Source organism: Chaetodon trifascialis, chromosome 8, assembly GCF_039877785.1.
Source record: "Chaetodon trifascialis isolate fChaTrf1 chromosome 8, fChaTrf1.hap1, whole genome shotgun sequence".
Lineage (NCBI taxonomy): Eukaryota > Metazoa > Chordata > Actinopteri > Chaetodontiformes > Chaetodontidae > Chaetodon > Chaetodon trifascialis.
The window spans coordinates 8,724,823-8,795,242 of record NC_092063.1 but is presented as its reverse complement, the minus strand read 5'-3'; the positions used below and the strand labels follow the sequence as shown (position 1 = coordinate 8,795,242).

Sequence of the window (70,420 nt, the reverse complement as noted above, 5' to 3'; positions counted from 1 at the left end):
CTCTCTGACTACCCTGTTGTTTTTCTGCACCATCTCTGCAGCCAGGAAAGGGCATTTAGAGCCTACAGCCTGGCCAGCAGGTGGTGTGACGTGGCCTGGGGGCAACCTGACTTCACGCTTTTGACCTACAGCACAGGAGGAAATGTCTAAATTATCATCAGTGTGCAAAATAGAAAATAAATTATGATTGCATTTAACTGTTAATCATATATGATATGATGCATTATAATCTACTGACCACTTGTTGGAGTGCCTTTGGATGCAGAAGCTGAAGAGGACAGAGTTCTGGAGGCCAGGTCCATCATCACGGGGCACTTTTGAGCATATCTCACCAGCGAGGACTTCCCAGCCAGCTGCAGGCAAACGCTGGGCACAACAGTGAGGAAGGGGCAGCGGCGGATCACTGCATCCATTTGAGATACTCTTGACCTAAATGAAGAGGAGGAAAAAGAGGGAGATTTTGAAATGTGTCAAGGAAAGCAGAATCCTTTAAATACAGTGTACTCCATTAAGGTACAGATATAAGACTGCACCCTGCTCTTTGCTACTCTAGACTAACATTATTAAATGATAAAGCGAGGTAGCATGAACAGAGTGCTGAAAGAATACTGCTTTATCTACCTTTCTCTCAGTTCTCCTGATGCCATACAGTCACTTTCATTTACCTGAACACATCCCAGTCCACCTTCATGTAACAGATGAAAAACGCCTTCCGAAACATGACTGACTGCACACTAATCTATGACCAGTGAGACCAGAGACGATGTTATGTTAACAGCCCAAGAGACTACTTTCATTCAGTGCTCTGCAGTCAGCTGTCCTTGACAAGCGGAAAGGGAAGGCCTCTCAAGGACCTGTCTCACTACTCCAACTGTAGTCTTATCCAACACAGAGGAGGAGAGCCATCAGGAGGCTCCTCAGATGAAACTGATACGTAAAGTGCAAGAGACTGAACCTCCAACACCACAGAAGGTATATTACATAGCAGATGTCATTTTGTATTGGGAAAAAAAAGACCTTTACCACGGCTTATATTTTATCTAATAACCCGTGAAAAGGACACGTTTCATTAATTGTTACTACAGAAAGCAATCTGTTCAATTAAATCATGCTAATTAAAGGTGAAAGCTGGCATAGAAAGAGCATTCATTTAACAGGAGCTACATAACTTCTGAAGACCTTTAGTAAAGACTGACAGCCTACAGCAACATCCTCACGCTACAGATTAAGAAGTTAACCCTAGAAGTTTGTTTTTTTCAAACAGGTTTTGATCAGTTAAAGGTCATCACTCCGAAATTTATTTATAAGTATTTCTAAATTAGTCGCTCATCTTCTACCAGCTGAACATCAGACTGAACCACGTGATCTTTCTGCTATTTTCCCTCTTCAGCTCTTCCATGAACTCACCTGGTTTATTCTCTTATTAAAACGGTGCTCAGTCTCGCGCTTCTCGGCACTTTTCAGAGGAACCTACAGCCGCTGAAATTACATCACTTCGGTCACGGCGGTGACGTAGCAGTAGTATGTTGCGCAAGCATATGACCACGCCCACCGGGGGGGGGGGATCCAAAGATCGTCTATTCCAAACAGGAAGCACTCCACGTCCATTAGTATGAACACAAACTACTTCTAAGTTCTTTAAGAGTAAAATAACGAGATCTTGGTCTGATTTTAAATTAGATTTCCGTCCTCTCTCATTAGCGCACAAGATATTATTTGTTAATTGTCGCGCGACTTCGGCTCTGGGGTAAATATTTGCTTTTTACTCCAATGCATTTATTTCACAGCTGGTTATGAGCCACTTCTGACAGTATGAACTGGAAAAAAGTCGGAGTCTGGAAAAAATGTGTTGCTATAGATTTAACCAGCCAAAAGCACATAAAAATAGTTCCGTTTTGACCAACTAACGGCATCAAAATGTGTCTGTTACGACAGTTTCCTCACATATGACACTGTGGGGTCTGTGAAATTACCCCATTCTCCTATTTAAGGAACACTGTCGCCACCTGCTGGAGAACAGAGTATATGACGAACAGCACCATCAGCCTGTACATGTTCAGTAAAGACTGAGCAGCCTCACAGACACTCCAAATCCAAACCACTAAACCATCATCCTCATCTGCCTTTTTGGAGTCTTTGAACTAGCACACATAGTGATGTTCAGAGGTCGTAAAGCATGCAGGACAATGCTGTAAACAATCGTAAAATAATCAACTCCATGAATGAAACTGATCAGCACTGTGTGTTTGGCGACCTTGCAGCAGCGGGTCCAAACATTTAGGGAATATAAACATGGCCAGCAAGAATATACAGACCAAGAGCATGCTCTGACTTGTCAGTGGGATTAAACACTTTTAATGGTAGGAGAAATTTCTGAAATTTAAAAAAAAAAAAAAAATCAAACAAACAGTCACTAATAAATATGAAACATTATGAACCAACTTAACTTCACATTTAAATTTACAAGGTCAGTTTCTCAGAGCACCTTATATTTTGCAACCAGCTTTGGCAGTTCACTTGTTACTCCACTAAGTGGCAGCATTGCGCTCATACCCAGCCTCCATAACGCAGCTTATTGGGCAGGTAGATGCCGGTGAGGAAATCAGGAGCAATGGCTGCAAGGGACTGTATTTCAGCCTTGACCTTACTCTGCTGCATCAGCTCCATCTGCAAGGAAAACATCTAATCTTAAGGAGCATGCAAGAGGAAGTCGTGCAAACAAGGATAAATCATCAGGTGTTTATCTTTTTTTTTCCTATACTATCAGTAACAGCGAGACATGAGTCCTCTCACACACATTCCTACGCCCTGTGTCACATGAGCAAAATCTTTAAACTGTAAACCTCTGAGGAAGAGCACCTTTTCAGAACACTTCACTCATAGGAGCTGAGTGTGGTGGCATTTACTATTAAACAAATGACACGGTAAAGGCTGAAACTCACATTCATCCGGTAGAATCAAATGTTTCTGCTTTAGGAGAACAAAGTCACATGAATCTCACATAAGGTGAGAATCTGATCAAACTTAGCGAACCAAAATCTAAAAAGGAGAGCAAGCCAATAAAATTCATGGAGATAAAATTAGCCATGAATTATTTATGACTTGGTGACTTGAAGTGTTACATTTCAGGTAATTTCCCTCATTCTTGCACTGTCTCTAGCTCATACTTCCTCCGCTCTGCCTTAAAGCACCCTCCTCTTTCTCTTCTCTCACCTCTTTCTGCCAGTCCGGCTGGCCGGTCATGTACGGCCTTCTGAGGAGGCTGCCCAGTTTGCTTTCATCTCTCTTGGTGAGGGGGATCAGGGCATCCTCTGGAACCCGCAACCTGAAGAAATATTGATTTTACTACACATAACTTAGTTAATTTCTTGGGAATGACAGCAGCCAGTTCTGCTGATGGATGTCTTCCCTCCAGTGTGTTTCCTCCCATTCTCAACAGACTAACATTGAGGAGCGACTGTGTGTACATTTAGGAGAAAAAACTGTACAGACTACAATTAAATGTATGTCAAAAAGCCCTTTTGGCCTAAATTTGTTCATGGGGATATATACTTAAAGCTCAATACTCTCTCAGACGCAGTCCCTTGGAGGAAAAAAAAAAAAGTGAGGGCGACAGCAACAGAAACCAAAACAAACAATCTAAATGTCCCCAGAATATAATCCCAATTAGAGGCAGGAGGAGGAAGTAGGAAGTAGCGAATGTTGAGTCCAAACCTCTGGAGGTCAGAGGGGAGGAGGCCCAGCCACATAACACTGGGGACGGTCAGGCTGTGGGCCTCAAACGACATGGCCTGTGGAAAAACCAGCGCGCACACAAACATACACACACGCCCAGTCACACAGAGTGCATCTCAAATAAACACACAGATAATCAACGCTGGAAGTACCATAACGCGGCTATGCCCGACACATGTTCACAATGAAGTTAATGAACACAAGGATGATTACGCAAGATCAACAAAGGCATCTGCCGCACACTCAATCACTCAACATTTTCACTCCATAAAACGTCAGTTTAAATATCCTGAGATGGATGATTGGCCCAACTTTTTTTTTACTTCCTCAAAGAGGGGCATAATTACACATTGCTAACAGAGAGACACTGAACAGGCCACACTGGATAATATACAGTACAGGAATAACTGGCATGGCGAGACTCACCACTGATCCGTACTTGTAGATACACATGATCTCAATCCCTGGGAAAATCAGGAGAGACAGAGACACGCTGCAATCACTGGCATACCAGAGCAATTACCCTCCGAGATGTGTAACGGAGCTTAGAACAAAGTAAAGCATTACACATGTGTCTCGCCATGCAATGGGAAAAGGGTTAGAGGTATGGAGGGACGGAAACTGAAGCATCCCGCCTGGACGAGATCACGCCAGCGGAAATAACAGCCAGACTAGGCAGCATGACGTACCGGACAGGTGCTAACATCTGCTGGCTCAGTGGGACGTACGTGTGTGTGTGTGTGTGTGTGTGTGTGTGTGTGAGCAGGGATGAGGAGAGAGTCAAGTGCTGTTAAACGAGTGGAAATGTGTGAGAGGTAAAACTGCTTTTCAGACTGATGACGTGTACCGTGAGGGTCAGCGTCCACCAGAGCGAAGATGGGGATGTGCAGCGTGTCCCAGAGCTTTCTCACCATCAACCTGCTGTTCACATCTGGCACGCCTTTGCCCTGATTCACACAAACACACCTGTTACGTATACAGAGCGGTGTTCTGCCCTTTCTGAGAGGAGACAATATTCACATGAATATCAGCTTGCATCATATCCAGATTGCATAAAGATATGATTCAACCTGATTACATTTACACCTGATACTAAATATGTCTCCATTGACCACACTGAAAGCCAATTGCTCTGTCCCGCTTTGTTGACATTGCAGCCAGGATGTGTGTACTTTCATGTGGTCAGGCACTATCAGATTATAAACTTGCAAGGCATAAAGAGGTACTATGATTCGAAGTTTTTAAAAAACGCCCCCAAGAAAGAGGAAACGCACTGTGACAATGATGCAAGGCGAGAGCTTTGTGCAGAAGTCGTCATCTAGTAGTCTCTGAAACGTTGCATCCTTCTCAACTATCAGGACAAATTTTGCAGATGATACAATATCTGCACATGATCAAAGAAAACACACATCCTGCAACCTTACAGCGTCCTGTTCACACAGAAATGCATATAACGTCAACTTATCACAAAGGATACTTCTAATCCCAGCAATGTTTGATGAAACTGCAACAGCCTAAAACAAAACAGTCATAAAAAAATCAGTTGAGATACTAAAAAGATGTCCACCACTCAAATGCATTCCTTTCTGTTAGAAGCTTTGTAGTGCTATTGTCGATTTGGCAGGAAACACAAGGTCCCCCGTGGGCCTTGTGACACCTCATGGTGTTGCAGAGCAACGCTGGCATATTGTTTGTATAATCACACACCAGCTGCACATTTCAGAGTGACATGGTACAAATTTGTGCCAACTGCAGATGGTGGAAAGTTGGTGTCAGTAATGTGCCATAAATGGTGACAATGTGGTTATAAAAGGAGGAGAAGGAGCCCTCAAGCTGCGACAATGTAGTTTTCAAACACTGACAAAAGGCTCTGACAATGTTTAGGAAGGGAGGACTATTCAACATGATACAGGCCATGTTACAGTGACAGGAAAATATAATTAATCTAATATTAGAGTGCATGTAAAATGTAGTGAGTGTTGCATTGGGTTGAGGCTGTTGATGGAGCTTACAGCAGAGCTGGAATGGCAGTCAATCCTCGTGCCGTCCTCCTCCATATAACACAGATCACCTGAGATTAATCCCTTGGACGTGGCCAACTGGTGGCGTAGAAGTAACACACACACAAACACTGAAGTCAATGCATGCTCATACTAACACACAGACATGTGCACTTACTGCCAGCGCCTCTTTGAATTCTACAATAATTAAATATCTGTTTGATCAGAATATCTTTTTTTCCCCCCACACAGGTGTTTCCTCCAGCATGAAGCGGAACAAACTGCTTCAGATATGGTACTAAACTAACAGACTTCATGTGCGGGACTGTAACTCGCAATAACAGAACATGTCCAAAGGAACTGTGCAGCACACGTCCAGTGTCTGAGGCGTGCATTTCCTGCTGTGCAATCACACAACATGTGCACTGTCGCTCACATTAAAATGGATGCTTACAACGTGCAAAGATCTGCGAGGAACCTTGAGCATGCAGGAGATATCATCCACCACATTATCAACGGTTTTTTGGGAACCAAACAGCTGTGTATTGTTATAATAGATGTCTCTGTGGAAACAAAATACAAACCCTTGTGAGACGACATTCAGCAATAATCAAGCAAAACACAAAAAAAAATCTTTGCAGAACTTGAATTTTATCCAGCTTTAATGATCACTTGATTGATAAGAAATAACCTTTTTGTAGAGTATGAGTTGCTCTGCACAAGTCTGTAGATGACCGAGAGAATCTTGAGAATTTGCGCTTTAAACAGAGAAACAAAATAAAAATCATTATCATCTTGTGAACATTAAATATTATGAGTGTTTTATCACTTCTTTAAAAGGACTGGAGGGGAGGAAAACATATTCTGTTCTTAATTAAGATATCCATGTGGTAAACTGATCCCTAAAAGCCTCTTTCAACATATTCTGTCTCTGCCAATTTATCACCTAAAACTGAGTCTGACTTTTACTGCCATTTGTGCAGTTTATGCATATGTTCACAATGAATACAAATGAAAACCACATGAAGTACAATACATCTGCGGAGGTTTTTTGACCAAAAGGAATGTCGGTTGTCAAGAAGGGAAAAACAAAAGGAGAAAATTAGAGAAAGAAGAACAGAGGTGTGGGCATCCTCTCACCAAATTTAGTGACAGACGAAGCGCAGTCGCTCCTGACGGTGATGACAGAGCTTCCTGAACTCATGTGAAGCCCGATGGCACTGTTAAAACTAAAGTGGGAGGTAATGAAAGAAAAAGGAGGCCATCAAAGAAATCTGCAGATTGTGTGTGCTACATGTTTTTTTTTTTTTTTTAAGCTTTGAGTCTCAGCTCCCCCACCTGTAAACCATCTAAAATTCCCCACACCCTGAGGGCTACCTGTGAGAAGGCCTCCCACGTACCTCACTGTCCCGAAAACCTTCGGCGTTCAGTCTGTGGGATTCTCACATTTGAGAGGGCTGAGCCAGAGTGCACTCTAAGCTGCGGCAAGGTTTGATCCAGACAAGACCAGACAGTCTGCTTTGCTCTGAGCATAAGGTCTCCGCCGTCAAGTCACATTAAAGCCTTTTGTAAATTTGTGTGTGTTTATTTGTGTTTGTGTGTGTGTGTGTGTGTGTGTGTGTGTGTGTGTGCGTGTGTGTGTGTCTGTGTGTAGGCCAGGGCTTTTCAATTCCTCATATGTTACTCTGTCATCTTTATGCAGCAGGAAGTTATTTTAACTTCAATCTCTGAGCCAAAGTTGAAAGTTCCATTTTTTTTCCTACCACCTGGTTGCCCGTGCAGTCTGCTTGTACAAATTCAGTCAGAGCTGAAGTGTGTACTTCCTCCTTAAAGGAAATCAAACAGCAATCTGATCATCTTGTGTGGCCTGACCTCCCACAAAAAAAACCTATGTAGGTAAATGTTGATTTATTTCTTTACACAACATGACCGCTTGTGTTTATCTTTTAAAGGTCAGGCAGCTTACACGGATCCCACACAGTCGGTGTGTGAAATAACTGCAGTGTTCAGGGTGGGGAGGAAAACTTTTCATACTACAGTGTGTTTAACTCAAGTTACCTGACGTTGGCCCAGCTGGATCTGTTGGGCAGCGCGAGGACGGGGGCCTCATCTTTGGACAGGCTGGTCACTATTCCGAGGATTACGTTTTCAATGCGGGTCAAAATTTCCCTGCTGGAAATGAGGAAGGCCAGCGGGGACAGAAACATATGAAAAGCATGAATAATGCAGCAGTCAGCCAAGTTACAAAGCAACCCCAACAAAAACAGACAGTACTTTAGGCTGTGAACGCAGATAGTGGTTGTGAAAATGGTGCACATTTTCTGGAAAATGTGAGAAACTGTTTATGGATAAAACAATCAGACAAGGGATGTTTAATTTTGACTAATGCAATATAACATAATGGTGTAATATTCTAAGAGATATGACAGGGATAGCCACTGTTCCACTGTATATACAGCCTGCAAAAAACTTTGATGGTGGGCAAATTCATCTTGCCTCAGCAGTGGTGCGTTTGCTTTGGTCTGTATACAAAACAACTGTGGAGTTAAGTGTCAAGATTTATTGCTGATCGTATCTACCATTAATTTACCTCACTTTGAAAACAATATGTTGTTTTGGATACACTGAATATGTGGGGAATTCTCGCTCTCAGTGTTCCCTGATTAATCTAATTGTTATTTTGACCAAATTTCATGCTCATAAATCAAAATGTATGAGCTAGATGTAAACACATTAAGATGGATGTTAAAGGAAGAAAACAATATCAAATGTCTTTGTAAGGTCAACGTGACTTGGCATTGATTCTGTGAGTTTCTGAGACTCTTGCTGGAGGGATGAACACTCACATCCTGTGGCCTGAGCAAGAGCTGCTCTTATGTTTTTCCTGACATATCGCACTCACCGCCATCAAACACACACTGTTGACCACAATTTCTGACCCAACTGACTGATGTCTTACCCACAGATCTAAATGCAGATGTCACTTTGGTCATTGCTCCGACTGAAACACGAGCCAGTTGAGCCGTTTTTGTGAATGAAGCTCCTGCCAAACATGCCCCAACAATGAGCCCTCTTTCAAAAGTCACTTTGAAGCCATTTACACCTGGCATTAACATGCGTCTTGGGTGATCCAATCACAAGAGAACAGCACTAAATACAAGTATAAACAACCACCAAGGCCCATTGTGAGCCAATCACTCAAACCACTTGCTGAGGTGGTCTGGGACACATGTGACCACATATCTTGTGTAGTATAAATGTTAATGAGTCCAGCAGTTTTATACATGTCACAGTGCATGATTGGATGGATGTCCATTGCTTAATTTGTACCAAGCAGTGCACCTGTGTGGAAGCATCTGCATTCATTGTATTTCTCCACCGGGCCTATTAGTGTGTACAAGCACTAAACACACGTTACTTGTAGACTGCTCAGTGTAACGTTACATTACGTTATTAGACTTTTTCCAATAATGTTTATGAGAGAAAGTGATTATGTCTCATAGCAATCAAATTAATCAACTGTACACAAGTTGTTAGACATAGACCTAAATTAATATTTCATTATAAAGAGCACAATCAGACAATGCTATTAGCATGATAATGCTAGCATAACGCCCATGTCGTCATGGCTAACGCTGGCTTGTGCAGGACACACAGCTAGCTAACATTAACTAATATGTAAATCCTAGCTACAGTGCAATTAATACCTATACCTAGCTGCATTCTAGGGCAAGTGACCTGCCTATTGCATTGACCTGTCATTGAGCTTCTGGAGAGCCCTATAGCACCCGTTACACTACGCTGGACACCATAACGACGTACTAGCTAACGCTGCTAACCACAGCTAAACATCACGTACCCTGGCGGCCGGTCGGAGCACCTGATCGTGAACTTACTGGCTGATTTCTTCCTCAACACGCTGGCAGTCTGCCATGACTTCGACACTGTGCAGCAGTTGAACTCGGAGCTTGTCAATTTCAGAAAACTGGTCTTCTACACGGGCTCCCATCGCGTATTATTGCATTACCTGGACTGTATGCAAAGAAATTACATACACGATTTTCCCGCGTCAGAATTTAGATGAAGTCTCGCGTGTTTTGTGCAGCTGACAGAATTCGCAGCAGGAAGCGTTCCCCTTTGCTGTAATGTTCTGGATCATAGATATCCAAAAACATAGAAACCGAACAATGATTTCTGCACTTCAACCATATGGCGCATTCAATATTTCTGAGAGGGATCCAAGTGGAAAAATCAATATGACAGTCTAGTTTGTGCCTCTCATATATGAAGACGTGAAAGTAATTAAGTATATTTAATTTTTAATTTTAATTGAGTACTGCACTACAATTTGAGGTATTTGTATTTTACTTGAGAAACTACGTTTTTACTAGCCTACTTAATTCCTGCTGGTCAGTCAAAAACCATATTCATGTATATGGTGCATTGTGATATATTATACTATCCAGCAGTATATACAGTATGAAAAACACAAATTCAATTATTTATTTCAATAAAATAATTTATAGCAACCATATAGCACCCAGAAAGGGGGTTTAAATATATTTTCTTGCTAATACTTGCACATTTTTCCTAAATTCCTTTTTGAATTTTTGAGCACAGGACTTTTAATTATATTGGAGAATTTTACAGCGTGGCATTGCTGCTTTTACTTAACAATTGTGCGCTTTCTGCAAACAATCATTCTGCATTTATGAAGTGCTGCCACATCCTTATTAAACCAGTTCTTCAAACAGACTCTTGTGATTTGCTTCTTGACTTGTGCAATCTTCTCATCTCTGTATTTGCGCAGTCACGTTGCCACGGTGGAGAATGCAAAAATTCCTCACTAAATTACCTACAATAAGTGTGTGTGTCCTTGCAGGCACATAGCAGCCTGGAAACGACTGCAAGAAGCTACCAGTCTTCATCTTCAAGCTAAAGGCCAGTGCACATTTGCAGGCTTTGTCCTTTAATAAGATCCAGCGATGTGTGTGGGCCAGTTAGCACCTCATTGCTGTAAGGTAGTAGGCCTATGCTGGTGGTGTTTAGAAAAATCCCTATTAGCACTCTCTGTGGCACTCGGTAATGAGACCCTTTATGTGAGCTTGCTGCTACTTGTCCAAAGGTGTGTCTACTGTATGTGTGTGTGTGTGTGTGTGTGTGTGTGTGTGTGTGTGTGTGTGTGTGTGTGTGTGTGTGTGTGTGTGTGTGGTGGATTCAGTAGGATTGTGTGTTGTGGTAAGAGACCCAGAGAAACAAAATTTATATTGTGTCTGTCAGCCATTTGGATGTGATTTTTAAATATAATTCTGATGATGATTGAGTGTAACGATAACGATGGCCAACGTATGATTTAGGGCACAAGAGGCTATAAATGTTTTGGCAGTTCAGTTCCCTGTATCAGACAATTATTGACTAATTACAGCTGTTTTAAGCTCCAAACATTAAAACAACATGAAATAAGTACAACGCCCTGAGGAAATCCCACATTACTTCATCAACAACCATTCAAAATGCGTTTCAGTCTATTTGTTGCATCATCTTGAAGTCATGTCACTTTATTGTTTAAACAGAGGAATGTGCTTAGATTCTGAAACTATTAGGTCATCCCGAGTCCCCACCTTCAAGAACTGCTGGCAGGCATGCTGTGTGTGTTTGTGGAGGCACTGCGGTCTTTCTTTCACAGTGTGAAGGCCTGGTCAGAGTGTGTGGGAGCCAGGATCTAAAGAGAAGAGGTCTGTGCCCCTGACCTGACCCTGAATATTTCCTAATGTGCAGCTTTACCAAAGGTCCCCCTTTCCCCTGAGTGGCTGTGACAAGCTGCTTCCGTAGTAATGGCTCTTAATTTCTGAGTAATTGCTATCTCTAAGTGATGAGGGGCAACCCCTCACCCAAGCTGAAAAAATCTTAACATGAGGGAGACCACAGGTTGTGGGGGTCCTTTTTCTTCTGTTCCAGAAAGGCTGAGACCCCTGCTGTTCCTTTGGCCCGGGAGAGATTTGTGTCGAGTGTGAGGCCCTAACCTGAGGAGACAGAGTGCAACGAGTCATGTGCTTGTCTCGGGATGAGTGTTTGTGCTGGGCAGGAGGGGGGAACATGGGGGAAGTAGGGGGCTGCAGGGTCAGAGGAAAAAGAGCGGGGGCACTCGCTGCAGGTGAGGGGGATTAGCTGCAGCTAGAGGCCCAAAGAAACTAAATACAGATCTGTCAGCCTAATCCTCACAAATAGAAAACAGAGCTGCCCTCCCCTCACAATCCACATAGTTCAGCACATCCACCTCCTGCTCCTCTGCCCCCCCATTTTCCACCTCAGGCTCTCTCGCTCCTCTGTTTCTCATCAGCTCTTGGCCTGGGCCAGTCTGGCTATGCCGCCTCCTCTCTAATGGCTCCTCAGACCAGCATCCCCTAAAGAGGAGCTGACTGATCACCCAGGGTCCTCTCTGATTGACACGCCAACACAGTCTTATGGAGTGATGAGAGCAAGAGTCAAAGGGGCAAGGCCTCTCACTGCATAGACAACAATCTAAATGGGACCTCTGTCTAGAGCTGCATGGAACTGGGTAGACCTTTATCAGGCCCTCACACCTCAGTAATGGATGCTGATAAGCATGCGGCTGGGTGAAGAGACCAGCTCAGTGTCAAGCCCGGACTCTGTGCCGATGACACGAGTGACAGAGTGCCTGAGTGATAACATCCTGCAATGGATAAGCTCTACTAAGCCAGGCATTATCAAAAGCTTAACTAAAACGGTATCTCTGACTGCCAGTGACACCAGCTATAACTGATGGGTCTGGCTGGGCTGCTGAGAGCTATGAATCAGATCCAAGCTACTCTGGTGTTTCCAGGTGCCATATCGGCTGCAGACAGACGGATAAAGGATACAGGCGAAAGTAGGTACAGAGTGATAGCAGTGAAGATTGCAAGGTGCCGTGTTTCAGATAAGATAATCATGTGTTTCTCCGCAGAAATGGGCAAAATTGTGATTGCAACTTGAAAAAGTAAATACATTTGAAGATTTGTAGTTTTGTTTTGCACAGATGACAAGGCATTTGGATTCCATATGTAATTCAATATTGGATCCAGATTTCTAAAAATGCTATCAAAATCAAAACCTAAATGGGATGTAAAGTGAAGTATTTTAAAGCTGTTTCATATTCCCACCCCCTCTCTTTCTCCTGCTTGTCTCACAGCTGTGTCTCATATGTTCATGAGGCCCCTGGAAGTGTGAGACACCAGAAGGGGAACATTTGCAATAGCTCAGCTCCACCTGGTTAGGCTGTTTTAACAGGCCGCTGGCTTTGTGCAGCGCACACAGTGGGGTAACGCCAAAAACGTAGACAAGGGCGAACAGGACAGGCAGGCGGGGAGGGCGGCGAGAGGAAAAAAATATGCCTCCACCCTCTCCTGTCCTCGCACCCCGACCCCACACTGCTTCATTTGAGGGTCAGTTTACCCCGGAAAAAGTTTTACTGTATCTTCTGTGGGTCTGCTTGATCAGACCCCCCTCCACCGAACCTCATACGCCTCCCCTCATACACAGGCCTTCAAAGGATGGCTGCCTGCTGCTCTCCAAGGCAACACATGAAATAAATATTAATCTGACCTCTGACCGCATGCTTTGAGCTCCTAAATAGAGATAACCGGGCAGATGGAAAAAGCACCAAGTCTTACCAGAGATAAAAAAGGAAGAGAAAGAGAGAACAATATTAAGTGGAGATGAAAAGAGTGTTTGTGTGTGTGTTGGGGTGTGAGAGACTTTCCAGGGATGTTTCACTGCGCTGCTGTGTGGTCTTTTTTGGAGCTTAGTATCATGCTCCAACTTGTGGAGGTGTGTATTTGCGCAGACTGTCTTAGATAATAGTGGGAGAAATGTGTGTTTGCACTCATAATGCTCCAGGCCAAATGCTGGATTTTGAGTGCTGTAAATGACATTTAGAATATGTAATATGTAAAGATCTCACCTTTTGTAAGCCGTAATGATCCTTTCATAGTCAGGGATGCACAGCTGTCCTCAGGTATACTGGCCCTGTTGGCAAAAGCTTGTTCACACTCATCATTGGCCAGGCAGGCATTATCGGTGTGTTTTATTTTCTACTTAAGTGTCTGAAATGTAATGGTACAAATCTTGACACTGTGTATCAATGGTTGTTGAAATATCTAAGTGGTTGTGTACATTTTAGACAAGATATTGAGTTTAGTTTAAAATACTTTGATCGATATTTTTCCGTGTGTGTCGTTGGCGGAAGATTCAAACACTGTTTGTTCGGCTTTTCTGCTTTAGTTTTCCTTGTCAAAGGCCCCTCAGTGCAGCTCACCCAGCCTGGCCTCAGCCTGTGCCCACTGTTTACTGTGACTGTCATCAGTCCCATGGAGGCCCAAACAAAGGGGGGTCTGTTCCTATTGTCCTGCCCAGGATTGTCAGCCCCTCTCTGGGCACAAACTGAGCCAAGGGCTGGGGGGTTGCTGGAGGAGCACCGGGGTGTTTGACCTCCCCAACCTTACAGTAAGGGAATGAGTGTAAGACAATGAGAGAGAGGGAAAAGAAAGTGAGCGACAGAAAGAGAGGAAGATGTATAGTTAGAACTGGAACCAAGGCCCTTTCAAGTCCCCTGTCGGAAACTGCTGTAATGTAAACACCTGCGGCCATTAGCTGATTCTATCTGAGGCACCGGATAGAAATGTTTATATGTAACAGGCTACTACTGAAAGGCCATTTAAAAGCAAATAGAGGATTAGATATACAGAATGAGTAGTGGCAGGCTATGCAAGCTTTCAAGCTTTAAGCCATGTTGAATTGTCTTTGGAAAAAGAGGAGTGGAACTCCTTTGAAGACAAGAACAACCACATTAAATGGGCAGGAAGGTGAGCTAAGTGTAGAAGACCCCAAGACACGCTCTGCCTCCTTTCCTCCCTTCCTCTGTTTGCAATCATAGCTTAAGCCGTCTGGCAGCCTCTCTTGCTGTGCCATTGAAGTCTAATTTTATTGTCATAAAAATCACCTGGCAAGCTGTAGCCCTAAAACATCTCAACTACAGAGCCTTTAAAACTCCACTCTCCGCACTGCGAAAAGGTTTTAGGAGGTCTTGTCTAGAAAAAGTGCTCGTTCGTGGCGCAAGGGCCGTCTGAAATCTCTGCGCCTGTGTCAGCGAGAGCAGAGCGCACAAGAGGGTCAGGAGCGTTCCATTAAAGTGTGGTGTTTAAGAGGTGCTGGGGCCAGGGGGGCAGATGGAGGGATGAAACAGCTGCCAAACATCTGCACCCCTCCTTCGCAGTCTGTGCTCTGTCTGTGCACTGCTGCCTTTGTCACAAACTTCCTGCTCCAGCAGTGGGGATAGAAAGCTTGGATATCTTCAAAAATGCAGCATGAAATAGCAGTTGTGAGGCCGTAATACCGTCTCTTCGACATCAAAAGGCAACTGATCAAAAGTCTCACAACCACGAGAGCCAAGGTATTCAGAGAGTGCACCTGCAGATCACTGAGTATTACAGTGGCAGCATAACAACTGCATGCTGCAGCCTCACCCCAGCACTGAAGCATTCACCCACACAGGCAAATAATTACTCTCTGATATGAAGTCTGTTATTTTCCATAAGCACCTTAACACTGGAAGGCCTATTGTCACTGTCTGCATGCCTGTCATTATTGAATCCACACAAGCTCACACGCACTAGGAATTGTGGGAAAGGAATGACGAAATGTGCTTTATCATAAACTGAAGCATCATGATACAAATCCCGTCCTAATCCGTTTTGTATTTGCACATGTAGCCTCAAGCCCTTCTTCTCCAACTGTTAACAAAGGCCAACTTCGCTCTATCTCCATTAGAAAACCACAACATACTCTCTCTCTCTCTCTCTCTCTCTCTCTCTCTCTCTCTCTCTCTCTCTCTCTCTCTCTCTCTCTCTCTCTCTCTCTCTCTCTCTCTCTCTCTCTCTCTCTCTCTCTCTCTCTCTCTCTCCTGCTCCTCCCAGCACACAGCGCCTCCTCAGAACTTGTTCGTGTCCGCTTGCAGTCTCCACTCTGCACTTAGAGGCTGCAGCACATTTAGGTAGCTGTTGGCCGCAGGTTGTGGATGAGGACAGAGGTCCGCGCGATCACAATCTGCCCCGAAACGCAATCAATAAAAGGACTTTGAAGTTAAGTTGATGTTTCATTTGGGAGCACTTCCCTCAACATGAGGGACCGTACTTGACTTTGGATATTGAACACAGGCTGGCTGGCTGTTGCTAAAAGTTCAATATCCATTTTCCAGAGTTTCAGCGAACAGAACTGGGCGCAATTACGCACGGCGAGTACCATGGCACCGATTTTGGATAGACGTGCACCCGCTTTGCTCTTGGTTTGGAGCTACTGCGTCCTGGCGGATACAACTTTTACGAACTTTACTCTGGACAACGAGTTCCATTCCAGTTTCATCCACCGTCGGCTGAAGAGCCAGGAGCGCAGAGAGATGCAGCGGGAGATCCTGTCGATCCTGGGGCTGCCGCACCGGCCGCGACCCCACCTGCACGGAAAGCACAACGCTGCCCCGATGTTTATGTTGGACTTGTACAACGCGATGTCCACTGAGGGGGACGAGGACAGATACTCCTACCCCTACAAGCCCGTCTTCACCACCCAGGGCCCCCCGATAGCCAGCCTGCAAGACAACAACTTCTTGAACGATGCAGACATGGTCATGAGCTTTGTCAATTTAGGTACGCTCTTTATTTTCTCACCACTTGTATGATCTAAAACTGTTGAAAACAGACTACAGCTTTAAAAGAGTTCAATACAGCAAAACAAGCCACAGGGACATGTTGCAATGATGGCAAAGATTGAGGCCACTAAAGTCACTATTGTCCACCACGACTCAGTCACTCCTGAGTCTCTCAAGCTTAAAACTTTAATAGCAATACGTTAGTTAGTTAGTTAGTTAGTTAGTTAGTTAGTTAGTTATGGGATTTCCTGGTTAAATAAAGGTAGTAGTAGTAGTAGTAGTAGTAATAATAATAATAATAATAAGTCAGTAATACAAATCAGCATAGGGTCTAGTTAGGTGCGTAATTTTACAGCCATAGAGACATTTTAGCTCCATTAAAGAGAAACATAAATGATTTTGTTCACGACACACACGCACTGTTTTCACACATTTTAGTTTGCAGTTTCTGATCAGAATTTGAATGAAAAGTATTTTTTGCATCTCACTGTTGTTTTTTAGGACCCATCGTGAGTATTTCAAAGAATATCTGCGAGACAAAGGTGACAGTCTCCTTTGACTGCTCCCTACTCAAGGAGCAGCACATGCATGTTTCCGATGTTACACCTGCATGCACATGCAGGATGCCAGCGCAATGACCATGTTTACATAGAACTAGGTGCAGTTTTGCAGCTAATACCAGGAGTGTCACATTCCAGGGACCCTCTCCGTTAAACAGCTGTGCAACCAGCTAATGTTCAGGTGCTGGAGCTGAGGAGCTGATGGACCAGCCAACAGCTAATATGTCAACCATATGTTATCTAAAGAATGAGTAAGTCAACAGCAGACTGGGCTCAAAGTGCACTGGGTCCTCCCTTCAGTCTTATCAGGAGACAGACACTCAGACAGCAAAATAAAGCCAGAACTTAGATTCAGTTGATCACTCAGTGAGTCATTATGTTGCAGGATGCACTTCACTCAAGCAGAATAGTTTTGTTTAGCTCTCAGTTGTTAAATGTTGCCTGGCCTGGTCCGCTGTGCTTATCTAATCACAATGTTTACTGAAATCAAACAGTCTTGGACTGCTTTATTGCTGTCAGCAACAGTCAGAGGTTGTTAAGTACAAATAGTCACAACATTAGCAGGCGGTGTCAGATTTGTGGCTAGATAAACAGATCACTATCATTCAATTTGTACAGCAAATTATGCAGTCACAGCAGCTACCCCACTTACGTTCCAGATGAGTGGGTGTGTATTGTTTTAGTGTGCTAACCTTTCACCATGATTTGGCACAGGACGGGCAAAACCGGTAAATGCAATTCTGAGCAGGCAATGTTTTCAAGCCGCCAGACTTTCAGTGAAATTGTGCAAGGAGTTGGAAGTTTACATTCAATCCTGGAAAGATCATTGTTGGAGCGTCTTGGCAAGAGAGAGGGAGGTGACACTGGTTCCTCCACTGCACTGTGTAATTACTGTGGGAGCTGCTGCATTGTGACTATTTTCGACAGGCTGTGACACAGATGGATTTGACCACAGAGACTCGCAAAGTCAAGGGCCTCGCAAAGTCGAAGGCCGAGGCTACAGTAAGCCGACAAGAAAGAAGGGAGCTTTTGGGAGAGAGAGAGAGAAAGAAAGACGAGAGATGGTCGGGACTCGCTCCATTTCTTCTGCAAGGGTGATGCTTAAAGCAGACAGGAAATCTAAACAAAGATGGGTCACATCAGCTAGAGAGAACATTTTTATTCAATATATCAGAGGATCATGGAAAGAAAGTCACACAGCCTTCATGAAGCCTTGTGGCTAATGTAATTACTGATGGCGTCTGCCCAGGTTGAGTCTTCCTCGTGGCACATGATCAGTGTTTCCGTATGTGTCGCTCATCTGGATATAAAGTGGGCATTTGTCATTGCATTGTGTGCGCTGTCTGCCACGTGTTGCATCTGTCAGTAGGGTTTCATTGTCCTCTCTGAGTCTCACGTAATAACATCAAATGTGTGTCCAGGCGGCTTGATTCAAAACAGCAGATTATTATCATTACCCTTCATGTGAGAGAGGGAAGGACACAGAGAAGTAAGTGATGGATATCAAATGGATTGACTATTTCCTCTCCAAATTCCTTCCTCTCCACATTTGCTCGTTGTGGGTTTGTTTTCTTATTTAGGTTGTCTGAGAGCAAAATGAGTGTGGCTTTTATTTAAAAACTGTCCCTCAAAACTCTGCGTGTCTCCATAACTACCGTGCCAAGGTACATTAGTCAGACTGTACACACTGGTTTCTGCTTCCTGAGAGGCCTTGCTTTCATGCACTGGTTTGTATTTTTATTTAAGGCAAAATACTATGACATGAATGTATCTGATTTCACTATGGGTGCACCATAGAGCCACAGTGATACAAGGCAAAGCACCCATCCAAGTCACAGAACATACTCCTAAGCCGCCCGATGCCTTAATATTAAAAAAAACATTTGACTAACTCTTCCTCTTTCTTCCTGATCGCCACTCAGGGGAGCTGATACACTTTGTTGTCAGCATGTGTGAGTGTTGCAGACTCCAGTGCAGCCAGCTGGGGCGGGTGCAGGCTTTGGGACAGACCCCAGGCCAGGGACGTCCTCTGACTGAGTCACTTCAGTTTAAAAGCCCAGCTGTGTAAATGTCTTACAGCATACATTCAGAATGTACTCCGCTGCACGAAAAACACAGGTCACCCAGGCGCTGGGTGTGTGCCATGATATAAAGCTAGCATGCACATGTCTGTCAAGGTGGCAGCAGAAAAGAAGGCAAATAAAATAAAAGGTGCATTTTAATGTATTACTTGCCAACATTTAGAAAAATTGCATCTAGCTATGTGTCCACACACACATATACCACACACACACACACACACACACACACACACACACACATCCTTCATGTAATTTTGTTATTTAATGTACTTCCAGTGGTCTCTAGGAGCATTAGCCCCAGCCACCATGAATTAAGGCATTTCCTCCTTAACAGACCACAGCTTCCAGGCCTTTTGGCCGCTTCTTTTGGCCTGTGCAGAGCTACGGTTCAGTTCAGTTCATGTTAAACTCTCACACAGGCCGCTCGTACGCAGCCATCCAGGCACACGCGCAGGCACTCACAATGGCCAAACTTAAATGCCCATTTACTCCTCCCAGACCACAGGAAAGGGCTGTGACTTGGACGTCTGCTATTTGCATCCTGGATGACTGAAACAGTAGCGAGCTCATTACCTGTGTTTGTGTGGGAGGGAGGTTTGAGTTTACTGTAAAATGTTATCATGAGGTAGGTTAGTCACAGCTTCCTTATTTTCTCTGTTGTCATGGAGTCCTGTCTGGATTAATGTAGCCTTAGGCCAGTGTGAGGAAAAGAGGCAGCTCCTCAATCCATGTTTGCATGCTTGTACATCATCGCTAGCCTGTAATTCAATACAGTGGTTCATCCACGTTCAGCAGATTAATATTGTGATGATATGGTCTTATTATCTTATTGTTCTGAGTTAAACGATGTATGTTATATATATTATTATCTCCTAGTTTAATTTCAAACAATGATACAGAATATCATCAGACTTGTATTATACTTATACTACAATATACTACTCATATTCGGGTTCAGTTCATATTTTACTTCCCTTTACGTCTCTGTGTTCTGTGTAGATGTACATTCTGGAGCTTTCCCAGTAGCTGCTGTAAGTCAGCCTCTATGTCTAAAAACTCAGAGGGGGGTCCTGTTTTAAAGTAAAAAGTGAACAAATATGAAGACAAAAATGCGCTACCAGGGTGCATTTAATTGCTCAGTGCTCTGCTGCTGTTAATCTGCACCAGATGCGATAGATTTCACTAAACAGAGCTGAAAAGCAGTAAACAGAGCCCCACTGCTGTCTTTCTCTCATCATCTCATCTCAGCCATGCGCAACATGTGGACAGTCGTGACCTCACCCAGTTCAAGCCGTGATGTTGCCAATCAGTTTTAGTCGTATTGCTTCATGTTGAAGCTTTGCCTAAATTTAAATAGTGAGTTGAGGCTGTGATCTGAGACGTATCACACAGGCTTGGTAGTGTGCGTCAGCGCGCTAGCAGGTAATTATCCTCTGCGTTACCTTGGCGACCTGACAGGGCACCACCTGGCCCCCCCACCATTCATGGCACTCTGTCTGCTCCCATCGGAGCTGCCACACAGTATCTGCCATTTTTCTCTGCTTTGTAGAACGTGTTAATAGGGAGGTAATGGAGAGCAGAGAGAGGAAGAAATGTCTAACTGTTAAATTAGTTTGGATTTATTAGAGGCTTCGGCTTTCAGCTCACACACACTCACTCTACAGTCACGCCAGAGGCACGCAGGTCTAGTTTTATAGCTGATAGCAGAGCAGCGGAGAGGTCCGCGCTTGTAATGTCAAATGAATATCTCCAATGTTTCTCTTTTTTTTTTTGAAAGAACATACTCATATCGCCCCGCTCGCTCTCTCCCCGCCCTTCTCTTTATTGCTCCTTGCATTCCTCTCCACAGTGGGCTGCCCATGGTGCTGAGGTTAATACAGATGTTTCCCTCTGTCTGCAGGCCAAAGCAGCTGTGCGGAGAAACTTTATCTTTTCAGAGTCCAACAAGTCCCCTCATCTCGACCTCCACCATCATGTCTGGCCCTGTCTCCAATCTGTCCCACATGCAGGACCATCTGATACCAAATTTCCCTCCCTACCCTCCTGAACCAGCAGTATTGATTATCAGCACTGGCCTCCTAGTTTTAATTAGTTAGTTATCATATAGTCCCAGTGGTGTTGTGTGGTGTTTAGTCTCCAACCTCCTGCTCTGGTCCTCACCTCCAGGGGTTTAAACCTCCCGTGCTTCCAGACATAAAACATGTCAACACTTTCTCAAGTTCTTGTGTGTGTTTTTCCACTCCCCACCTCTCTCACATACACACACACACACACACACACACACATACACACACTTTCTCTGAACCCAAACCACATCTTTCCCTTTCTCTCTACTTCATTTCTCACCCCTTCTCCTTGTCATAAACACACACAGCTCCATCGTTCGGTTTTTGTAATTTGATGAATTTGTCTGTGCCGGTCTCTCCGTCTCACACCGGAAGCTGCTTCCCCAAATGTGTTGGAGGAGGCTTCTCATCACCAGGGCCAGAAAATTAAAACACAAGTATGTGCTGAAGGCCAGTCATTCCTCTGTGTGTGCAGCCTGTCCTTGACACAGTTAGTACGCTTTTCTCCCTCCCGTAAATTTATGCAATCACTTCTGTATACACTCCCAGTGGACTAAAAGCACAAGCATTCGTATGTGGAGAGAAACGTGCACTTTTTTTTTTTTTTTTTTTGCCCAAAAGGAATGTTTCTGGAGCTAATTAGTGTTATTGAGTGCATGCTTTATTGCCTTCTGCTGGACAGGGAGTGAGCAGAAGCAGAGGAATGTAACAGTTGGTACAGATAGCGCTGCCTTCCTGTCAGGTAATTTCTCTCAGCGTTCTCCGCAATTTGATGTATCATGACGAGGTCTGGTGTCTAAATAAATACAGAGACAGAGAATCTCTCCTCTCATAAGCTTCAGGCAGGCTCACAAAGTCCACAGCCGCAGAGGTCCAGGAAAATCATGCTTTTTTCATTTATTATCTCTCAAATTCACCTGTTGAACCCAGGAGTCCAGAATGACATCTGGATGTACATAGCAGAGGCTCTGTGCTGTTGGCCAGGCTGAGGCACTTGCTGGGAGAAATGATGAAACACTCTGCGGGTGGGACTTGACAATGTGGCGAGTGGTCAAAAGGCCCAGATGTACTAAGCAGCGGGCGTTCTAACTTTGCTTCAGTGATCGACGGCGCTCCTTTACTGCCAGGAATGCTGGGCTCACTTTAGTTTTTCTAATAATTTCACTCTCATGCCCTGGCTTTCTCCCTTTTCTACATTCTGTTGCTCTAAAAGTAGCTCCAATGTAGTGGTGAATTTGCCCCATAGACGATATGTGATCGCAGCATGAACATAGAAAGAGGAATAATACCTTAACAACATACCTTCATGTGATCTGTGAGATTGCGAAAAGTGCAGAATGAATGATAACAGATTGAACTATATTTCCACCAGTTTAGCCACTTCTCTTTCATCCTGGTTACTTTGGCCTTGCCTTATCAGCGGTCAGCAGCACATAAGACTCCCCTGCACTTCTATGATGGTGGGTACCAAGCAGCGAAGCCCAGAGAGCAGATGTGGGCCAGAGCACAGCCAGAGATCCTGGGACCAACAGCTCCGCTTCTGCAAAAACAAATACAGCACTCTTTGCTTGGTACTGGGGCACTGACAGGCCGGAGGGGAGAGGGGGAAGGAGGTGAGAGGAGAAGGAAAGGAGACAGGAGAGGAAAGGAAAAGGCAAGGCACGAGAACGAGAGAGGAGATCACGAATGGAAGCATTTCTTGCTTTATTCCTTTTTCTTGTGGGAACATAATGTGCTTTGCAGCATTCGTGTTAGGGCAGTTATATGTGTTTGTGCATAATAAAACACTATTTTAGAGCCACCTACCCTGCCCAGTCACCAGCTGCACTGTGTGTTAGTTCTCCTAGCGGAAGATTGCGTTAGCGGAAGCCCGTAATACTGGCCAGATTCCTCACCAGGTTCCAGCAGCCAAATCAAAGCTCGTAAAAGCCGAGCAACAACTCCACGCAAGTGTTTTTATGATATGTGACGAAATTCTGCAGCATGGAATATGAACTCTATGTGGCACATTTCTATTTATTTAGGCGAGCGTGCAGCTGTGTTTCCCCCGTGTTTCCTCCGCAGCTATTTTGTTTATTTTAAAAAAGCAGTGGGCTGCAATTAAACAAAATAAACAACAAGCTGATAAAATCATGGTGCCAATGTGCCCGTCATGTGCGCCTAAGATGCCGCTCTGGGACGCAGGAGGAAATTATAAAAAGTTTTATGTAGACACCGTGTAGACACATCTGTGCGTCTCTTTGTGCCAATGTGCGTATTGTATGTGAATTTTCCTGAGGTCTATAATAAGAGGCGGCTTGGCTGGTCGACGAGGGTGTGGCCCCTGCGGCCACAAAATTAAAGAACATAAAAGCAAGGGGATGAGGGGAAGCGTGAGTGGGGGAAACTGAATGGCTGTGGTTCCACGTCTCTGACTTGTTTTATCCTGCAGTTAAGAGGAAGTGCAGATGGCTCCAGTGGTATTAACACAGAGAGATGTCTCACTGCTTGACACACATCTCTCCACACCCCTTCATCCCTGTCCCTCAACACATTATATCACACCACAGAACAATGAACGCCGAACATTTAGGATGTGGTTGCTTTGTTCTCGCCACGGCCTTTCACTAATAGACTCTGTCTCTGAGGGAACATGATGATGTCTAAGTTCCAATATTCGAGATGACTCAATTTGTCCAGCACTCACTGTAGTGTGGGTTCTTCAGATTCGCACTTTGGCTCACAGTAAAGGAGAGGTTCATCCAAATTATGAAGACAAACATAAAAGATTGTAATTGTAAACATAAAAGAATAGATATATACAATTATATACTTTCAAACTCACCAATAATTATATGGAAGAAATTATACTTGAGAGTGTGTATTACCTCGAGTAAGACTGATTGTTTGAAGAGACGTTATGAAGTTTTGTCATTTCTAATGCTGTGAACCCCACAAACAAAATTCCATCCACCTCTATTGTCTCAGAGATTGACATGGAGTTAGATAAGAAAATTTATACCACTGTAATATGTGTCCATGAAATATCAACGTACAGCCAGTTTACTTAGCTGAGCACAAAAAAACCCATAAATTGACTGTTATTCTGTTAATCTAACTAAAACTAAAACTCAACATGTTATATTTAATTTGTTTAATTCATAACCAAAGTGTACAAACAACAGTTTAGAGGGTTTAGGGGCGTTATGGGGGGCGATGTTATGAGGGGTTGCCTGGGGGCAGTAACTAGCTGGAGTCTGCACTGGTTGCCTGGCAACTGCTAGCATCCAGGAAATAGTTTGGCAAATAAGGCCATGCGAATTTTCATGTTTTACACTTCGACTCTGGCACAGATTTAACAAAATGTACTGTGTTAAGTTTGCTTTAGAGGTGCTGAAAGGGGGATTTTGTTACGAGGGCTGCTCAATATATTGTTTCAGCATCGACATCACAATGTGCACGTTTGCAATAGTCACATTCCAACATTAGTAAGGCTAATTAACTCAAACACATCACGCTGTTTGATACATCACATAATTTAGTCTGATTCAAGGATTCTCAGATACATAGAGTTTGATCAGCTCCTAATGTGATCTGGTGAAGGGCTGCAATTCATCGATTTATCAAACAACCGAAGCAGACTCTATTAGTCACCTAACCTGACCTGCCAGATGGTTTGTTACACAGATCCGTCTGAGAGGCCGTCCTTGGAAACGGTTTGGAAAAGGGCAGGCACTTTCAAAAACTACTTGGCAGATGATTGGATGAACAATCTGTCTATCACCGTCTGTCATGGGCTAACGTCAACCAATCAGATCAACAAACCATATGACGTAGTTGGAGAGTGCTAGCAGCGGAGCCAGCTGGTAAATCAAACACTTTCCAAATTCAGTCAAGAGACAAGTGAAACATCTTTTCCATTGAGAAAAGCCTTCAGTGCTCCTCTTTGCTCTTCTTTCATTGAAGAAATACTCCACAGTTCTGTTCATACACGGACAACCAGGGCCTCATCTTCAGGTTTCCTACGAGCCATTGTGAAGCTCAATGACAGTGACTGGCCGTTGCCATCTTGGCAGCGCGTGACTCCACCAAACTCCCTGCTAATCCAAAAATTCACAAAAAGGAGGAGAACGGGTGGAGCTGAGGTGGGCCAAATGAAGCCCGGTTGCTGAAACCTAGCTGTCACTCAAAGTGGCCGCACCCATAATTATGCATTAATCTTTAAAATAATTTAAACCAGTGAGTTATGTAAAAAGTTTGATAAACTGACTGCAGTTTGGATGAACCCACTCTTAAACACAGCTGCTGTGCAGGGACTCTGCAAAGGGCAGAGAGGCTTTACAGTCAGATACATTCCTGCGAGTTCCAGGCTGCTGCATATCCAGTATAAATCTCTGGTCCATGATGCCCAGCGAAGCATGAGGTGGAACCCAGCAATACAGTTCACGGGTGCAGAGGGCAAGCATGTTTGATGGCCTCAGTGAGAGGGAGACAGAGAGGTCAACAAAGCTGCCATGAGTAGAATATGAGACCTCTCGATTGACTTCAGGCTCGAAAACTGAGAAAGGTTTGGTTTGACCACAAGTCTTAAATGTAAAGACTCTTCTTCCTGCGGTTATTGCCCCTACTTGCACGCAGGCTGCAAGGAAAAACGAGATCGTGTGCACACGCGCACACACACACATGCACACACTGCGGTGAGTTAATGATCGTTAAGTGTGAGTAAGTTATAGCATGAAACTCTGCTGACCCTTTCCCAGGGAGCCTGTGCTGTCAGGCCCTACAGCAGCACAAATACATCACACAGGCATGATGTCATCAGCACTCGCCAGCGGGCAGGATGTTTCCTAACGTGGTAATCGCCCTACTGTGGGTAGTCACCCGGTACCCAAGAGATCAAACCCTCTTTACTCTTCATAGGATAAACATCTTGAGCAATCTGCCCCTTCCTTGCACTCGTTTTTCTTCCTCTCTCTCCTTTTAGCGTACGGAAACTATGACTGACTTGTTCCGAGTGCTGCACTTGAAACATTGTTGGAGTAGGAGCAACAGAAAAAAACGAAGAGACAGATCATTATGGTGCATCAATCAAATGCGTGACTCTGTATCCGTGTTTCCACTGCACGGTACGGCTCAGCTCTTGATTGACTGCTTGCTGTCCTGGTTCCTGGTTTTGGGTTCAGGTGTGCTGTTAAAGTTAATGGGCTCTACAGGGGATGCAGAACGAGGTGCAGATAATGGTGGCACAGTCGTCTCAAGAGAACTGAAGGAGGGACGGGAGGGGAAGGAGCTTAAGCTGGCGGTGGAGAGAAGTGAGAGTGGTGCCAGGGGTGAGATCCCCCCCACCCCCCGCAGCGCAGCGGAAGTGTGCAAGGCGGGATTGAGGGGTGTGAGGGTGGCGAACAGACACTTGGGCTAATGCGAGCCGTCAGATTTGTCCGCCGCTGCTCCGGAGCCTGAGGTGTCGGAGAAGTGTCTTAGGTCTACAGGCCCGGCAGGAGAGGGGGGGAGGAGGGAGAGGAGGGAGAGGAGAGGGAAAAGGGAAGAGAAGGACATTCAAGAAGAGAGAAATCTTAAACGATAATTATATTCTGTCATTTTTGTTATTGTCTACAGATCCCATGCTAAAAACAAAACAATCTGTGCGTTGGTCTGTCTTTGAGTCTGTGATTTCCCCAGCTTGTCTTTGGCTCTCAGCTTCAAGGCCATTTGCTGCGACTGAAGATGAAAAATACTTAAAAATTGGTCATAAAATATATGAAGCAATTAAAAAAAAAAATCCTAAAACAACTGAGAACTTAAGTTTGAAGCAAATGTTACTCAAACAGGAGTAAATAGTGTACTTCTTAGGAACTATTTTCAGCTGCAGATTTGGTGCACTAGCGAGTGTTTACAGCAGCAGGACAGTGTAGAGCGTATGGGATCGACTCAATAAACTACAGTGCCCATGTTCATGGTAATGAAGGGACATGACACCAGTCTAGAAGTGTGGGACTGGATAGATTTTGGCCAGAGAAATCTCATCTTTTAAAGACAGTCAAAGCTTTCCTATAGACAAGGAAGAGAAATGTTATGATGGATTTGGAAAAAACTTCCTATTTATACTAAAGTTGTACAGTAGTGAACCGCAAATCACTAATTACTGATTATTTTTCCAGAAAAAGTATCTGAGGTTGTGACTGTTAGCAGGCACAGACGCGCAGTCAAGGAGAACATGATAAGGAAGCCATAAGCCCCGTGGGGAGGCATAAATCTTGAAAGATGCTAACAAAGTGTTCATACGGTAGTAACTCTCTGGCTGCCAGGTGCAATGACGGTTTGGAGGATGCAGAAGTCATCACTATCCTGACATCTCTGATGTGTGCTGCTGCGCACGTGTGTGGCCTGCACAAGTCAAAGGATGTGGGATAACTGTGCATCATCAGCAGTTTGTATAAAAAGCAAATCAGATGTCAGGCCAAATGATAAAAGCAGCTCACTGTGTATGTGTGTATGCTTGTGTGTGTGTTTGTCTCTTTGCATGTGTGCGTTGTTGCATCTCTAATTATGGATTACAGGAACCCATAATGATTGTGTTACCGTGCTGTGACGCACAAGACCGCTCGCTGCACAGGAAATACTTTGTGATAGTTGTTTGTGTGCGTGTGTGCACGCGCGTGTGTGTGCTCGCCTGTGCCTGTGCGTGTGCGAGGAGCAGCAACCGATCCAGATGCCGGCTACTCTGAATGAAGGGCTCATGTGGCATGAGAGGGTGTGTTCGCCATGTTTGTGGTGTATGTGTGTTTGCGACACAGGTGGGGCGATGGCTACTTACTTCCTCCCAGAGGAAGTCATAAATGCACCCGCTTGGCTTTGACTGTGCCTCTTCCCCTCATCTAATGACTGCCATGCCGCTGTAACGGCCTGTAAGAGAAGAGAAAGAAGCCGAGAGACAAAGCAGAATCACGGCAGAGGCCAACGCGACACTCTGTCGGCTGCTCTCATCCTCTCTGAGACAGCACAGACGAAATTCATGCATTGAAGCGTGGAAATGGAAAGCGATGCGAGAGAAATAGTTAGTGTGGGAGTTTCACAGCAGCATCCAGCTGTTCTCACAAGCGATGATAAAGAGCTTTTACAGTGAAGGGGCGGGCGGCTGCTCCGGAGGCTAAACAGCAGGTCTGGCTGTCCCTCCAGAGGGAGTGCACCTGCACTGGGTTATAGGAGGAGGGAGAGGTCCCTGGTGTTGTTGAAGAATAAGCAGGCCCCTGGAGCAGAGAGGTATAAAGGAAAACGTGTGAAAGGGTACCAAAAACATCAAGTATTGTCCTATTGTTGACGTGTGTTTGTAGTAATTCTGAGCAATATGGTTGAAATCAATATTATGAAATGAGTAAGAACGTTAGTCTGATTTTAATATGTATGGCAACTGCAGTAAATATATGAAAGTTATTTAGAAAATAACTGGTGTTCTGTACAATGAACTGTGTTCTACTCTCGTCAAACAAAATAAGACTTTTTGTTAGTTTTAAGGTCAGGTGAGTCATTCTGGAGGAAGGTTGTTGTTGTCACTGTCCGCTAGCTGTCTGCTCTGCGTGTGCCCCTAAAAAAACCCTGTTTTTTATACACAGCCCTGGCTCGGTTAATGGGAAACAAACAAAGTGGCTTGGACCGAGCGACATGACACTCTTCCAGCCAATCAGCAGCAGGTGGCGTTCGTGCTCGTGCGCAGGACGGGGGGACGGGGGAGGGGGAGATGGAGTGGGAGCGAGGGGGATGGCGGACCTGGCATGCTAACGTGTAATCAGGTTGTGAGGAAGGAGAGATGCCAATATCAACAATCCTTCTCCACAATGACTCACCCCACCAAGTAGAATTTGCTGTGAATCAATCAATCATGCCATCGCCACACTATGACTGTGTTTATTTTTTCTGATTCTCTATTTGATGTTGGACACTTTTACCTGTTTAGGTGTAAAGTCTGGAAAAAACACTTGGGTTGAATTCTTCACAGCTGACGCGCAAGGCCATAAGCTGAGAGGACGGGCCATGCCGGCTTTGTTTTAAGGGGTCTCAAGGAAAACGGTCGGGAGCCGTTGGGCTAGTATACAGTGTGTAGTAGTGTGTGAGTGAGTGCTGATGACTCCCATGAGCTGGAGACTTTTTCAGCAGTAGAACGTATGCATTGTCAGCACTCTCATGTTGATTGATGGAGTGGTTCACTGTGCAGGACTGGCACAAGTGTGCACAGAGAGTGGGCTGGTGGAATAAAAAGAGATCATGAAGAAGTCGGGCTGTCGTTGGGAGTGATGCTGGAAGGCAGAGAAGTTCACACAACCTTGAGCTGCATTGTTTTTGGGAAAGTCAAACAGCTTTTTAAACTAGTCCAATGTGCGACCATAACAGATGGAAGACAATGCTGGGAGCGTAAAGCAGAGCCATGTAATCGCCAACAGAGAGCAGAGCTGTCCCTCATTGAAGAGTAATTAGATCCTTTCTTTACTCCTGCTCTGGCCAATCATCTCACAGTGCTGCCTTTGTATAATGTCCTTCAGCAACTGGGTTTAATAGAGACATAAATGAAAGGGCATGCAGAGGAGAGAGTCCACGGGGAAAAATGCGTATGAGGGAAGAGGGGAAACAGGGTCGAGGAAGACAAAGAGGCAGGTGTGCAGTGAAAGAAATGACACCACGCTGTGTAGTGAAACATGCAAAACATTTCCATCATTGCACACTTATATTACTGACAGCTGGTATGGAACAAGTACAGTGTGCTGTCATCAAAATTCTTATCAATTTTGACATTTGTGTGTGTCCAGCGCGATGATAGCTTGGCAAACATCCTGGGACTTTTTCTCCTGCCAAAAGTTGTGCAGAGTTCAGAGGCGGTCGACTCTGATAAAAATTGTTGAGTAGCAATAGACGGTTAATGGATGGCTGCTGAGGGAGGGGGCTGCTGGAGGGGGTTCTCCTCTGTCACCCAGCTGTGACTCAGCCCTGCAGGAGCATGTGGTCGATATTTAACTGTATTCGGAGTGTAAACCATTATTTTCATTATTCATTGATCTGTTGTTATTTATTTTTAGCCACCCTGGTGGCACGGCTCTATGGAGGTCTCAGTCAGTCAGTAAGTACATCACTTTGGCCCAAACTGAAATATCTTGACTATTATTGGATGGATTGCTAGGAAATTCTGTACATATGTTAATGGTCTCTGGAGGATGACAGGATCCCCCGACTTTTCCTCTAGTTCATTGCTGCAAAGCACTTTGAGCTGCAAATCCTGTTTGAAAGGTGCTATACATATAAAGTTTATTATTATTATTATTATTATTATTATTATTATTATTATTATTATTATTATTATTATTATTATTATTATTATTATTATTATTACAGCTATTGGGAATGTAATTACTCCCTCAAGATCAATAACTATAATATTTTCCCTCATTTAGCTTCATCATCAGGCCAAAACTCAAATTTGTCCAGTACTTTGATTTATGACCAAATTCCTCCAAATCTAACAACATTCCCATCAGTCTCAGCTTTACGTCATGTTTTGTGCCAATTAGCAAATGTTAGCATGTTATCAAATGGTATAGCTGTTAAATGCCAGTGTTAGCATGCTGACATTAGCATTTAACTTCAAGCACCACCATGCAGCCTCACAGACTCAAAGTTAATCAGTTAATCCTTTCGATACATACATTTTGGGGTCTAATCCATAAGCTATTCAGTTTGCAATATTAGAATTTGCTATAATTTATTTTTCCTCGGAAAGAAATTGATGAACTCTGAACCAAACATTAATTTTTGGTGTATTAATCTATCAATAAATTCATTGTTTCAGCACTAAACAACAGTATACAGAAGGGGGGCAGGACTGAAAAAAAATTCCACCAGAGTCACCAGATGATGCAAGCGTAGAAATCATTTAATGTGTTTGTGTGTTTTTATGTATCTGTGTGTAAATGTGTGAATGCATGTAGGTGTGGGGGGTCTGTCTGACAGTTGCTGAAGAGGGAGGTGGAGGGAGAGCCAGGAGATGATGAGAGACAAGGCGCTGACCCCTGGGTATCCTGCTGGGACATTAGAGGAGCGGGGTCAGGAGGGCCACATGTTGGGGGTTGGAAAGCTGGGATGAGGGGATGAGAGAGAGAGGAGGGGATGAGGATGGGGTACACCAAACATGGAGAACCAACTCATGAAAACCAGATGAAGGGCAGACTGGATGACTCTCTGGGGCTCCGAGAGGAAGAGAAGGAGTAGAAAGGGACTCATAAAGCTGTCAGAGTCTGCCTGCATCTCTCTATCACAGGCTCAGTGTACACCAGATGCAGCGCTATTGCTAGAACTCATAAATGTTTTAATCATAAGCTAACATGTGTACTGAATATCTATAGGTGTTTTTAATCTGGGACTAACCCAGAGTCTGACAAGCTGCGTCAGCTCCTCGCTAACAGCCGAGGCTGATGGACGGCGGAGGAAGAATAGATGAAAATCTTGGAGGAAAAGGCATTTGTTTTAATCCTCTTTTGCAAACAGAGGCAGTGTTTTGTTTATTTGTAGGGTACAGCTCTGCTTGTTTCATAGGAAGCCACATCATCCCTGTGCGCCTCCCTGCACACATTGTATTGTATCGTATCCCTGCAGATAAATAGGGGATGCAAAAGAGTCTGTTCGCTGATCCATTTTATTTCATTTTCATGTTTTTTCCTTCTTCTTTTCTTTGTAGTGGAACATGATAAGGAATTCCTACCAGTGCGGCGGCACCACCGAGAGTTCAGATTCGACCTATCACGGATCCCAGAGGGTGAGGCGGTGACCGCTGCTGAGTTTCGGATATACAAAGACTTCATCCACGAACGTTACGATAATGAGACCTTCCGCATCAGCCTCTACCAGGTGCTGGAGGAACACACTGATAGGTGAGCAGGGGTATATGCTGTGTTTGTGCAATGGAGTTTGGTACGCTGACACGCCCAGTTCTTTGGTTCATAACCAATTACCTGAAAAGCTAATATATCCCCATCAGCCTGAACCGCCTCTCGCCCATTGACAGCTGGGATAGGCTCCAGCCCCCCCGCAACCCCGAAAGGGATAGGCGGTATAGAAAATGAATGGATGGATGGATGTTCATACATATAGTCTGATTTTTATATCCTTCTTTTATTCTCTAATTGTTTAATTTCTACATCTCCTTTTTATTCTTGCTGTCTGTAAATTTCCCTGGCGTGGGATCAATAAAGTTTATCTTATCTTACAGCCTCACAGAGCCGCGAGCGTAGACTTTCAATCTTAAAGTTGTTCATGAAAAAGAAATCCACTGGTTCCATTTTCTTAAATGTGAGGAATTGTGACTTTTCTCTGTTTTGTATCATAGGAACTTCTCACAGCAAACATTTGGCTTGTTACAGGAAAAGCACAGATGTAAATTCTGAAAATTACTGATGGCTGACTTCCATTTAGCTGTCTTTGTTAAGGCGGCCCATTGTTAATTGAGTATTTTGGGGTTTTGGACAGATGTTTCTAATTTATGACCTTGGAATCTGGGATTTTGTGTCTTTTATTGTTATTTCCTTACATTTTATAGGCTGGATTGTTAATTTATTTGTTCCAAAAATCAACATTCTCATCAATAATGAAAAACAGCAGATACCGCGGTCCTTATCTGGAAGCTTATCAGAACAGGTCTTAGCCCCACCTTCTCCATGTGGCTAATCTTGGCCGTCCAGAAGGTGTATGTAACTCGGGAATGGCCCATGTCCTGCTCTCCTCGACCCCTCCTAAAGGTTTCTGTTGTCCAGAGGGAACAACACAGTCATTTATTCCTTTGCCAGAGACGGGCCTGGGTACATGAATGAAGCAGAGCTCTGTGACACACTATCTGCCCAGTCAGAAAATAGGTCAGGATACATGAATGGCCGCATGAAGAACAAGGGATTTTAGTCTCTGATGGTGAAAGAGTAGAAAATCCTGAGTTCAGCCTTGGACAATAGGACTGACTCGGACATGCACTATTTCACTCGCTACTTTTCACACAGTTTTTCCCTCTCTCACAGCTGTGCTTTTTTCTCTCCCTCTCTCTCTCTTTGGCTTTCTGGCTCTCCCACAAAATTCCAGCCAGTGATGGACTGTGTGTAGTGTGTGAAAGGACCGGTCGTTTATAAAGCCATTATTGTCAATTAAGAAAATGAAGTGTTCCCCTGGGCCTCACCATCTGGAGCCCTCCCTTCCTCCCCACCTCTCTCCCTCACTCTCTTTCTTGTTCCATCTCTCTCTCTGTCTGTTTCACTTCGTCACACTCCTTCTCTCCACTCCATTACTTTGCTTTGAGCTTCGGTCAGTTAAGTTTACACCCTGTCACATGGTTTCGACCTGTCTAATTGTGCACACAGTCCCTGTTGATGTTCATCTCTGACTCTAAGTGTGAGCGTTTATTGTCTTTTGTGTCCTCCAGGGAGTCAGACCTGTTCCTGCTGGACTCACGGGTGATCTGGGCAGCAGAGGAGGGCTGGCTGGTGTTTGACGTGACAGCCACCAGTAACCACTGGGTCCTGAACCCTGGCAGGAACCTGGGTCTTCAGCTAGCCCTGGAGAGCACAAATGGTGAGCGTCACTTAGACCAGTGTGTCCATCTTAGTTGTGTGATGCGTGTACTGCACGAAGACAGGCGGCTGAAGGTGAAGAAAATACATAAAAACACACAAAGATGCAGAGAAACGCTGATAGAGATGACTCAGCACCCCTCTCACAGTGTAAACAAAAATTATAAGCTTCGAAGAGATATTAATTATTGCAGGGTTGTTGCACACCTGTGCTTTAGATTGTACAGGTGCACATAGTGGTAGCTATCTTAATTATAAGTGTGAATTAAAGTAGCTTGTTTAATTTCAGTAGTTACCAGCAATTTCCAAAAGGTCAAACTTAAAATGTATTTGAAGCCGATCGAGCTCAAACTAGATTTTAGGTGCAAAAAATCCGAAATAAAGTGTAAAAGGTAATGCTAGATTTGTGTAGCTGATCGCATTTATACTCGACTTTGACTTGTTTTATGAAAACTTACTTGCATAACAGAAGCAAATGTAATTTGTGGCCTCGTTCCTTGAGGTAAACCATACAGAAGCCATGAAAAAGTGTGTTGTAATACCTCACAACCATCATATAAACACAGTCTTCAAACAGACCCAAATTAACTCTATGTAGCACTGTAATGTGGAGTTGATAATGCCGGATGTCTAACAAGCAAACAAATGACGGTCCGCACTATAATATAAGCCTGCATGATGGCTGTGCTCTTAAAGGTCTGCTGAGTCATTCTTTGTGTGTTTGCAGCAAAGATAAATCAAACCCCGCTTCCCATCGTTCATCATCAGTCATTCATCCCTGTCTTCATCCGTCATACCCTCAGCATCATTAGAAGGCATGCAGAAAATACGCCGCGTTATCATAAAGATAACATCTCAGCGGGAGTTTGCCATCACGAGGCTTGAATGTTAGTCAGTGGAAAACTTTATGCACAAACAGTGTGAAGTACAAGAGCGCGTTTGAGAACATTATCTCTCGCGGGATGGCAGGATGTTACATGTTAGCTGAGGAAAGCAGACACTGTATTGCTTTCATGTTATGGGAGTGGAGTGCTGGAGAGGCTGCGTCCGTGCGTGCGTGTTGGATCGGGTATGAAGGGTTATGGGTGAGCATGTACAGACAGGCGCACGGGACGTACCGTCGCCGGCGGGGACCAGAAGCCTTGATTTACCACCAGACGTTGATCAGACACACATTCTTGTGTGAGAACTAGATAGACGCTGCTGGAGTGCACATGCGTGTGCAAGCATAAACACACCCACACATTATGAGCACAAAAACACAAGTAGAGAGGCTTTGATGTTCAGTGCTACGTTTGTTCTTGACATTTCAGAGGTTCAGAATGGATGAGAAAAAGGGAAAGGAATTCACAGAGGAAAATCGCATTCGTGAAACTGAACGCGGCCTCGTTGAATCTGTCAGCAAAGAGAGGAACGCACACGTTTATTTGATTTCAAAAGCATTCCCTTTCTCTTAATACGTCGCCCTGCATGAATAAACTCTACATTTCTATGACACCTGTTGTACCGTTCTCTCTGTCGCCCCCTACAGGAGAGAGTATCAACCCTCGTGTGGCAGGGCTGATTGGTCGCAGTGGGCCTCAGAACAAACAGCCCTTCATGGTGGCCTTCTTCAAAGCCACTGAGGTGCACCTGCGAAGCATCCGCTCAGCTCCAGGGGGGGCCAAACAGCGTAACCCCAACCGTTCCAAAGGGGCAAAGAGCCAAGAGGCGCTCAGAGTGGCCAATGTTGCAGGTAAACACGCAGAGTGTATGTGTTGGATATACAGTCAGTGCTGATGTATGCTGTTGTGCTGAGCCGACATCTGTTTTAATCTGGCTTTTATTCGCCATGTGAGGGATCCATGGGATGGCTGCTCGACCCGTGAGAGAATTCTCTACATTTTTACAGCGCGAGGCCCAACGCACTCGTGAACACTCAGTGACATGCAAAGTCTCGCAAGCATCCGCGAATCTAAAATGTATCCAGAACCAACAAAAGCATGCCATTAGAACCGCTGTGATTCTTGCACGACAAAACATGCGATGCATACTCAGGGCCTTTGTTTTAGAGGTGTGAGAGGACTGTGTTTATGTGAAGCGCTGAAACATTAGACTGTAATGCCTGAGCTTCAAATATCCCTCTGCTGTCTTTGTTTATTTACACAAGCATTACAGAGCAGTTGGGGCCAAGTTCCCTGCATGGAGGTAAGGCAGCGCAGGCTTTTATGGCAGAACACATCTGCGGTGTGCTGTGGGGCAACCGGGGCCACAACACATGGGCCAAATGGGCCTGTTTGGAACTTTGGATAGCAGTGGTCTTTAACTGGATGATGAGAACCAGTTGCTCATGATCATTTCCAATGTTAACCACTCTCAGGAACTAATGTACCACAGAGCCCCAGAAATCACCAGAAGAAGAGAGAGAGAGATGCCATTAGATAGAAAACAGACAGTTCTTTTTTTCACACACAGAAGGGGTGAAGAGGAAAAGAAATGTTGAAATGAGCGAAGAGAAAAGAGAGAGAATAAATAAAGAGAGGCGAGTCTACACTGTGTGCACATCTGTTTCATCCAGTGGAAACTCAAAGCCCAGCAGAGTGACCTCTAAGCAGGGTGGCCCATTCATTTGAAACAATTACCAAACTGCTGCTGTATCTGGAGGTGATTTCCTTCTGCCATTGTTTAAATGTTAATGTTTTGTATGAGGATACTGGCTGTGTTTAGGTCTGTTCTTTATCATCTCGGCCTAATTGGGGCCTGCCTGCAGTAAACAGTTACTCTTGTAGCTGAATGGGATAATAGCGTGTGTATTGGAGTATAATCTTTCTTTGTCTTTCTCTGTCTGTCTGTCCTCTTCCTCAGAAAACAGCAGCACTGATCAGAAGCAGGCGTGTAAGAAGCATGAGCTCTACGTCAGCTTCAGAGACTTGGGGTGGCAGGTACGGAAAGCATTCCTCTCCCAGGTAGCCAGGACTGCTTGGCCCAACAGAAGCCTAACCCAGACACTCCCGGTTGCTGGTCTTATCCCAGAATCCTGATAAATGACACGCTAGAATCAGCCCACGTAATACTTAAGCCTAAGGGTGTAATTTCCACGGGGGGGGCAAGTCCACCGCACAGTTTCAGCTCAATGTACTCACTGAAATCTCTCTGAACTGTGTCCTCTCACTGTTCAGCTTCCACACAAGATGCACACTGAAGCAATAGGTTTAAGATTCTGTGCCTTTCAAGCTACATGCAGGCTGCCCGACCCTTTGATTAGCAGGATCAGACTGTGTGGATCTAAGAGGGAGACCTGCAGACACTACTCAGGGCTGAAAAAATTAAGTCCCGCTTCTCAGTGCCTAGGTTGAATATATTTGGGTTTTCTACTGCTGGTTCGGCACATTTTTAGGGGTGACGATGGGGGGTGTTGGGGCTGCAGTTGTCCCAGGTTTCCGTGGCCCCCCAGTGGCCCCAATCTGGCTCAAGTGCTGCTAACAGGAGCTAATATTTAGCCAAAGTTTGCAGCAGCAAATCATACTCACATCTACGCATACGCAGCCATATGTAGGCCAGATCCATCTCAAATTCTGCACACACACCTCACACTGCTGCATATACTCACACACTTGTATATACTCTATATACTCTCAAACCTGCATTTTCAGCACACTGTACTATTTTTCCCAGCTCTCCAACCTAAATTTTCTCCCTCTCAGGACTGGATCATCGCTCCGGAGGGATATGCAGCGTACTATTGCGAGGGAGAGTGTGCCTTCCCGCTGAACTCCTACATGAACGCCACAAACCACGCCATTGTGCAAACCCTTGTGAGTAACCATGAAAGCAGGGAACAAAAACCCAGCAGTCATGTTAAGAGTCTAATTATCTCATCAGCTGTCAAGACAATGCAGCCGCTGTTGGAAGTAGTGTGTTTAATGATCCAAAATGCTTGCAGATTGTATTTTAGAGTAAACTGTCAGACAGAGGCAACACTTTTAAGACTTCTTCTCCCACCACAGTTCTTTTTCCAGTGCATGATCCTGTACGATACAACCGTTTGTCAATATCCATTCACGCCGTAATGATGAATTTAACATTTGAACCCCCCTCCGCCCGCTCTTCCCAGGTTCATTTTATTAACCCGGAGACGGTTCCCAAGCCTTGTTGCGCCCCCACACAGCTCCACGCCATCTCAGTGCTCTACTTTGATGACAGCTCCAACGTCATCCTCAAGAAATACCGCAACATGGTGGTCAGAGCTTGTGGCTGCCACTAGACTGTCAGCATCTTCACACAGAGACACACACACATGCAGTATGCACACACACACACACATGCAGTATGCACACACACACACACACACACACACACACACACACACACACACACACACACACACACATAGAGGGCTTCGTCTTGCTGTTGAAAAAGCTGAGAATGAGGAAATCTAGGACACACACACATCTCAGAGCTCCAACTGTGGAGCGCCAATATGTTTTCAAGGATGTCCTGAAGTAGACATGACGCCAAGTGGCCAAGGTTAGACCCTGTGCTACAAGTGCTACGCACACACACAAGCACACACACACACACACACACACACACACACACGTTTGTGCTTTCTACTGTGTATACAAGACATAAAAAGCAGTGATTGTACTGTATATTCATTCACAGTCAACAATCTTTTGTTTATTTCAATAATTGTTATTGTAGTTCATTCTCTTACTGTAGATTTTATTATATATATATATATATATTTTTATGACTGAGAGACCTGGATGGATGTTCTGAATTTCTTCCATGTACAATACTGTGTAAATAATTTTTTCAAACAGAACAAGAAGTGTATTTATTTCCTGGAATGTCACTTGGGTTTGTGTTTTCTCCTGTGTGTAATGCTGCCAGTTTCCTTTCACACGCAAACTCTGAGGGAATGAAAACCAATTTGACAGGAAACTACTCTGACGTGAGCGGTGAGTTCAAACTCGACTGTCTCTGAGCCTCACGTGTGCACGGACGCTACACGTTGATGGTGGGAGGCAATTCATGACAGCCCGGATCGGCAGGAGTACACACGTTTCATCAGTCGAAGCTGTTACACACGCCTGACGCACATTTTCATCGCAACAATCAGCTGAACTGTCAGGGTGGGAGTGGGGGGGGGCTTTGTTTTGCATCTTGTTCTATGTGCTAGACATTTTCAGGTTTTTTACATTCCTCTGCTGTAATACAATCTGTCATATTTAAAAGGTCTATTTATTGAGAGCTGCCTAAGATGTTCTACAGTGTGCTCCGATGTCTCAACCATGTTTTACTGCTGAACTGGTACAACAATAAACTGGGAGAAAAGCAACAGAATCACCTGAGGTGTGCTGTTTAATCTGGATGAGAAGCAGGATTAAATCGCCAAGTTGATGGAGGCCACATGCTGGTGTTGTTACGCCTTCCCACACTAATATTTGCTCAGATTGTAGCTACATCCTTTACCTGCTGACCTGAGATCTGTCTGAGACGCGTTTCCACGTTCAAAAGCAAACTGAAAACTTTTCTGTTTTCTCAGGCTTGCGATGAGTTCACGTGTGAGTGTGTGCGAGTGTGAGTGTGAGTGTGTGCCTGTGGTTTTTGTTTGTGTGGTGGATGTGGGTTTTTTCTGCCTTTGTGTGGGTGGATGTTCGCACATGCATTTTAATGTAAAGCACATTGGGTCTACGTGAGATTTGCTATATGTATTTGACGTTATGTGGTAAGAACAGCACACTGCACACAGACAGGAGCTGTGGAGGAGTTCAGTACAACAGCCCTGTGCCAGCTTTTCATTCATCTTTGCATTTTTAATCGGCGGCACTGCATAAGAGAGCTGCTAATTAAATTCTACAGTCATTATTTTAGGCTGCTTGTGGTGTTTTATTGGAGTTGATACACTGAAATACATTTCTAATATTTTTCTCACCTGATATACAGAGGAGCAAGAATGCAGCACACTGAAAGAAATTACATAAAACCTTTTCAAATTAGAGGAAATTAACACCTCTCTGACAGTGTGTCAACAACTAAAAGTAATTCATTTCTCCAAGTGTTTATTACAAGTCTGCTGCACTGGGTTTGATCAGGGATGTCTGCTTGCCTGGTTCAGTTAACACCACCCATCACCACCTGCAAGCTGTTATGAGACATTATGAGGCAGGCTTTCGGCATACTGTGTCCCAGTAGTCTCATATCCCAGACCAGTCTGACCAGTAAGGAGTACCAGTGACTGACATACCAGCTAATTGAGCAGTTCCTCTAACAATGGCACAAATAAGACTTTAATTTGACATTGTAATTTTAAATGCATGTTCTATATACAGTTGCTGTTTGATTAAATAGCGAACGGGTCACTCGCGGATGTACACTGCCCCCTGCTGGGGGAAAACAAGCATGCAGCCGGTTTGCCTGCACATGGTTCACATTATGTCACTCTTTCTTATCAGTCTGAACTTTGGATTTTTATTGACCACCAGCTCACTATCATTACCTGATGTGGAGAAATGGCCTCTTCTTCGGCATCATAAACGCTGCATGGAGGCGTCGGAGTCCATGAGAAAAAAATCCTTTACGCCCACATACTTTCATTTTCACATGGATGTTTCGTTCTGAGTCTCAGCAGCATATCTGCGTGTGTGTGTGTGTGTGTGTGTGTGTGTGTGTGTGTGTGTGTGTGTGTGAGCGTGAGCGTGTGAGTGCGGTTCTGGATGCTTCACACTGGTCGATGTGATTAATTCACACTGGTGCTGTTGCCCACATGCTGATTCCTGCGGGGGTAAATGGAAAATGAATTTCCCAATTAAGAAAACAATTCAATTCTATTGAGCACTGTCGTGGAGTACAAAGGTTATTTGTCTTTACATTGTTGTTATCTTTATCTGCTTTAATTGCTCTAATCCTCTGTCGCACTGTAAGGAGTCATCGGTAAAGGAGTTTTGTGGTCACATAACAAAGCGTGAAGTCACGCTTTATTTTGCCTTCTGGCAACAGAAAATTGACTTTCGCGCTTGTGTATGAATGCTGTTCACATGCACACAGTCCCTCACTGATCTGTGATCCAGTGGCCTTCTCGTTTATCACCCTCCCTCTTACACCTTAGTTGGAAATGATTAAACTTTCGCTGCAAGTCACAAAGCGGAGGAAACCGAAAGTATGAAAGTAGCTTCAAACTTTCGCTTTCGCTCCGAAGAGCGCACTTACTGTTAGGTAGGACTTCTGCATTAAAGTTTACGCGAGGACTGCTTGTCTGAAACTTTTATAAACTTCATTTAATTGCTGTGTTATATTATGATACTCCTGTGATTAAAGTCATCTGTGAAGCTTCAGCATAAATAGTGATATTTTTCCGTCTGCAAGGTGGGGACGTGATTAAACTGCTCGAGCGACACTGCACATGTATCTGACATCTGAGGGTGAAGTTCGGGTCCTGTGAGACAGTCTGAGCCGAAGATGGGGACAGGGGCCAAGATGCACATGAAAGAGTGGCTGATAGCTCAGATAGAGAGCGGGGAATATGAAGGACTGTGCTGGGAAGATGAGGACAAAACCATGTTCAGGATCCCGTGGAAGCACGCAGCCAAGAAGGACTACAGACAGACGGCGGATGCAGCTCTCTTCAAGGTCAACACTTTCTAATCTAAAACATCATGTGTGCATTTTTGTGACCTCAGCTGGGAGTTATGGTCAGTTTTAGTCGGTTTGGAATTTCTTTCGAGAATGAAACCGATCCACTGTCTGATTAGATCAAATGTTCCACTTGTGGCCCAATATGTTTATTAATGTTTAAGTTTAAACACACTATGATGCAAAATAAAACTGTTTTCCTCTCACGCTGGGCCACGTTGAGCTACTAACTTAGGAAACAGGTTTATGATTAGATGTAGACTAAGTTAAAGATAGTGTAGCCGGTTTGTTGTTAATGGCCAAACTATTTTAAAATATGTACTAGGAATGGCTCGTGCTTCTAAAATGTCCTTTTAATCCTGATCAGCTTGCCAAAGTGTCAGTAGTTTCAAATAGACAAGAGCCAGAAGTGCTCAGACAAAATGGATTTGCCTGCATCCAAAAATATCAACAATTTATTATTATTATTATTGTTGTTGTTGTTGTTGTTGTTGTTATCATTATTATCATTATTATCATTATACCATATTTCTGTAAGCTGCAGGGTTGAACTGTGGGTTAGTTTCGGAAGTGTGCCGGAATGATGCGTTCAGGTGCCGTCGTAGATCGACTGAGTAACCTTCCGTAAGAAGTTGCCTCTTCTGCTGTTTTGCAATGTGCTGTTGCAAGACTATGTTGTGTAAAGCTTGGATACTGGTCCAAGAATAACAGATTTTTAACCTGTGGACCTACCAAACGAAATCTTCTTCACGCAAATGAATGAATGAGTTATTATTGATTGAATTTTATCATGAATTTAATGTAAGTGATGTAATGTAAGTAAGTTTGTTACTTTCGATATAATCAGAAGCATTTCACTACTTAAGAAGAAGATGTAGGGCAATGCTAAGCTGAAGATAGACATCTAATTCCACCACTTTTAATTTGTAAGGCACCATGGCAACAGATGGAAAACCAAGGCTCAACACACATGACTGATATAAAAGCGTAGACTATGCGGTATGTGCAGAACTAAACAGAAAGTCACTCCAACCAATTAACTGAACAATTACTGGCTGAACTGCATATCTTAATATCTACTGAACTCATTTTTTCAAGTTCACTCAAGTTCATTGAGGGAGAATTTCTGTTCATGCATGTAATGAACAACCTGCACACATTATTCAGCAACAGTTTGATAAACTCGGAAAGTTCTGTCATATTTTTAAAAATGAAATAAAGATTTTCTTACAGTGCACATTCATTTAGCTGCTTCCGCAATGCTTTCTATGGATTTAGTTAAAAATAATTAACAGAGCAACATAGATTTTAGGGATTCCCTATAAATAGAATAACACTGCATTTGTGTGTTTGTTGAAATAAAGTGTGTTTAACCAGGTGTTCACAACTTCTCCAAACTGTTTCTTTTTCATTAAATCATAACTTTTTCCATATATTTGTTTATGAATAAGCATCTAATGTTTCAGTCCTCTCATTCCAGGCCTGGGCTGTGTACAAGGGCAAGTTCAAGGAGGGGAGGGATAAAGCTGACCCCACCATGTGGAAGACCCGTCTCCGCTGTGCACTCAACAAGAGCACAGACTTCCAGGAGGTCCCTGAACGCAACCAGCTGGACATCACTGAACCCTACAAAGTCTACTTTATTCAGCAGGACAACGGGTCAGCCAGGCCAGCAGGTGAAAACAAAGAAAACTGCTCCTTTCCTTTCATTTCATCTTATTGATCATATCTGAGCTGTTGAGCAGCTGTGTCCTGGTAATACAGAAACCACCAAAAATGAGAGAAAAAGGGTAAATCAAAGCAAACAAAACAAGGAATGAAAGGTTTTTTTTACGGTTTCTGACCTTTTTGTAATCCTTTCGACTGCCAATATAAAAAGTCGTTTTTGTGTCTCATTTTTGTTCCCGCTCGTTACTCCTCAGAGCCGCCCCAGACAAAGGATCAAGCGATCATCCAGGCTAAGAGGTCCGCACGGAGCCCTGGCTTTCCAGACAGACAGGTAAACTCAAAGCATACAGCCAATGAGCTGCAAACTGACAAAATGTAACTCTGAACCTCTTGCTAAGAACATTGTGAGTACAGTCAGTTTCTTAATAAATAGAAAAATAGGGCATATTGTTCCTCTTGTATTATTATTATTATCATTATTATTATTATTATTACCAAGAAATCTGCCATCTCATGCTAGAAAATAAAGAAAATATGCACATCGGTCCAGTCCTATGCCAAACTTTGAACATTAAATAAACAAACATTTAGACCTACTCAGGCGTAAGAGTTCAGCATCAGAGTTTATTCGAAGTTTTAAAAACAAGTCAGATGAAAATCAGATTTGAAAGTCCTAAATTTTGTTTGGAGAAAAATGAGATGATTCCAGTAAAAAGTTTAGGTGAAACCGTTCTCTGCAGCTCTTTCTCTTCACCTTTTTTTGATTTTTCAACCGCCATGAATCATTAAAGTCCAAACTGTTAAAATCCCACGCACAGGGGGGTTTAACCATGTATTGTTTATGTAATTGCTTTGGGGTGCTTGCGTTCGTGGAAGCATTTTTCTGAGCTGTCCACAACTGAGGACTTTACACTGCGGTGAACAACAGTGCCTTCAGCAGGAGCAGGAAACTCAGCTTTTGGGGTTTGGGGGAAAGTCAGATCTCATAAAAATTCATCTTTTCCTTCAAAAAAGTCTTAGCTATAAACCTCATGCTATGTGTACCTAATTTGTGTTTCTGTTTTTGCAGATTCAGAATCAAAACGCATCATTTCAAGCAAGCAAAGAAGAAGAGGGAAAACCACTGACTGGTAAGGCTTACACACACAAACTGGTCCAGTTTTATAGAACGGTTGTGGAGGAACATGCACATAAATGCCAGAAAGGCAATCCTCCCTCGTGGATTTTACTTGAACTTTTTATCCTGGTCAAAATATTCATGTTGGCACAGTACTGCTGGCATTGGGATTGTCACAGACAAGAAAACATATGTCTTGTCACCACAACTGAAACTCCTCCGGCATGATATCTTTCAAGGGGAGACGGATAAAAAAGCTAGTAAAAGTATGGCTATGGGCAAAGAAGGCCCTCTTTTGTCCAATACAGATCCCTACTTGTAGTTGGCCTTGTCCCAATCATGGGTTTAAGTAAGAGTACCATGCTGGATGGGACTTGAATGTTTGCTTTCAAGGGCCCCATCTTTGCCCCACATGGGCAGACATATTTGGGGCCTATATGGATCTAATTGAAACCATTCGGTTTGCTCGCAGCCTCATCACGACCTCATGTTGGGCCCACAGGCACATGGTGGTGGACTTCAATAATCTTCTAATCTAATCTGCTTGTATACATTTTGAGAAAGTATTGACTTTGTAATGTTTCTGTCCTTCTTTAGAGAATCTGATGAGGGAGCACATGTACTGTGAGCCCACAGGACAAAAACCTCAAAATCAGAGCCCATCTCTGATGACCTTCATCAGCCCTGCACTCACTATATCAGGTAAGAAAGCTTCTGGGAATATGCACAGAAACAGAACCAGCTAAACATGGCACTGGCCTTTGCACTGCACGACCTGGCACACAAACTGCATTTTGTGTGCACAGACTTTCGTATGGAGGTGACGTTGTTGTACCACGGCCAGAGGGTGATGAAAGCGACCACCAGGAGTCCAGACGGGTGCTTCATCTTACAGGGTTGCGTCCCCTTGGGAAACGAACGTATCTACGGGCCCTGCACCGCCCAGCAGCTCTCCTTCCCTTCCCCGGGCTCCGTATCCCTGCCGTCATGCATGGCTGAAGCAATGAACCGCCTTCTTTGTCATCTGGAGAAGGGTGTGCTATTATGGGTGGCCCCAGATGGGGTGTTCATCAAGCGGTTCTGCCAGGGCAGGGTGTACTGGAGCGGTCCCATGGCCCAGCATGCTGACCGGCCCAACAAGCTGGAGCGAGAGAAGACCTGCAAACTGCTCGATATACCTGCGTTTCTCAACGGTGAGGCAGCGCGTGCATATCTGAACAGAACAACAAATAAATATGCAACAACAGCTACCAGAAAGTAGTTAGAACTCATTAGCGACCAGTAAGTCATATAACTCTATCTGGAACAGAATGTGAGCTATTCAAAGAGAGGCAGGTTGTTTGGGAGTAAAAAGGATGAAAAATGCCACATTATTGCTCGACGGAAAGAGGCAATGCGTTTATATTGTCACATTTGAATTTTCCAATATGAAATGTTTGTGTACAGAGCTCCAGAGCTGTTTACAGGGGAAGGGGCCGGCACCTTCTTATGAGATTGAGCTCTGCTTCGGAGAGGAGTATCCAGACCCCAGCGTACTTAAAACCAGGAAGCTGATCATGGCGCAGGTGGGTGGAAAACGGGCGAAGATTGCACCCTGGATGCACGTGTTTTGATTTCATATCTGCCCTGTAAGCCAGGGCTGCAGTTCAAAAATGCTTTTTCACATTCAGATTTTTACCTCACAAGGACTCTCAACACTGTGAAACGCTCCCTTTAGATTTTCTACTGTTTTATTATTATTAGAGAATTTACTAATTGGCTTTTTCATCAGTTACCGAGTTCCGAGAGAGAGAGACCAGAGTTACACTCAGACTTGAGATGTGGTGCCCAATCTCTTTCCCTTGGCGGCCCAAAATTGAAATTTAATGGTGGGCCTCAGGCCAAAAGCAAAGACCTTATTGTATTGTACTGTGTTGTATTGTTTTGTTTTGTTTTATTAAGATGCAAAATGGTACGAGGATCCCAAGTTCTCTGAGCAGACTGACTTCCTGCACAGTGTCACTCACACGCCTGCTGTGCTCTGACTATGAAAAATAAATAAATAGGGATCCTACATATTTAAAAAAAAAAAAAAAATTACCTCACAAAACATAAAACAGCATAAACAGTGATTGACATTATAATTTTTTCAAAATTAATTTTCAAGGTTTTTTTTTTTTTTTTTGCTAGAAACACACGGTGGTCCAAACTGAACCTTAAGGGGGACCATTTCTGGCCTGCGGACCCCACTTTGCACAGCCCTGGAGTGATGTAACCAGGGATGTCAAAGGATTGATCAGACATTTAAATTCCTCAAGTGCCAAACAAGCTTGGACTCACAAACCTCTGCGCGTTTTAAAACACGTTGAACAGCATATCAACTCTTTGATGTATAACAATCCAGGCAGAACCTGATACACTAATTCCTGTGTGACTGCTGCCCGTCAGTCCGAGTGTAGAGGTAACATTTTCGATCACCAGTAGAGGTCCTCAGAAGCATACTGATTTGTGTACTACACTGTCTTCTGCTGGCCAGGTGGTGCCCTTGTTTGCAGTGGAACTGCTGCAGAGGTTCAACTTGGGAGAGACGGAGGAGAAGCGGCCGACTCCCACCTCCAACACAGAAGAAGAGAAGATGTAGGAAGACAGAGAAAGCTATCCTGCGCCACGGTAGCCATGAACAATTTACAAGTGGATTACTTTGTAAGTGGATAGCTTTGTTTCTTCCCTGCCATCATCATGAACATCCTAAGAGTGGAGCAAAAACACAGAGTATCATCAGTGGGGATGTATATATGATAAAGAAACAATGGACTGTATGCCTAGTCGCAATTTATAAAGAAATCCATTTCCTTTATTTTGCCTTATATTGATTTTTTTCCCGTCCACCATGCAGCCGGACTGGTCAGAGTTATCAGTTGCGATTAAAGCAAATATTTTGCTTAACCTAATAAAACATGCTGATAACAAATTTTTAATGTAAAAAACAATCTTTGTGAGCCATATTCTGCATATGCATTAAATGATAATTTAAGTATATATTAGTATATTATTAGAACACATGCAGATGAAAGATAATAAATTGACACCTTAAATTAAATCTATAAAGCTTTTTTCCTTTATTTCTAGCGAACATCATTTAACAGATTCACAATTTTTAAAAATATACATTTTTGTAGCTATAACATTTAAAAAGAAAAATCAACAAGTAAGGTTTTCTTTTTGAAAATAAAAAAAAAGAAAACACAAAAACTAAAGTGAGAGAGTGTGCTGAAACAGAGAAGATACCCGTATCTGAGTTTAAAATACTTTCATCATTTTCCCTGCCTTCAAACATATACAGTACATAAAAAATGAGATGGGAACAGAAGCGTACAGTACACAGGGGTCAAGAGTATTCACAAAGCATCATGTTCCAACGTGTTATTAGCACCATTACTCTTCAGCTGTACTGCACTTTTTACTCTTTCCATCATTCAGTTTTTAATGGAAAAACACCATGAGTGTCGAGGCGATGTGGCACAGACCTGTCTGTGTGGGTGGGATTGTCTGTTACGCAGTTTTCATTAGTGTTCTCCCTTTCTCAGAGATAATGTTAAGAACATATTGGAGGGTAATGCCTTGACGAACAATTGTTTCAAACGACTCCCGGTGATGAGAATAAAAAAGGCGAAGAGTTGCTCATACATTCACCTTGCCTGCCCAGGCCGACACGTAGACATCGGCTCAGAAGCAAGAAAAAAACAAAAACAAACAAAACGAAAATGCATTGCAAAATTGAAAGAGAGATTGCATTAAATCTGTTTAGCATATTTACTGTATATAACATTTGTAATGTAATATATATATCCAACCTTTGCTTGTATACTGTATATCTGCACTTCCTCAATAGCGGTTACTTTCATAACACTGATTGAAAGTCGATACCCTGCAGAAAACACTGTCAGTAAGTAGGTGTGTGGGACAACCATTACAAAAACAGAGTGAACACAGACAAGTGCTTGATTGTCTCACTAAATGTCTTCAGTGTGTCTGTAAGGAGCCATCCAGAGATCCTTCAGCTGCTGCTCCTTCTCAACTGTGAGTAAGTAAGGTTGAGGAAAGGAAAGGAAAGGAAAGGAAAGGAAAGGAAAGGAAAGGAAAGGAAAGGAAAGGAAAGGAAAGGAAAGGAAAGGAAAGGAAAGGAAAGGTGCAACAAGGGCAAGACTAGGGTCAGGGTTAATATTCTGGGCAGCAGTTTGGACACCCGTAAATTGCGTTTTTCTATTGTTTTTTTATTCCTTCCCTGCAACCCTGCCTTGAGGTCTCTCCATTGTTTGTCTTGGTGGGTGCAACAGAGACAAGGAGGGTGTGTATGTGCTTGTGTGTGTAAGTATGCATGTGTATGTATGCATTTCCAAGTTTCTACTGCCATTTCATTAGCTTGGAGCCATGAGGTAAATCCAGGAGGCCAGGAGCATCGGTTCCAGTTGAAGGAAGGGCGTCCGGAGCAGACCAGCGTCGTTTGCGTGGACGCGGCTGCTCCTGAACGGGGGGCTCTGCAGCCAGAGCACGTGGAGGGGCCGGCGCTGTGGGGGGCGGGTGGTGAGGAAGAGGCGGAGGAGGAGGTGGAGGTGGCATCTCCTCCCTGTGTGAACTGCTGGACTCTCCTGCAGGCCTTGAGGAGAGGTGGGTGCGATGGGCCCTGGAGCCGGTACGCGTGTGTGTCCGGTGGGATTGGGTGGGTGTGGGGGTAAGAGCCAGGCAGACATCCCCCTCCGTGAGCTGGCGGCAGGGCAGGCCATACAGCTGTGAGGTTCTCTGGGGACAGCAAGAAGACCAGCCTCGGTCCTGCACAAAGAACGGATACTCCACCAAGACCTTCAGTAACTCCTACACAAAACCACAACATTGTTATACACTCAACCAAGAGGTCTCACATGTCTGTCACAATCTGACTTTGATGTGTAACAACACGTGTCAGGAGTTACACTGATCTGAACTGTTTTCATCTGAGCTGTTTTCATCTGAGAACATCAAGGCGACTACAGCCTAAACTGTGACTGATTTGCATCAACACTCATCCTGTCATGCAGTTTTTCATTCAAAATTTTGCTGATGATGCTGTAATGTGGACATCTGTGTGCACTGTGGCATGTATCTAAAGAGAAAGCTGACCTGAGTGTTGAGGTCTGTGAGGTGGACCTGCAGGTGGCTGAAGCCCTGTGCACTGCTGGGAGAAATCAGCAGCACAGTGCAGGTGCTGAGGTGGAACTCTGGAGAGGTGTCTGCACTCCTCAGGAAGTCCTCGGTGCGCAGCTCCTCCACCCGCTTCAGCCGCCCGCTGGCCAGCTCGATCAGAGAACCCTTGGTGAAGTGAGGTAGGAGCGCCGGGGGAGATGGGTGAAGGGCCGGGGGTGAGGTGTGAAGATGGGAAGGAGAGGACTCTCTCCCTCTGTCTCTTTCTCTGTCCCGTCGTCTCTCGCGCTCGCCGTCTCTGTCTTGGTCTTTGTCATGTTGTAGGTGCTTCTCTTTGTCTTTACCTCGCTCCCTGTCCCTTTGTAGGACTTTGTCTCTGTCTCTTTCTTGGTCTCTGTCCCTGTCTCTTTGCGACCTGTCATGGCTGTTAGGCAGACCCAGGGGTGAGTGCGGTGAGTTCCTTAGATTGTGCTGCCTGGGGCCTGGCTCCCTGTGCAGGTTGTACAGAGGTGTTCCTGAGGGGCTGTAGGGGGGATAGGCCTGGGCCTGGGGGCTGGGGTGGCACACTGATCCCAAGGAGTAGTATATCTGGGCTTCAGCTGGTGTGGCCCCTAGAGGGTCCAATAGTCCCCCTCTACCTGCCCTGGGGACTAGTCCCAGGGGATGGGGACTGGTGGAGAGTAAATTGGAGCTGGTCTTAACTATCCCATGCGGATGTCTGTCCTGCAGCGAGGAATGTGGCTCAGGGCCCTCCTGAGCTTGAGAGTCTGACAAAAATGGCCCTCCAGAGTGGACACGGGATGTTAGATCTTCCTGCTGTCTCCGTCCACCATTGGTATGGGAGCTGTGTGGACTGACGTCCAGCCTGGTTCTGCTGCTATCATTCCCATACTCTGCTGTGAGCAGAGGCCTGGAGGATGAGGCAGTCCTGCTGCCTGGCCCATCCAGGCCGTTTGGCCTCTTGCTCAGGTACCTGTGTCTGGCTTCAACTAAGCTTGGATCTTGAGGGTAGAGAGAGTGGTGGCTGAACAAATATGACGGGGAGAAGAGAGAGGAGCTGTTGTCCCGCCGGCCGCTGTTAATGTAAGACCACATCTCTCTCGAATCGGCTGGGAAGGGAGTCTTGAAGGAGGAGGCAGAAGAGGAAGATGGGGAAGGTGGCAATGAGAGGGGGCCTTCCCCTCTAAGCCACCTGGAGTGGTGGGTCAGGGGTGAGGAGAGAGGATCATCTCTCCAGGCAGGAGAGCCTGAGCCCCTCCTCTCGCCGCCCTGCCCTGGGAAAAGGGGCAGAGAGACAGAGGGAGAGTAGCTCAGGTGCCATGGCAAGGGCAGGGGGAGGCCTGGTGCTGGAGCAGGAAGGGCAGGAGGAGTATGTAGGAGATGGGGGTTTGGGTTAATCAGAGCTCGGTCCCTGTCACTGACATCCCTGCCTCCCTCCCCTCCCCCTGCGCTGGGCCGAATCCGGAGTGGCACAGGGGGTTTAAACTCATCCAGAGGGACGTGTTGTTCTGTCGATCCTTGCCGAGACTCCCTCTTCTTGGGAGGGAGGCACTCTTTGCCGCGGTCGGGGCTGGGATTCATGGGTGGGCTCCTGCGGCAGTGGGGGCCCCCTGTGTGTGGGTGTAGGCTAGGTCACATGGGCCTCACGGGAGAACGGGGGGCGCAGACAGAGGGGAAGGCTGCTACACAGCATCACTGTCAGATCACTGCTGATTCTTTCGTACTGAAGCACCACTCACCTAGAGAGAAGACGAACAAGGACGGAAACAGAGATAAGGTGAGTGAAAAGGAGGGAGACGACAGAGAGAGAGAGAGAGAGAGAGAAAGTAAGAGAGATTAAGTGTGAGCATAGAAAAAGGACAGTCTGTCAGGCCCTGCCATCAGTTGTTGCTAAGACTTAGCTGTCAGTCTGGCCAGACATGCAAACAAACATTCAGCTGCATCAGACAGATGGAGAGAAAGCAGCCAGCGACTCCCTCAGATAAACGACTTTAAAAAGGTTAGAAACTCTTTGCTTTCTGATAGCTGTCACTAATTAGTCATTACCTATGTGCACTGCGGTGGGACTGAAACTACCCAACTTACTCGTTTCATTCAAACACATTACTCCCACATGTGGGCTAAAAATACAATTTGCAGCCAATGAAGTTCAGAGGCAGAGCGGTGCGCGTGTGTAGAAACACACACACACACACACACACACACAAACGCACACAGAACACTCACAGCAGGAGAGTTTTCATCTCTGACTCCCAGGGGATGATTGGAATATGTAGATATGTTTTTGTACCACTTTCATGAACCACCCCCACGACACCCCCGGGTGTTCTCTGTATTCTATATGAGCTTACTACTAGCACCCCCCCCCCCCCAACCCCTTCTCTTTCAGACACACATGGACAGCAACAGACACACAAATACTCCCTCAGGCGGCTGTACTTACTCCCCCAGTGATAGGCAAAGCTGGTCACCACCCACCCGAAAGCTGACAGAAACACTGTTGATATTACCACCAGTTGTTGTGGATGCAGGATATGTGTCTTTGCATATTAATTATGTGTCGCAGCAGGGGTGTGGGGAATGTGTGACTGTTTGTGTGTGGGCATGTATGTACGCCATGTCTGTGTGCAGGAGCAAGTTTTTTTTTTTTTTTTCTGGGAGAAATGTGTGAATGCGTGTTTATTTGTTTAGGTCTTTGTGTGCGTGTGTGTTTGTGTTTGACTCCTCGAATGTGTCAGAGATTTTGCAGCCTTGTTTCATTCAGTGAGAAGTGCGGGGGAGCTCTACTAATTCTTCTCCAAACGTATTAAATGTGCTCTTTTGAAGTGATGGTTGCCGCGCCAGCTGTTCCCTCCACCGCCGCCGCCACCGCCATCGCTGCTCCCGCCACCACCACAACTCCACAGCTCCAAGCTGCCACTCAGCCCCGCACTCACCCGCATGTCTGTCTCAACAGCCTCCCAACTCCCTGCCGTCTCACCATCCACCCCACTGTCACCATGGCAACTGTGTCCACACACACATCCAGTCGGTTTCAGAGGTTAGATGGGGATACTCCACGGAGAGGCGGGTAAACTGTTGCTCATCAAGTGACTCGGTCCAAAAACAGAAGAAGTGTTAGAGTGGAGCAAGCTGTTTGTGCATCTGAGTGGAAAACTGAAAACTGGGCGGCGAGAGGAGGGGGATTCATTGTCCCAGACACTGACAGGGCGGGTGTGACGGAGTAGAACGTGGGAAATGTTTATGCTGGTCAACTGTCAGGTCAAAGAACATGCTGCTGTTATGATGTAAAACGTTGTGAGTGCATCTGCAGTGATATATTTTCAGTTCAGCTGAAAGATAACGCGGCCTTCTGTGGGCTGAAAAAACCCTCTGACCTCTGGGATTCATGAAAACTGATGTATCAGAGATAAAAAGAATTCAGATGGCAGCTACAACTATAAATCATTCATTATTTAATATATTCATTTACAGTTTTCTGTCCATATTTATCCGAGAATAACCTCTGTTTATCTAATTAATTATATAATTACGTTATCAATCTATTAAATGTGACAACCAGTTATTATCATCAGAGTAATGCAGCATCGGTGCCGGCAGAGCTACGCAATTTATTGACTTAACAGAAGGAAAAAAATACTAGTTAATTTGGCCAATAAAAAGCAACACGATAAATAAAAAATAAAAACACATTTTCAAGTCAAACACGGTGTTCAAAAGGTCCAAATTTGCTAAATTCATCACATAGTTTTTTACTTAAGAAATCTACTTAGGCTGCACAAGAAGTTGAACTAGAATCCTGGTTTCGTAAATTGAAAAAAAAAAAAAAAAAAAAAATCTGGTTTCAGTCTTTGTCCTCAAATGACTCTGACACCCTCATCATTTCGACAGCCCTCATGAAAAAAGGTTGTCAAAATAGACCTAATATAAACTTGCCAAAAAAGTACAGCAAAACAAAGAACACAATTGTGCATGTGGAGGAGTTTGCAGAGAAATGTCTTCTAACAGAATACTCCTACACTGTGCAGACATGCACACAGAGCTGGAGTTTAGCCGGAGCTGCTGTGGTCGTAGCATTCAAATTCATGAAAAATGACAGATCTCAGGCAGAACGATATCACACATTCCTTCTAACAGAAACTCCCCAAGACTTTTGACCTGACCTGCAGGCATAAAAGCAATCCATTGAAAAAGTTCTATCTTTTTCTTTTTTCTTTTAGCTTAAAACTGCTAAAAAAAAATTAAAAACTGTTTGTGCATCAAAATGCAAAATGCTTCGTCAATCTCTGAACTAACTGTCAAATTTGACACGTCTATTTGCACCGCTCCACCTCATCCCGCCTTTTCTTTACACGCATTTCTCAGGAGATACCTCTCTACTCATGACTGCAAACCTCAGAAAAACAGAACTACAGAATACTCGTCTCCAGTTTGGCCTATTTTGCTACCAAAAGAAAAATCAATCGATAGTCCGGCAGTGCTAATTGCAACACAAAGGGAGTCAACAGCGCTCTTTTAATTCAAAAGAGCAGTTAGAGAATGTGGGAGCAGGCAGACAGGTTGATGGAGTTAGTAGTTGTTGTGATGTGATGTGAGACTGACCTTAGTGCGGGCTGAGCAGACGTCCCAGTGTTGGCAGTCATTCATATTCCAGTCCTCCAAGAGGGTCAACCCACTCCTCAGCTCCTCACTGTGCTACACTGCTCCTCCACAGCACCACCGGCAGTTACAACACCCGCAGATATCAGCAGCCTCCAGCTACACACTGCCTCTGATCTCTGTACGCATGAAATAACACCAGCGAGCCCACCAAACTGAGGGAAAGAACCGAGAGCCTGCTATCCGTCTCTGTGTCTGTTGTGTATGTGAGTGTGCGTATGTCAAGAGTGTGAGTTTGTGTGTGTGTGTGTGTGTGTGTGTGTGTGTGTGTGTGTGTGTGTGTGTGTGTGTGTGTGTGTGTGTGTGTGTGTGTGTGTGTGCGTGCTTGTGTGTGCAAAGGGCTGAGGAAATGAGTAATATCTAGCAGTGAGAAACATGTCTGCTATGCAGAGCCACACAGGCAGACCAGTTGCTGCTGCCGCCCACTTGCTTTAATCACTGTGAGTGATACAAACATGCATACACACACACACACACACACACACACACACACACACACACACACACACACACACACACACACACACACGCACACACACACACATCTATATATATTTATATATATGCACACTCAAACAGTCAAGGATGCAGCACATATAGATTATATATTGGGTGGTATATGCTGACTATATGCTGCCTTTGTGCTGTCTGATGGTATGCTTTCCACACGCGCTTCACCAGTTGAATGTGTCTTTTAAAATGAAACGTCATTTATCAGTCCATTAATCAGTAATCACATCGTTCTACTATATTTGCGAGGAACACTTTTCAGATGACATGTTGGCACATAAAAGAGAGGGAAGGATGGAGGGGAGGCAGAGAGACAGTTGATGAGAGACAGGGAGGGACGTGGTAGGAGGCTCATCCTACACACACTCTCAGACTTAGGCATTTGCTGCTGCCTCTGACTCAAAACTAAACCTCACATCCATCAAGCACACACACTCGTGCACACACGCAGACACACACACACACAGTGCACTTGCTCTTTTTGTTTATATGTAGTTTTCAGCTGAATTTGTGTCCTTTGTTCTCATCAAAGCACTTTGTGACAAACCTGTCGTTAAAAGCGCTTCTATGACTAAATTTAATTTGAATACATATGGGTGTACACGCAAAAACACACACACACATAAAAACACACACTCACACAGGCTCATACGCTAACAGGAGCACTGCAGGAGAGCTCTGAATGATTTGCTTCAGTGATTCAGTCAGTGCAAGTGAAGTGTGTTGGTATGGCTGGTATGGCTTATTAGGACCGAATTCGTGGGAGCAGTGTGGTTCATTCACGGCAAGAAATTAGAAACCCGTCAGTATAGAAACCTTTTACAAAATAATAAATAGGCCCAAGGTTGAAAATTCAAGGCTATGCAAATAACCCACTCTGCTCCTCGTCAAAGAAATAGGGCCAAACCTCAGTTCAAACAAGCTTATGTAAATTACCAGAAGCAGAAATGCAATACAGGATCGCAAACATAAATCAGGGGGAAATGGGATTTAATGAAGCAATCAAATCATTATTGGTGACTAATTGTAAAAAGCAATCTATATGTTCTGCCGTATTTCTAAGAGCAATTAATGCAAGCTTTCAAACAGACTGGTATCCACCGGCATCACAGCAGAGATTAACCTTGTCTAACTTCTCAACCTCAATGGAATAGAAAGTTAATCAGACTTGTTGGTGTGTGCAGACACATCAGCTTGAAGGCCACATTGAAATATTCTCACAGTGAGGCGACGATCGCCAAGAAAGTCTGCTCTGCAATTTAAGAGAAGATTGCTTTTATTTTTCAAAGTGACTGCTGTGTGAAGATGATGTGCACTCAGATTGTGTGGGCACCAGCGCTGTCTGCTCTGTATCACAATTAACAGAGAGTAAAGACACATATTTTAACATTTTGGAGCAGTCTGGATTAAGACAACACAATACTGTGAGAGTTTTTGGGATTGTAAGGCCACACTGTAGCACATGACACAGAAATGTAATTAATATTCAGCCTTAGCAAACAAACAAGTATTAAGAATAATACCTAATTATTAGGCTAGAAATAAATTAGGAAACCATCTTAAAGATGATATGAAATAAAGGATAATTCATATGTTCATAAATGCATGAATTCATATTCTATGAAGGATCAACAGGCCAAGAATTGTAGGTTTATTACTTGATGATTGTGAGGTTACAAACAGGAAATTGTTCATTCTACTGTAATTAGTTTTAAAAATCCTTAAAAATAATTTGAATGCACAATGTAAAAACAAAGTTGTTTTCATAACCATGTTTCTATGATTATATTACGCAGAGCAACCCATTGCCCATAAGGAGTCAGAGTTGACTTGGCAATTTAAATTATAAACATGATTACATAATATAATTTCACACATAAATAACATGTTTTTCACTAACAGAATTAAAACTAAAGGTTAGAAGTTAGTGAGAAATCAAACTTTGTATATTAAGACTTATAAAGTAAACAAGCAGGAAATAAATAAAATGTAGGGAAGTAAATATTCAAATTGCCTTCTTCTAAATATCATTGACACCTTTGTAACTGTACATAAATCATATCATTTGTCTGACGTAAACTCAGATGTAATAGTCCAGTCAGAGTGAAAGAGAAGGAAACAGAGCTTAAACTGGGCTCATCAAAGGGTATTTACGACAATACAGAGATATAGAAATGACTGTTGGTCTCCACTTATGCATCCACACTTTGATTTTTATCATACTTGAACAAACATCAACACGAGCAAACACACCGCGGAGTCGCACTGTGCTGTCAATCATTGACGGCACCTTCGAGACATTTGGCGCACTCTTTCCCCGTCTCCCGCTCGCTGTTTCCGTCTGTCTCTCCCTCTCTGGCTTTGCACTATTCAGTCTGTCCGTCACAATCCCGAACGCACACACACACACACACACAAGCGTAAACACACACAGGGTCAGGCCAAGACAAGAAAGGTCAGATGAGTCAGACGACACCCGATAAATCATAGTGGTGCAAGTGTAAAGCAGCAAAAGGAGACTTCCACAGGTGAGACTTTAGAGAGCGGTTTCACTCCCACTCCTCAGTTGACTTGACTGTCTTTGCCTCTGGTACATTTTTTAAATCAGAACGCCACTTTGCCCCCCCCCCCCCCATGCGTAGCCTCGTATGGGGTGTCTGATCACGTTTCAGGCTGAGTGGGGGATCTATGATGGATGTCTGATGCAGCAGAAATTTGTTGCTGAATGTAACAGATCTGAACAGAGGGGAGGAGTAGAGGAGAGAGGAGGGGAGGGGGGGTAGAGGACACAGCAGATAGAGAGATGGATGGATGTATAGATAGATAGATTGGGGGGGGGCAGTACTACTAGCCTTGTGTGGTGGCTTACTCCACAGGGTGCCGGGCTAAGCCGATAAAAGGACAGGGTGATACGAGCGATAGCTTATTGGGCAAAGGGCCAGGTCAGCCTTCAGGGCCCTGACCCATTCTTCAACAGGATGAGCCAGCAGCCCTGCCCGCAGCAGGCTCAGCCACAATGAGGATGGGCTTATGGCTCAGGAGTTACTATTAACACCCACGCACTCACACATACACACACACAGGGCATGCTGCATGTACACAGAAGCATACACATGCATACAAAGAGCCTTTCCAAGATTGATTGTGCTCCCTCGCGACAGACCCGCACACCTTCCTGTGGCACAAATTGCTGACGATGTCTGCTGTTTTTGCAGAGGAATAAGATCAACAGTGTGTGCCCCAACTGTGGCAAAATAAAGAGAACATACTCACCCTCTAAAAACCTGAGTTGCTAAGTGAGTATGCTAAACATTGCAAGAAAAGAGTTGATAGGAAGAGAGTGGATGAATGATGCAGACTAGAGGGTGACGCCTGTAACGTATTGCTGGGTTAATCCCTGTGAATCCTAACTGGTACAGCCTTAGGCAGGCTTAGTATAGTTCTGGGAGGAAATCCCCCTGTGTAGTGGTACAGGCCATTAGCCCCTAGGGTATAAATAGGGCAGCTATGCCTCCTTAAGCTGGCTTTTACGCAATATCAGTTAAAAATATGACTTGACTAATTACATGCAGGTCAGCCAGTCAGCAGAAGCAAAAACTCCTCCACCACATTCTCCTCCTCCTCTGACCGTGGCAGACTACCGCAGTGTTCCTGTAAATACACACATGATTTGCACACACTGACATATAGTGCACATACAAGTGAGGTCAGCAGGGAACAAGTGGAGCACTTAACAAGCATTCTGCAAACCTCGTGGCTGACATTTTCTAAGGCGGGTGTTATGTTGTTGTCATTCATTGACATTTAAGTTTCGACTGATGGCAGTTTCATTTTTGTACTTTTCCACTGCCTTAATCTGATAATACACCTCTTATGCGGCATCTGCACCAAGTGTTTCTTCAACCACAGAGAGATGACTTTGGTTTCAATTCGTAGGCATTGTATGCATCACAAACACGTTCAAAAACATGAAACAAACAAATGTGCCACCATTAGTTAGGTGACAGCAGTTCTTATGCAACTGCAGTGATGTCACATGCTGCTGATGCACAGTCATGCTGTTGTATTTCCATCGTTGCAGCTCACTTTTTTCCCCCCCTCTAAATTAGTTTTCCAACTTTTTACATGCTTAGCTTCACTGGCTCACAGGTAGCAGCCCCTCTCACTAGTTTGTGACATGATTATCCCAACTCTTGATGCGAGTAGTACTCTCACGCTATGAGATCAGTAGCTTACGGGGGGTTGAGGGTGGAGGAGAGGGGAAAGAGAGAGAGAGAGAGAGAGACTCAGCGACCGAAACAAAGTCTGATGGGGTAGAAACAGCTTGAAAGAGAGAGGACAAGAGTGCGTGTGTGAAAGAATAGGGGGATTACTTTTCATTCCAAAGATTTGTTGTTTTTGGCACTGTCCCCTGGCGACTGCCAGTCAAACTGGGTTTCTTTTGGTTCTCTAGTTTAGCAGCAAAATGTCAGCAAGCTGTAAGCATAGTGATGACATCTCCATGGAGAGAGCATGGCCAGGTCTCCGTTGGTAGCTCAAGTGCCATTCATTTTCAGAGAGACTGTCTAGACTGGCTTCATAGATACTGTCTGGAATACCTTTATCGCTGCTGGTATTCAAGGCAACGTTGCTATACACTGCCATTATTGCTATAGCTCTACAACCCCTCCCACATCAAATCTGCTGCCCAGCCACACACGGTCACAGCCATTTACTCAACGCACGGCTTATGCTGTTTGTTCGAAAAGGGTGCTGCAAATTATATTGAAATAGATTTGAGTGGGTTTAATGCTTGTTTTCAAAATGAAAATAGGGAGAGTCCCACTTGAGAGAGAACCTTTTATCACTCAGCTGCTTGATAATCTCTGCTAATAATTACAAAAGAGATGTCAAATTAAATTAGAGACAGATGTTTAGCTGAGTGATTGTAATGTTGCGCAGGATAAAAAAAAGAAGTCTAATGACTAGGGAAGCATTGCAAGACTAATTCAGCTTCGGAACAGGGTTTCAGGACACCTCTGACGCTATAGGCTACAGGGTGTCTCAGATGTTACACTATCTTCTCCAGTGATACCAAAACCGATACTGTGCGATATACAGTGTTTGTGCACATTGGGTCTGTCTGTACGAGGGAGCAGATTTACTTGCATGGGCTTCAGCAGGCAAAGAGGCAGGCCTGGCTGTGGGTGTAAGTGGTGGGTGGCAGAGTTGAAAGGTCATTGACCCCTATTGTAGATGAAGTGTGGAGGAGGAGGAGAACTTACTGCTTGATCATACACAAGGGTTAGCAAGTCAGGGCCAAAGAAAATGATGCGCACAAACACAAAGAGCAAAGAAAAGACTCAGATAACTGACATCTTATATATGCATCTTTGCACACGCGCACACGCACATTTGGGTGCATACACACTTCCCTTCACATGTCAGTGGACGTGAATCTAGATGCCTCCTATGAAATATCACTTCCTGCACCTTCCTCTCATGGTACACCCCGACCGACAGGTGTGTCTGTCACCTTAAAGTAGTCTGGCACGCTGTCAACTGTATTCAAACACCTGCCTCTGTTTGGGATTATTTATCACACTCCTGGTTCCCCGGCTGAGTTCCCAAGCCAATTCCATACCCTTCCAACTGTGAGAGTGCTCATCTGCGAACAGTGGCAATGAAGGGCTCCATGACTGATTCAAAAATGGCATAAACGCAGAACAAATTCACTATCAGAAGATACCTTAGAATGAACCTGTGCAACACCATTTTGTGCTTACTGTTTCCTAAATAAATTGCAGTGACAAGAGTTAATGGTGAATGTGGAGGCCATATTGTTTGTCTGTTCACTTTAGAATAATTATTAAAAAATTACATGAATCACACACATTTTGAATCAAACGAGGTGCAGTTCGGGCTAATGTTAGGGCACTGCCGAACAGCAAGAAGGACAGGGGCTAGCCTCCCTTTCTGTACGGCGGGCGGATGACATGCGAGACATGCAAAGACAAGCAAGTCTGTGTCATCGCTGTGACTGCGAGTGACGGCGAGAGCGATTATCCATCGCGCATCCCGCAATGAACTGATGAGTGATGGTAAAAAAAAAAAAAAGGAACACATAAATAAGGTTATGTGGGGTTATGTAGCCTCAAATGCCCTCTAAACTGCTGCGCCCACAAACTGTTTCAGTGGGTGGAAGATGGGAATTTTCTCAGAGCAAACATGGAACATAGAGCCCGAAGAAAAAAAGCACATGTATACATATAATCATGCAAATGCATAGTCTGCATGAATATATACTTCACTGTCTAAGTTTTCCCTCTCTGTCTCTTTCACTTTCAGTCCCCCCACCCCACCTACTCTTGGTCTTCTTCTCTGTCTTTCCCTCTCACTCATCTGTTTGAGAGCACACATTCAACGTGGGTGAGAGTGCTAGAGTAGAGTATATGACTGTCAACACAAGGTGCAGGGTGTGTGCGTGTGTGTGTCTGCCTGTCTGTGTGGTGCTGTAGGTGGAGAGGCACAGCAGGGCGTGAAGGAGCGCTGTGATAATGACAGGCCATGCATTATATAACATGCAGCTTGCATAAGGAGTAGATTATTTTAGGTCCAGATATTGAGGATGTATAGGAATTTTTTTTTTACGTAGGTGTGCAGCACTATGCGCACCCCTAAGTGTTTGTGTAAAAATGCTCTGAAATGGGCTCATTTTTGTGGTTTCTTTCGAGGAGTGTGGGGGTGTAAGTAAACTAAAGTGTATTATGTGTTTGTAAGAAGGGGGCATGAATGTTTTCAGATTTCTTTCATAGCTATCTGCATATCAAAACAAGTATGTGGGAATGTTGGCACATTTCTGTACAGTGTGCACAAGGGTGTCTTTATTGCAAGCTCCCACTCATTATCACTTCTACACTTCAGAGAGATCCACTTGAAAAGGGCTGATTCTCCTTGTCGGGTGCAAACCTCGCAACTTCCAGTTTTTCATGGTTGCCGTGTTTGAGCTTGTGTTGAAAGAACCCAAGTTTTAAGCCTCTCTGTCGGCCGCTCGCTCATGAGGTTGTGGTCCTACAGGATGTGTTGTGTGGAGTCACAGAAGTGAGGCAGAGCAGATAGAGTCTCCGTGTGCCACTGCCTCCTCTGCGAGCCTCGCTCCATGCATGAGTGTGCCCCTGTAAAAATAGACCTCTTAAAGGGCCAGCAGCTACTCAACCTTCTCCCACAAGAGGCCCGCTCTGCTCTTCAGGGTGACAGCACTCTAAGAAACATGGGATGGGTGAACATGCTGTATTTCTCATTCAGCCCACAGAGACAAGTTGTAGTTTCGTGTCCCTTAAGGTATAGAAACATACCTACATTCAGCTCCTGTTTGCCATCTTTACATCATTCATGAAGGCACTTCTCTGGTACACAGCCAGTCATAAAATAAAGCTCCAGATTTTATGTTTATAAGTTACTATAAAAAAATCACATATTCAACACAGCAGATCTGGGTGTTGAAGCTACCTGACACCAGCTCGAGCCCCACCTTGGCACAAACCCTTGCTTCAACATGATAGTGACAGATCCAACACTAGAAACAAGCAAGAACTGCTCCTAGCATATGAAGCACACTTTGTAATTGAGCGATCATTTCTAGGAGCAATCTCTCAGTGACATAAGACTTCCTGTGCACGCCAGCAGACCGTCCTTATAATTGAAATAAGTGAATTAAGTCAGCAGGGACAAATGTTGTACGTCTCGCTTGAAAGACATCTATAGCTTGAGAACTGTTTGAACCCGTGAAATGCTCCTATATGCAGCATATGGGATATCACTGCAGCAGAAGGACAGCGCCTGCTGTAGCAGAAATAGACATACAGAAATCATAATCGTGCACACTGGCGTAGTATTTCTCCACGGAGAAAGGCGAGAAATGAGGAGGGATCTGCGTGGAGTCAGTAACTGAACCCCAAACGTAGCCCTGTGTTCCCAACAGAGGGATGCAGAAACGGACGCATTTAAAGTCCTTGACCAAGTAGTGCGGTGAAGTTCTCGAGAATTAAAAATTTAACATGACATTGAAAATTCTTCCAGTGCATGCTGCCTCATGTGTCCTGTACTCTGGTTAAATAAGAAGTTAGATTACAGATGCCTGACACACCTGCACACCTGCGCATCCTCCCTTTGCTTGCTTGAGATCTTTCCCAGACTTGCCCCCAACATCTGCACCTCCTATTTTCTCTCTCTTCCTCCTCCTCCCTCATTCTGTCACTTTCCAAAATTTCCCAGACTTGACTAACCCCACCCTCACCAATCTCATATCTGTCCCTCCCAGTTTAAGCGGGCTCCTCCAGGGCCCCTGGCTATCTCTGGACCAGGGCTATTTAAGCCCACTGCTCTAATTCTGAAAACCCTGATCTGCCGTCAGGCTGAGTGATGGACCTCCACTTCTCTGTCTGTCTGTCTGTCTGTCTGTCTGTCTGTCTGTCTGTCTGTCTGTCTGTCTGTCTGTCTGTCTGTCTGTCTGTCTGTCTGTCTGTCTGTCTGTCTATCTGTCTGTCTGTCTGTCTGTCTGTCTGTGTCTTCCTCACATGCTCCTTGTCTCTGGATCAGTCACACTCTCCTTCTTGTTCACACTCTCTCTCTTATCCTCCACGCGCACAAACACCCCCACACACAGGTGCCGACTTACATGAGTGTATACCACATGCTCATTCACACACACACACACACACGCGTGCACGCACACACACATTTCAGACATATTTTCTCTCTATAATTAACCCAGCTCGCACTCAGGATGACATGTACCTACAGTAACTCCTAAACCTGTTTCCTCAGAGCATTCATAACACACAGCGCGGTCTGTTTATCCCTTCATTCAAAGTTGCTAACACACCTGCGCTCCCTCTCTCCTACACGCACACACAAACACACACACACACACTCAGAGGAGGAAGCGGTGTGGTCACATACCTCGCCGGGTGCCTTTGCGTAGCAGGTAGCAGAGAGTTTACTCATTGGATCAGGCGGCAGAGCAGGCACGTAGGAATATCCAGTTTTGAGACTGCGAGTCTCTTCCTCCTCTCTACTGCTCAGCCTCCCCTCCCTTCATCCTATTCCTGCCTCTCCTCCTTCTCACTCTCTAAACGCCTCTTTGCTCTCTCTCGCTCTCTATCTCCCTGTGAGTGCGCTCTCTTTCTCTCTCTCCGGCTTGCTTGATCTCTCCAACCCCCTCCCTCTGTCTCTCTCCCCCTTCACTCTAACTGACACACACCTTCTATCTCACCCTTACAACTTCAGTCTACACTCATCCCTCTTAGTAAGTCTCTCTGACACACAGTGCCACTTGATAACTTTTTCTTTCCCCTGCCTAATATGCCCTGCCTCTCCCTCTCTCTTGCTCCCTCTCTGGGAGTGTATAATTAGACAGAGCTCAGTGGTAATACAGTCAGGCTCATTGTGGGAGCCTTAGCATTGCTGCTCATGTTTGGCTGATAGCCCAGCGGCTTCACTCATTAACCTCCCTCGAGCCGCAGAATGGACCAGCCCACGGCTCGTGCTATTTGCTGCAACACCTCAGCCTCTTAGTCCATCAGCCAATGGCAGCCCGCGGCGATGATGGGAAAGGTGTGCTTGCCGGGCACACGGTGCTGTAGGTGAGAGAGCTAAACATTTAATCACTAAGCAGTGACATGTTACGCCAGGCGAAGTGTAATACCAGCTGGCTGAATGTGACATAGTGGTTTCATCAGTCATAAGGACCCAGTTCTCTTTTAGCTTAATCACTTGGTCATGATCTGCGTGCAGTGGCATCATGTGCTTTTCTTTCAAGCATGAAACCACAAAGGACCACTCACACATCTTATTGTGAAACCACTGCGAGGTATGGGAATGTCCTGTGTAATGTAGCAATAAGTCATATGCTCTCTTCACTGTACTGCGTGCCCCAGTTCCCATCACATATGACCTGGCATACACCCTCGAGGGAAGCTTCCTTTATCTCACTGTGAAGACTGCGCAGGATAAACACCGGCCGATTTGGAGAAATGAAAGTTGCAGAAAAACAAACTGTCTTTACATTTTGAACATTTTCAGCTTTCTATTTGATTAAATCATCAGTTTTATGCTGTATGAAAGTATTTATTAGAGGCAAATCTGTCTTGCCTGAACTAACTCTGCACTCTTATGACTTCAATTTTCTAACTCACTCACAAACATTTACTTTGATGCCTTAAACTGCTACTGAGCGAGCACTTCCACTATCTTTTCGGCTTTGTCATCATGGGCGAATCATGTGACTCAGGTCAGGAGCTGGAAGTGTCAGACCAGGCCAGGTCACGTGAGCAGCTTACATGGCAAGGATCTCTCTACAGGACAACGTCGAAGGGAGGTGGAATCTACAAGCTACACCTGCTGACTTGAAAGTGAAGGGAGACTTTTTCCCATAATCACTCTGCTGGATCGAGCCATAATCAGTTTTTTTTTTACTATCAAAATAACTATTTCCATTTGTTTTATTGTCCTTTTAGTCGTGTTAATCATAACCTTGGGATCCTGGGCATGGGATAAATAAATCACTCATACAAACTCATACATGTAACGATTTTTAGATTAAAAATAATGTGATGGGTCCATTGAGTATGTTATGCTGTTCACCATAAATCAATATCACCAATTTATGGGAGAGCAAGCCCCATTAAAATGTGGATACTGAGGTCTTCCCACACAACCTGTCACAAGCACAAACAGTAAGGAAATTACAGCACTTTGAGTACACACAGAGGGTAAATACTTAATGGCACAAAGGTTTTAGCTCATTGTGGGTCTTTTAAGAAAATTCTACCAAGGACCTCTAAAAAGTTACATCCAGCTCGCAGTAACACGGTTTAAAATCCCTTATATTTTCTCATATTTGTACTTCATTACTTTGTTTCGTTGACAGGCATCAACAAGCTCAGTGTGGTTGCTCTAAAAGTAAAGATGAGCCATTAAACCCAAACAAAAGTGTCGAAGACGTAATTACAGCTGCATCACTGCCTTGTAACCTTCATAGATCACATTCTCTTGGAGCCTAGTAACAGTCAGAGCTATTGAAAGCTATTACTGTACATCCACCTTTAGATTTTGAGTCATCTACACACACGAACCTTAAATCATCTAGATTGCCTATAGATGCTTCAAAACGTTTTTTTTTAACAGATGTAAAAGTGGATGTGTTTGATTTCTTTTTGCTAGGTCACAAAAAAAAATATATATATATAAGTTACTTCGTCAAAGGTCATCAGTGATTTCATGTCAAGCAAGCCTTATCTTCAGAAAGTTTCTGTTTGACTGGAGCCCAGGAGTAGGAGGGAGATTGTGATCAAACAACCAGAGAGAGTGGGAGGGGGTGACTACAGCACTTATCGAGAGATCACATGGTGTGTGTGTGTGTGTGTGTGTGTGTGTGTGTGTGTGTGTGTGTGTGTGTGTGTGTGTGTGTGTGTGTGTGTGTGTGTGTGTTCATATACGTGCATGTATCTTTTGCTCTTGTGATCATTAGGCACTGCACAGGCCAAACGTCTTAGTATCATTTCCTCTCTCCTTCTCTCTCTCCCGCTCTCACTTCTGCATTCACACTACAACATCCTATAAACTCTGATGTAAATAGAACTGGGAGAAAACATCACTCCGTACATGGTAATCATCAAAAATGAGAGTGAAATGAAGTTGGGATTGTGCGTTTTAGAAGTTTGCGTTGCCTCCGCTCATTGATGATACTGCTGACTCAGCGAGGAGGTAATGACAAATCACATTACCGATGCACAACAAATTCAGACGATACTCTCAAACTCAGACGAGAAGATCAGCGCAGGTCACGCCGTCGTCAGCAGGACAAACTGACCCAGAATGACAGCAGAACATTTAATGGCCATTAGATGTTACCAAAACCAGCAAAAGCTATTATTTGCTGAGGTGTGTCCGTATCAGTGATGTATAGTCAATCAGGTCAAGTCAAGTGTGGATAGCTTGGGCGTTGGGTGTAAAAGTCACAAGCTACGGTTGAATAGTCCTCCTTGCTTAGGAAGGTTCCTAACTGAGTGAAATGATCCAGAAGCATCTAAGTGGCAGACATGATAAGAGCTGGTTGAATTCCCTGAATGCCTCCATTCTTATAGCATAGGGTGCACTAGACCATCTGTCATGAAAAGAAAAGAGACAATGGCATCCCACAAGTCCTGGTGGCAGCAATATTTAAAGGGAGTGTTTCTTAACGTTTTCCATCAAGGTCAAGGAAAAGCATTTAGGAGCCTTTTCTTTCTTTCTTTTTTTTTTACTATTCAACCACAGCAATGCAGTCAAACACAACTTAACAAGCTTATAATACCCCAAAAAGGGTGTCAGGGTCTCTCTGGTCGAAACCTGATCTTGCGTAAGTCGGGTGCCTGGAGGAAATTCAGCACCTCACTATATTGCAGCTTTTGCATTCTACGGTGGCCCTCAGAGCTCAGACAGAAGACTTTAATCCATTGAGAAAAAGGGTAACCAGACTTATGGAGGCACAGCGAGTGTGTGGCAGCGCCTAAGTGCCAAAGATGGGGAATCTTTGACTGTTATGTGTGTGACAAAGGGAATCACACAAAGTGAGAAAAGAGCCAATCACATGGCAGCGAGACACAAACCTGTGATTCCTGCCTACACACACACTCAGCAGTGACAAAGCCAAAGTGAGAGAAATTCCCAATTCTGTGCGCGCTATGTGTTTTTATATATACTGTACATACATGTGTGTGGATGTATGTGTATGAGTTCAGATGAGCACACCACTTGTGTGTTTGTGTGTGAAAGTGACTCACCCCGTGTCAGTTACTCCTCTACTAAAGTGTCCTTTCCTTTTCTACCTCACACCTCTCCAGTTTGTTATTTTTGGGCCATGTTAGCAGAACTAGTAGTATCCGGCAAAATACACACACACGCGTGCGCACACACACACACGCTACAACATGCAAAACCCACTGGGAGTGTTTTGGAAGAGCGAGAAGAGAGATGTGCATCTTTTATGGCGCACTGGTACAATAGCTGATTCGTTGGAGCAGACAGAAATATCCAGGGTTACTCGCAAAGTGAAAAATATCGTATTGCATAAGATGGTGAAAGGACCTGACCACGTAAATGCAACAGTAGCTCTCTCCCACAAAGGCACACACACACACTCACTCGCTCGCACACAAGCATGGGCTCACGTAGACACACTCTCACACACGCACACACACAGTGATGTCCTAATAGTGTCCTGCAGGCAGGCGGGCAGAGGCGGGCCGGGGTAGAGAAACTGGAGCTGAGACAGAGTGCTGACTCAGGGAACAAACCAGTGAGAGAGAGAGAGAGTGTGTGAGAGAGAGAGAGAGAGAGAGAGAGAGAGAGAGAGGGGACATTGTGCTACGCAGAGGCCTCACGACTTGCGTGTGCAAACCAGAATGTCCCGACCACCACTCCGAGCACTTTATATTGTTTTACCCGCCACTTTGAGGTTAAGGCCAAAGCTGCCTGCTGCGCCGACAACGGAACCAAAAACCAAAGTCTTACACGTTCAAGAATTCCATTTAGAAAAAGGAGAAGTAAAAAGAGGAAGTCTACCTCAGTCTATGTCCTTATAGTCGTACTATTTCACTCCTCAGTTGCTCTTCTGGGTAAATGCTTTGTCAGTGCTGCGACACTCGCTCCACTATATTTAACTTGATAATGGTTTGGGACAATCTGAATGTAGCCACCAAGCTAATTGCAGAGATCTGGGAAAGCGGCGGCATCGCTAAAAAGGAAGCAAGAGACATGAGCAGTCAAGTGATCAGATGGACTGTAAACAAACCTCCAATTTAGCCAAACTTCTTTGGCAGAGAGAGAAAAAGAAAAGAATTGTGAAATTATTGCCCAAACTGTCCTTTGTAAACAGAGCTTCACGGGATGATTATTTTCATTATCGATGAATCATTCAGTCCATGAAACGTCCCAAAGCTCACTGTGACGTCTTCAAATGCCTTCCAACAGTCCAAAATTCAAAGATATTCAGTTTACTATCATATGTAACAAAGAAAAGCAGGAAGTCCTTGCACTGGAGAATTGAAACCAGGCGACATGCACTATTTTTTCACGCTACTTTTGCTTGAAAAATAACTCAATTAATTGATTATCAAAACAGCGGCAGATCGCATTTCTTGGGCTTGACTAATCAATTACTCAACTAGTTGTTTCATCCCTAACTGTAAACACCCATCGCAGTTTACAGGCTTTCTGGTTCAGCTTTGACCCCGTGCAGCGTGCGACCACTGCCAACATCTTGGATGCATTCACTTTGGGATTTCAGCATTTACTTTGGTGAGTTAAAATCTAGAGCTGTGGCCGAGCAGACTGGAGTCATCCTGAACCGTGAAGATCAGCGTGTCTCTGTGTTTATGCACGTGTTTAGCTGCATGTGTGTGTGTGTGTGCATGACCATGTGCATGAGGTATGTGTGGGTAAGTGAGTGTGTAATGTGATGTATATAGACTGTGCTCTAAACAGAAGAGCAGCAAGTCAGCAACATCCAGGTGGTTTTGGTTTACCCTCGGATTTCACTCCCCCTATTTGTCTCTCCCCTCCTCTCTCTCTCTCTCTGTCCCCTTGTTGTCTCCCTCTGTCTTTCCTGCTTCATTATTTGTCCTTTCTCTCTGGCTAAAAATACTTGCTGCCCTGTCACTATAACAGATCACCTCAGAGGAAATTTGCTGCCAGCAGTGGACAGCGTTTGATACAGCAGCAACGCCACCCACACACACACACGCACACACTCGCTGGACACACACATGCCTTAGATCATAACGGTGTCAGTGGATTAGTATTTGGACTGCGGGCTGATATATAAAGTGTGTTTGCATGCGTGTTAGACAAACAGGTGCAGCAACCTCATGAGGCTGACTGAGCTGTTGGAGGTTTGACAATGTGGGTGCAATAGTTACATTAGGTCACGGCAGCCGGAGAGCTGGAATAACAGATACTATCTCACTTACACACGCAGACAGGGTTGCACCTGTGCTTTGCTGTTCAAAATAACAGGAATATATTGTGTGAGAGAACTGCTGATCGGAGTGGTGCAGACAAAGAAAATATGTGTGAGCAAAATGTCCACAAGGGTACGTGTGAAAATGGGTTTTCATGCAGGAGAGAGAAAGAGAAAGAGAACGAGAGAGTGTGAAAAGGAGTGGGGTTGACAGGCCACTCTTGTGACTCGTAAGGAAATTAAATAAACAACAACTTCTCACTCCTGCTTTCACACTTGTATGTGCAACTCAACCGAGTCTGTCGGAGACGGCATAAGGTGTCACTGTTTAGTGCTCAGGAGAATTTTCCTTCGTGTCTCCTGTTCCCATGGCAACTGAGCGGCGACCTGCGATGACCCCCGAGGACTGAAAGGGATGGAGGTGAAGTTGTCATTTAGCACAGGTCAGTGGATGAATACTACTGCATTCATCACTGCTTGCAGGTCAGTCTGCTGAGGAGACAAAGGCGCGCCTCTCTGGCTAAAACGATCTTTTAAAGGTACACGATGCAGGATTTTCCAAAAAACATGTATCGACTCGAACCAAAGTAATCCCTCTCAATCATCACCCGTGATCCACTGGAAGTGCGTGGCTGTGCATTCACCTGCAGAGGCTCTGACCTTATTTTCTTATTTTCCTCTTATTTTGCTGTGTTTGGAACATGTCTGGGCTTCAGCCTTTGGTCAGTGGTTGTCTAGCTCCCAGCCAAGAACAGCGCACCGGCGAGGTCGGGACTTTATAAAAAGGTAGTGGCCAGGCCGATGCTGTAATCTATGCTGTCTGTGTCTGAAGCTCGGGAAGCTCCACTAAATTCTCCCGTCTGGCCACAAAGACAATTAGCTAATGTCGCTGTGGGCTTATTGACTGCTGTCTGTTACTCGACAGATTACCCGTCATTGTAATTACGTTCTGATTATGACACGCAATCATTGTCTACTACTATGCCAGTTAGCGAGCTCAAC

At 44.5% G+C, this 70,420-nt stretch overlaps 5 protein-coding genes across 9 annotated transcripts in view; 2 read left to right on the top strand and 3 right to left on the bottom strand.

Annotated features, from left to right (window-relative positions):
• The window catches only part of LOC139334854 (5-aminolevulinate synthase, non-specific, mitochondrial-like), a 5,916-nt gene extending 3,294 nt beyond the window's left edge, over window positions 1-2,622 (bottom strand). Inside the window, exons 1-3 of one of the 2 annotated variants that reach the window (XM_070968078.1) lie at window positions 2,554-2,622; window positions 239-429; window positions 1-125 (exon numbers count right to left, since the gene is read on the bottom strand). The exon at window positions 1-125 is cut by the window's left edge and continues 52 nt beyond it. In XM_070968078.1, coding sequence (XP_070824179.1) covers window positions 1-125; window positions 239-429; window positions 2,554-2,564 — 327 coding nt within the window. In that variant the 5' untranslated portion in view covers window positions 2,565-2,622. Of the gene's footprint in view, window positions 126-238; window positions 430-1,407; window positions 1,526-2,553 lie in introns of those variants that run through there. The other variant, XM_070968079.1, reaches the window with a different exon arrangement.
• A 534-nt stretch (window positions 2,623-3,156) lies between these two features.
• On the bottom strand, window positions 3,157-9,744 carry spo11 (SPO11 initiator of meiotic double stranded breaks). The gene is made up of 12 exons (XM_070968514.1): window positions 9,632-9,744; window positions 7,794-7,907; window positions 6,876-6,964; window positions 6,427-6,493; window positions 6,190-6,298; window positions 5,748-5,834; window positions 5,213-5,249; window positions 5,010-5,119; window positions 4,583-4,682; window positions 4,162-4,199; window positions 3,637-3,791; window positions 3,157-3,325 (listed from the first exon to the last, which is right to left on the bottom strand). Exons 1-12 carry the CDS (start codon window positions 9,742-9,744, stop codon window positions 3,157-3,159), a joined length of 1,188 nt encoding a protein of 395 aa, XP_070824615.1.
• A 6,015-nt stretch (window positions 9,745-15,759) lies between these two features.
• On the top strand, window positions 15,760-38,111 carry bmp7b (bone morphogenetic protein 7b). Of its 2 annotated transcripts, XM_070968082.1 has the most exons (8): window positions 15,784-15,819; window positions 15,988-16,432; window positions 31,838-32,030; window positions 33,563-33,711; window positions 35,242-35,445; window positions 36,555-36,631; window positions 37,394-37,504; window positions 37,804-38,111. In XM_070968082.1, exons 1-8 carry the CDS (start codon window positions 15,808-15,810, stop codon window positions 37,951-37,953), a joined length of 1,341 nt encoding a protein of 446 aa, XP_070824183.1. In that variant the 5' UTR covers window positions 15,784-15,807; the 3' UTR covers window positions 37,954-38,111. The 2 variants fall into 2 exon arrangements, with proteins under 2 accessions (XP_070824182.1, XP_070824183.1); XM_070968081.1 differs by having other exon boundaries at window positions 15,760-16,432.
• Window positions 38,112-40,878: 2,767 nt separating this feature from the next.
• On the top strand, window positions 40,879-47,046 carry irf10 (interferon regulatory factor 10). Its single transcript, XM_070968083.1, has 8 exons — window positions 40,879-41,324; window positions 42,808-43,003; window positions 43,250-43,326; window positions 44,065-44,125; window positions 44,710-44,814; window positions 44,919-45,305; window positions 45,559-45,677; window positions 46,628-47,046. Exons 1-8 carry the CDS (start codon window positions 41,154-41,156, stop codon window positions 46,730-46,732), a joined length of 1,221 nt encoding a protein of 406 aa, XP_070824184.1. The 5' UTR covers window positions 40,879-41,153; the 3' UTR covers window positions 46,733-47,046.
• A 140-nt stretch (window positions 47,047-47,186) lies between these two features.
• LOC139334852 (ataxin-1-like) lies at window positions 47,187-63,857 on the bottom strand. 3 transcript variants are annotated; one of them, XM_070968075.1, is made up of 3 exons: window positions 63,379-63,857; window positions 49,249-51,008; window positions 47,187-48,963 (listed from the first exon to the last, which is right to left on the bottom strand). In XM_070968075.1, the coding sequence occupies exons 2-3, from the start codon at window positions 50,848-50,850 to the stop codon at window positions 48,496-48,498; spliced, it is 2,070 nt and encodes a 689-aa protein (XP_070824176.1). In that variant the 5' UTR covers window positions 50,851-51,008; window positions 63,379-63,857; the 3' UTR covers window positions 47,187-48,495. The 3 variants fall into 3 exon arrangements, with proteins under 3 accessions (XP_070824176.1, XP_070824177.1, XP_070824178.1); XM_070968076.1 differs by lacking the exon at window positions 63,379-63,857 and adding an exon at window positions 53,872-54,279; XM_070968077.1 differs by lacking the exon at window positions 63,379-63,857 and adding an exon at window positions 51,713-53,476.
• Between the last annotated feature and the right edge of the window lie 6,563 nt (window positions 63,858-70,420).

Coding starts and splice junctions, on each gene's coding strand:
- spo11 (XM_070968514.1), bottom strand. CDS start 9,744: ATGGGAGCCCGTGTAGAAGACCAGTTTTCTGAAATTGACAAGCTCCGA. Junction 7,908..9,631: donor GTTGAGGAAGAAATCAGCCA/GTAAGTTCACGA, acceptor CCTCATTTCCAG/CAGGGAAATTTTGACCCGCA. Junction 6,299..6,426: donor AACTCATACTCTACAAAAAG/GTTATTTCTTAT, acceptor TTGTTTCCACAG/AGACATCTATTATAACAATA.
- bmp7b (XM_070968082.1), top strand. Junction 35,446..36,554: donor CAGAGTGGCCAATGTTGCAG/GTAAACACGCAG, acceptor CCTCTTCCTCAG/AAAACAGCAGCACTGATCAG. Junction 37,505..37,803: donor ACGCCATTGTGCAAACCCTT/GTGAGTAACCAT, acceptor CGCTCTTCCCAG/GTTCATTTTATTAACCCGGA.
- irf10 (XM_070968083.1), top strand. CDS start 41,154: ATGGGGACAGGGGCCAAGATGCACATGAAAGAGTGGCTGATAGCTCAG. Junction 43,004..43,249: donor CGGGTCAGCCAGGCCAGCAG/GTGAAAACAAAG, acceptor GTTACTCCTCAG/AGCCGCCCCAGACAAAGGAT. Junction 44,815..44,918: donor CCCTGCACTCACTATATCAG/GTAAGAAAGCTT, acceptor TTGTGTGCACAG/ACTTTCGTATGGAGGTGACG.
- LOC139334852 (XM_070968075.1), bottom strand. CDS start 50,850: ATGAATCCCAGCCCCGACCGCGGCAAAGAGTGCCTCCCTCCCAAGAAG. Junction 48,964..49,248: donor TCACAGACCTCAACACTCAG/GTCAGCTTTCTC, acceptor GGTTTTGTGTAG/GAGTTACTGAAGGTCTTGGT.